This window comes from Ambystoma mexicanum, chromosome 10, assembly GCF_040938575.1.
Source record: "Ambystoma mexicanum isolate Mex_15411 chromosome 10, UKY_AmexF1_1, whole genome shotgun sequence".
Lineage (NCBI taxonomy): Eukaryota > Metazoa > Chordata > Amphibia > Caudata > Ambystomatidae > Ambystoma > Ambystoma mexicanum.
This window is the reverse complement of record NC_090932.1, coordinates 1,450,745,833-1,450,817,921: the sequence shown is the minus strand read 5'-3', so window position 1 is coordinate 1,450,817,921 and position 72,089 is coordinate 1,450,745,833. Positions and strand designations below refer to the sequence as shown.

General features: G+C 49.2%; 1 protein-coding gene across 1 annotated transcript; it reads right to left on the bottom strand.

The window, feature by feature from the left end:
- Positions 1-13,236: 13,236 nt before the first annotated feature.
- Positions 13,237-44,624, bottom strand: LOC138493035 (tropomyosin Tod p 1.0102-like). The gene is made up of 2 exons (XM_069620273.1): positions 44,215-44,624; positions 13,237-13,582 (listed from the first exon to the last, which is right to left on the bottom strand). Exons 1-2 carry the CDS (start codon positions 44,622-44,624, stop codon positions 13,237-13,239), a joined length of 756 nt encoding a protein of 251 aa, XP_069476374.1.
- Between the last annotated feature and the right edge of the window lie 27,465 nt (positions 44,625-72,089).

Here is a 72,089-nt window from a genome sequence, read left to right as displayed (position 1 = left end):
ATCCTGGCAGCGAACGGCTCCATTGACAGGGCAAAAATGAGTGGTGATAGGGGGCACCCCTAGCAGTGTGCCTCGGGCAATTGGTAGTTTTTGTGAGAGCAGACCGTTCACTCTGAAGGTCGTGCTCGGGGAGTGGTAGTTAGTCATGGTCCATTTTGTAAATTTAGGGCCGAAGTGAGCCAGAGTTTTACCCACATAGCCCAAGTTTTATGTGCGTCTAGCGGGCCCTGCTCCAGGAATGTTCATCTGGATGGGCCAGGGTTGTGATCAGGGTGGCCCAATTTCTATTCTGTGTGGGCATTTGAGTACCCTAAACAAAGTGCTGGCATTAATCCAGATTTCCAAGATCCGTGATCCAGAAGAAAATGTCTTCCCAGATCCAGACAAAAATAAATTTGCACCGATCTATAAAACCAGCACAGAGCAAAAGAGAAACTAGGAAAATAGTGTTGCAACATCAATCTACCTATTTTCCCTTGTCATCTGCTCCTCCTGTTTCTATTATATCCACTTCTCCTTCACCTTGCACACCCAATCACCTTCCATCAGGTCAGGTCCTCCTGACCACCATTCCCATTTACCTCCAATCCCACCTACCCCAAAAACCCACACCATGTTCCTCATTACAAGTTTGCCGGTCCGGAAACAATGGTGCCGGTAAGCTTACCGGCACCGCTGTTTCCAGACCGGCAAACTATGAGTCTGCCTTCCAGAGCCGCTGTGTCTGACAGGGCAGACCCTGCCGGACACAGCAGCCATGGTAGGCAGACTGTCACCGAAGCACCAGCACCGTTAACAGCGGTGCTGGTGCTTCCGTGGTCCCCATTCCTATAGAGTCCTATGGAAATCCATGGGAATGGGAATTTATAATTTATCGGTGCCTGACTTTCCGGAACGCCGGGGTTGTAATAACCCAGTGTTTCTGGCAAGTCTGACACCGGTAAATCATTAAGGGTCCGGTGGCAACCTACCGGTACTAACGGCACAGTTATCGCCGGACTCGTAATGAGCCCCCATATCTTTCTTGGCCTGGCTGGGGAGAATCAAGGGTGATGCTTCCTCCTCCTCTGCGAGGACTGAGCAGAGAGGCCCCCAGTCTTTGTTCCATCTCAGATGGTGCACGCCCAACAATGCCTTCCTAAACACTGTGGCTGCTCCCAGCAGGCCAAGAAGGAGGTGCTTTTTGTCCTGCCATCTAGTTGTAAAATACAGTCCCCCCTCTCCAGAATACTGAAGCAAGGAATAGGACATCTTGTTTCTTACAAAATGACATTTCGAAGCAGAACATTTGATTTTTTTGTTACATTTTTGAAGAACACTTTAATTGAGTTGAGTGCACGAGGGAGTGGTAGCATGTAGGAGAGCGAGCTAGGGTTGGGGGAGTGGGATCAGGAGGCAGACAGTGCAGGTTGAGGGGTTTCCAGCTTCCTGGTATCGCTCCCGGTGGGGCTTGGCAGAGAGGAGATGCGCAGCCTCCCCTGCCATGCCCCTGTACATCAATGTCTAGTACATGCTGTTTACATACTGGTTAGAAAATATGCATTGATTTGCTATTCAATTTCACAATTTTGTTCAATATAGGTGGCCTGATATTTTTAAAGAATGATGTGTGTGTGTTCTTGGCAAGTCCTGACGCTGCTCCATCTATTAAACCGCGAGTGAGGCTTTTTTGAAATAGCTTATAGTGTGAACTGAATGATTACATTATTGCCCAGGATCACACATTGTGGTTAAGCGGTAAAGCCAGAATTTGAAACTTGCTTGAAATTTAGATATTTGGCCACGCATACTCCAAGCTCAAGTTGGTACAAATATGTGTTGAAGTTTGGTTTTAAATATCTATAATAATACTCAATTTTATACAATTGCTTTAAAAAGTCACACGATAAACCAAATTGACAAGGTCATAATTGTAGAAACGTGTTGATGAAAAAGAGTAAGGGAGTCATTTTCTTTTCAATCCTAAATTGCACCACTCCTGTTTGCAGTTTTTTGCAAAAGGGCGCCTCCATGCAATTGTAATTGTTTCCATCAAGTACTGATAAAGTAAAGCATAACACACTGGTAAATATCGCCTTTCATCTTCACTTTTCCACTGTGTGTCTGGAAAGGTGTAAATACCTCCCAAAATTAACGATTGTGGGAGCCATCCACAATGGTTTCTATTGGAATCTGCCTGCTTTTACCAGTGTGAAAAAGTCAGGCGGATTCCATAGGAATCCATTGGTTTTGCACCAACATTAAAATACATGCTGGTGGAAAACCATTCGGATTCGGCAGCGGGACCTTTAAGAGCAGGCAAACTTGTTAAGTCTGATCTGCTCTCCAAATTCGCCTGCCACACCATCCAAATTCCTGCAGTGCACAAAAAGTGGTGATAAATGCTTTTAGCGCGACTTTTTCCACTTCGCTTGACTTGGAAAATGATCCATTATGATTCTAGCTTTATTTTCCCCATCCTGAATAATAGCCTACAAACTCCAGCATAAAGGGTAAGGAGAAGTCTGATAAGAGTACCAACAGCAACCCCAGACATGTGTTTAGGTCTGGTTGGACCTCATCAGTAGGGTGGAGCTGTGCCTCTCTAAGAATAGTGAGCAAGGGGTCCACGTCTGGGGTTGCTGTTGGTACTCTTGTTCAGAGGAGAATTGCTTAGCATTTCGGTGCTGGACTGCCCTAGGGCAGGACAAAGACTGATAAGTTTTAGATATATCTCCTCTGTGAAAGATAGTCAGCTAAAGACTCTGGGTAAGTTTGTCGTAACCGGGACTAATGTCCAGCAGAGGGACTCTCAGGACCCCCCTTGTTTTTTGCATATTAAGTAACTTTGGGTCTCACCCCAAGTTATTAGGGGAATCCAGACGTGGACCTCTTGCTCACTATTCTTAGAGAGGCACAGCTTCACCCTACTGATGAGGTCCAACCAGACCGAAACACGTGTCTGTGGTTGCGGTTGGTACACTTATTCAGAGGAGAATTGCTTAGCATTTCTGTGCTGGACTGTCCTAGGGCATGACAAAAACTGATATGTTTTAGATATTTCTCCTCTGTGAAAGATAGTGTGCTAAAGACTCTAGGTAAGTCTCTCGTAACCGTCCGGCAGAGGGACTCCCAGGACCCCCCCTTGTTTTTTTCACTTTTTGATTTTACTCCTCTCTGCTCCAGAATTACATTTTTGTTACTACCAACCTTATTTTTTCACTTATACTTAAATTGGTATTGCAGTAGAATATACCTTTTCAATGTAATTTGTAAGGGACCCCAGTCGATTGATGCACCTTCTGTAGACATCTGTGTGAAAGCAACATCATGTAAATGAAACATTTAATTAAGCATGATGTGACACATTTCTATATTCCCACAACAAAATAAACATGCTTTTAATGACAGAAACCAACTTTGTGATTTTCGGTTTGAGAAAATAGTTGTAGGCCTGCTTAAGTAAGTGTGCTTGAGTATTCTTGAGTAAGTGTGCTACCTCACTTAGAGGAGTAAATGCCCCTTCATCTCCCTGGTCGTTTGTGCTTTCATGTCCGTGAGGCATAGATCATTGTCCAGAGCAAGCAAACAAATCCGTGCCGCGCTTCCTGTAGTGCATCCTCTCAGAACGCTAATCTCTCAGGGGTTCCTGCTGCACATTAAGAGTGAAATGCCCAGCGCTGGCGATTGGGCTGACTCTCGCCGGATCCGAGATTCGGCATCAGATGTGTAGCCGGATCTCGTGATCCGGCCAGAGTCAGCGCTGGGTGAAAAAAAACAAAATAAAAAGAAGCGCCCACTAGCAAACTATAACTTCCTCTGGTGACCCTGTGCAAAGGGTCACAAGAGGGAGTTACAGCCCTCAGACACGACTCGGTTTATTTATTTATTTATGCAATTTTTGTCAGATACATGTACCCAGATTATTCATTTATTTATGTATCTTTGTCGGATACCTGTATCCGACAAACATTGCATGAATAAATAAATATGCAGGTATCCGACAAACATTGCATGAATAAATAAATACCCCTATTAACATTGAAACTATCACACACGATGCAGCCACCCAACTGCTTTCAGAGGGGAGCTGCAGGAGCTGTGCCGGGTGTGGTTCAAGTAAAAGAAAACGTTACTCATGGCAACAGAAATCACCCTGTCTGAATAGTACCCAGGGGGAAGTTTCTTTTAAATAAAGTGGGATGCAAACTGTACATTTTAAAGAATATTTACTTAGCAACACTGGTCAAAACTATTATCCGCATAGTGAAGTAACTCATCACCAGTGCCATGGAAATGGTTTAAAGTGGAATTGATATATAGTTTGGAAAAGAAGAAGCATGAAAGAAATAGCGCTGTTTAAAACGACTATTTTGGACATTTCCTAAACCCTGCCTCCACGGGCACTGCCCCTCCCCCCAAAACCTCACCCCCACCCAGTCCTTGTGGGATCCCCCACCAATTTCTTTCCATTTCCACCACTGGAAATGCCCCCCACACCCCAAATCCCCCACTCCCTTGGGTCCCACATTCAAGGCCTCCTTTCTAGGGGGCCAGGGAGTGGCCTTGGGGGGCCTGGCCCCCCAGTGCCCCCTGCTGGAGCCAGGACTGACGTCTAGTGAGATGATATCAAATTCCATTCCATCTCTGTTGGCGCATTAAATAAGGTTGAGGATGCGCCTGATGTTGTCATGCATGGTGCGGCCTGGGATGAACCGTGATTGGTCTGGGTGAATTCGCTTAGGTAAGACCTTTGAGAAAATCTTTGCGTTGTTATTCATTCATTAACGTGATTGGTCTATATGAGCTGCAGAGCTCCAGGGATTTACCCGGTTTTGGGATCTTTACAGTTAGGGAATCTTCCATTGTCGGTGTTATGAGTCCAGATTCTGGGATGGAGTTGAATAGGGTCACCAGGCATTGGGGTAGAGTGTTGGAGAATGTTTTATAGAATCGTGTGGTGAACCCATCCGGACCTGGGGCTGCGTATTTTAGAGAGCCAGTTGCCTCTGCAATTTCCTCAAGCGTTATAGGGGTTTCTAGGGGGGCTGACAGGTTTATCTCTGGGGAGCTGATGCCAGGTATTGCTGTTGCCCGGTGCCTATGATGGGATCCCCGGTTATTACTCCCCTTTGGTGCTACGTCATTGCTGCTAACTTGTCCCCTTCTGTCACCCAGAGCACCCTATTTGTTCCCCTCAGCAGACGGATGTTATACCGGGAGTGTATTTTTTTTAGTTTATATGCCAAGAGTTGGTTTGCCTATTCGTGTAGTAGAATTGTTTTGTGTATGCTAGGGCTCGGGCCAATTTATCAGCTAGGTGCATTTCTAGTTTAGATTTAGCCTTTCTCATGGATTGGGTGCTTTTATGTACTTTTCCAGATCAGCTACCCTCTTTTCCAGCTGTGATTGTTGCACTCTCCCCAGCTGTTAGAGCCCCTCTTATCATTGCTTTCATGGCATCCCAAACCATCTAGTAGGCTTTCGTTAAAGTAGTTGCATAGAGCGCTGGCAATGTCTTCCCCAATTACTGGCTCCTGCAGCAGGTAATCTTGTAATTTCCACGGTTTCGAGGTATGGGCAGGGAAGCCTGTTATCCAGATGCTAACCAGAACTGGTGCATGATCTGAGATAATTCTAGGCAGAATATCCACTGGCTCCAAGCATGAAAAGAGTGCATTAGACATGAGTATCAGGTCAATTCTGGATAGGCCCTTATGAACATGTAAGTAGAACTTGTAGTTGTGTGCCTTCCCGTTAAATAATCTCCAGGTGTCTACAATCTTCGCTTCCCTGAGGAAGTCAGCGAATCCCACTGCCCTTGCATAGTCCTCATTCGTGGGCTTTAGTGTTTTATTATTGTCTGGGTCCAGGACTAGGTTGAAGTCCCCTCCTATCATTAGACGGACCTCAGTGAACGTCACTATGTCGAGGGTGATTGTGTTTAGGAATCAGATTTGTTTGCTGTTCAGGCAATAAATCGATGTAAACGTGAGGGGCTGTCTGCATAGGTACCCTTTGACCAGGATGTTCCTTCCCATGGGGTCCCTTTCTACCTTAACCCTTGTAAGCGGCACATTGTCACAGAAACATATTGCCACCCCTCTTTTCTTTTCCCTGGCCATGGCGAAAAAGCTTCTAGGGAACCCGTTGGATTTCACTTGCTTTTCGTCTAGGTTGAGAAGATGGGTTTCCTGGAGACAGACAATGTCCGCATCCAGTTCCACTATCTTATGTATGACTGACTTGCGCTTCCCCGGTAAATTGAGGCCTTGGACGTTCCATGTCACCATAATCAGCTCCCTATCGGGGTCACTAGCCATAGGTGGTTAGTAGGAGGCTCAGTGTATTCCCCATGGACATTTTTCTCCCTAGTGGGCACCCACTAAGCTGATTTAAAGCAGTAAATAGGTATTGATCCGTAACTTGTGTTGCTAACAGAATTTCGTCTCTATCAAAATCCCCCTTCCACACTTCTATCCCTCCCCCCAAACCAAACGAGTAATAACAAGCACCTGAGCATTGCTCGTATGCACTGGGGCCACTAGAACCAGCCCCGGCAACCAACCTTAGTCGTGTTGAGAGTGAGTCCTTTAGGCGGCAACCCTCCAACCCGGGCTCCGTTCAACACTCGTTCAGCGCCAGGGGATCATGGCGCCAAGTTTCAGGTGAAGAATGCCCGAGACCTCATTGTGTGCTTCATTAAGTGTCCTGTTCGCTGGTGCCGAAGAGTTGTTAGTGCCGATGAGGCCCCTCCCATTGCGGGGCCACGCCGACTCCAAGCAACAGTGGATGATTCAGGTCTCCAAGGCTTTTTTGTCCCTGTGAGGTGGGCCCTTTAGCCCCCGTCTTCTGTTCACCCTTGTCCAGGACGCTGTGGGCTTCAGATTCCGGATCGTAGTTGGCTCCTCGTCACTCCCCTCATCTGTGGCTGTTGGATTCAACAGCTTCTCCGCTTCCTTCATGGTTCGTATCCCCCAGTGTCTGCCCTCAGCCGTGAAGAGCAGCACTGTGGGGAAGCCCCATCTGTAAGATATGTTCCTCTCCCTCAGCCAGTTGGTTGCTGGTTTTAAGCCTTTTCTTTTCAGCAGTGTGGTGGAGGCTAGGTCTTAGTACAGGGCCACCGACACATCTCTGAACTGGAGCCGAGGGGAGTCTCTAGCCTTCCTAATGATTTCCTCCCTGATTCTCTAAAAGTATACCCTTGCCAGGACGTCTGGTGGGGAAGGTAGCTATTACCTCCTCTGTGTGCGGTGCATCCTGTCTAACTCCATTGGGGCGAGGTCGGGAAGAGACAGCAGAACTCAAAAAAGGTTCTGGACAAACTCGTGAAGGTCTGACTCTGGGATTGAGGATGATATTCCCCTCAGGTGGATGTTGTTACGGTGGGATCAGTTTTCGGCATCATCTTGCTTTATTTCGAGCACCTTGCATCTGGCTTTAAGTGCTGCGATCTTGTCCGCACCTTCACCAATCTCACAGCTCTGTTTGCACAGTGCTGCCTCCACCTCAGCGGTCCTGTTTTCGACCTCCTCCAGTCTTTTATCAAGGCCAGTGATTTTGCTCAGGAGCTCCTCTGTGCCTTTCTGATATTCCCTGGTCATGGATGCCAAGAGGTCCTGCAAGTCAGATTTGGTTACGGGTTGCATCTGTTGCTCCTGAGGTGTTGCTGCTGCTCCTACATGTATCAGAGCCTCCATGCGCTCCCCCTTCTTGGCTTTCTCCACTGCCCCGCTGCTAGTAGAGTGAAAATGTCTGCGTGTTTGGTGGTTTTACCAGATTTAGCCATGTTGCTTCGTAATGGGAGGGCGTTATCCCCTGCCAAGTCGCTAGTCCAAGCAGTTGTCGGTGACCCCCCACTGTTCACCACCCTGCTCTTATGTGGTTGGGTTCCCAGGGAGAGCATTGCCCAGTGAGTAAGTGGGCTGCAGTCTTGGTTGCGTCAGTGTGGCCAGCATGAGGTTAAGGGTGTTTGCCCCACTGCACCTTCGGCCAGCAATGTCCTCTATGTGGATGTAAGTTGCATGGAGGATGGGGTTAACAGCCACAGTAGCTTATGCAGGCCATTGATCAGCAAGTGTGAAGAGGGGCCCCTGAATGACCTCCTCGCTCGATCCGCGTCTAATTCCCCGCTTTGCATAGTGCTTGTTTGTCCTTGGAGCACCTGTGCACCTCTGGCGGATATTTCTTCCCTCACCACCGGTTTCCTGGGGATGCTGTGAGCTGCTGTTGTCTGCCTGCGGGGCATGTTCCAGCGCTCCTGTCCCCCGCATAAGGCAGCGCTGAGGGTGCAGTAGCGCTGCGGTTTCTTTGCAGCAGCTCGCCTGCAATGATGGTGCCCTGGGTGTATAGGAGCGATCAGGGGGAGGGGCCTGGGCCTTCCCCAGCATTCTAAGGGGAAGTGTGGATTTGGTTGTGCCAGGGTGCCGCCCGTGATCATCTAAAGGTCCTCACTGACCTTGCTCCTCGCGTCCCGCTGCAGGGATCATCAACCATCATTTTATTATGACCCACGGAAGGGTGAGGCCGCGGTCGCAGAGCTCCAATCCTGCTGAGGAGAGCTGGAGCGGCTTCGTCCCCTGACTCCTTACATATTCACTGGCGTTTCAGGAAGGTATGCCGTCATTCCGGGCACAGATGCAGCCGCATTTTGAGTAGTTGCTGTGCTGGGTCCAGAAGCTAACGGGGAGCCATGCTTCGCGCTCCTGCTTCTAGCCACGCCCCAGTGTCATTTCTTAAGACACCATAACATCATGAAATCTTACATCTTTGAAAATAGATGAATCTTGTCAATTTGTAAACCCAGGAAACCTCTTGTTTGTGCCAGCGCTGGAGGTCCGTCTTTAGTTCCCTGAATAATCGTGGGAAGTTATCTTTTACTGTTGTTCCCATGTACTGCACTGCCCCCTTTCTCCTCTGTGAAAGATAGTGTGCTAAAGACTCTAGGTAAGTCTCTCGTAACCGTCCGGCAGAGGGACTCCCAGGACCCCCTCTTGTTTTTTTCACTTTTTGATTTTACTCCTCTCTGCTCCAAAATTACCTTTTTGTTACTACCAACCTTATTTTTTCACTTATACTTAAATTGGAATTGCAGTAGAATATACCTTTTCAATGTAATTTGTAAGGGACCCCAGTCGATTGATGCACCTTCTGCAGACATCTGTGTGAAAGCAACATCATGAAAATGAAACATTTAATTAAGCATGATGTGACAAATTTCTATATTCCCAAAACAAAATAAACATGCTTTTAATGACAGAAACCAACTTTGTGATTTTAGGTTTGAGAAAATAGTTGTAGGCCTGCTTAAGTAAGTGTGCTTGAGTATGCTTGAGTAAGTGTGCTACCTCACTTAGAGGAGTAAATGCCCCTTCATCTCCCTGGTCGTTTGTGCTTTCATGTCCGTGAGGCATAGCTCATTGTCCAGAGCAAGCAAACAAATCCGTGCCGGGCTTCCTGCAGTGCATCCTCTCAGAATGCTAATCTCTCAGGGGTTCCTGCTGCACATTAAGAGTGAAATGCCCAGCGCTGGCGATTGGGCCGACTCTCGCCGGATCCGAGATTTGGCATCAGATGTGTAGCCGGATCTCGTGATCCGGCCAGAGTCAGCGCTGGGTGAAAAAAAAAACAAAATAAAAAGAAGCGCCCACTGGCAAAATATAACTTCCTCTGGTGACCCTGTGCAAAGGGTCACAAGAGGGAGTTACAGCCCTCAGACACGACCCGGTTTATTTATTTATTTATGCAATGTTTGTCAGATACATGTACCCAGATTATTCATTTATTTATGTATCTTTGTCGGATACCTGTATTCGACAAACATTGCATAAATAAATAAATATGCAGGTATCCGACAAACATTGCATGAATAAATAAATACCCCTATTAACATTGAAACTATCACACACGATGCAGCCACCCAACTGCTTTCAGAGGGGAGCTGCAGGAGCTGCGCCGGGTGTGGTTCAAGTAAAAGAAAACGTTACTCATGGCAACTGAAATCACCCTGTCTGAATAGTACCCAGTGGGAAGTTTCTTTTAAATAAAGTGGGATGCAAACTGTACATTTTAAAGAATATTTACTCAGCAACACTGGTCAAAACTATTATCCGCATAGTGAAGTAACTCATCACCAGTGCCATGGAAATGGTTTAAAGTGGAATTGATATATAGTTTGGAAAAGAAGAAGCATGAAAGAAATAGCGCTGTTTAAAACTACTATTTTGGACATTTCCTAAACCCTGCCTCCACGGGCACTGCCCCTCCCCCCAAAACCTCACCCCACCCAGCCCTTGTGGGATCCCCCACCAATTTCTTTCCATTTCCACCACTGGAAATGCCCCCCACACTCCAAATCCCCCACTCCCTTGGGTCCCACATTCAAGGCCTCCTTTCTAGGGGGCCAGGGAGTGGCCTTGGGGGGCCTGGCCCCCCAGTTCCCCCTGCTGGAGCCAGGAGTGGCGTCTAGTGAGATGACATCAAATTCCATTCCATCTCTGTTGGCGCATTAAATAAGGTTGAGGATGCGCCTGATGTTGTCATGCATGGTGCGGCCTGGGATGAACCCTGATTGGTCTGGGTGAATTAGCTTAGGTAAGACCTTTGAGAAAATCTTTGCGTTGTTATTCATTCATTAACGTGATTGGTCTATATGAGCTGCAGAGGTCCAGGGATTTACCCGGTTTTGGGATCTTTACAGTTAGGGAATCTTCCATTGTCGGTGTTATGAGTCCAGATTCTGGGATGGAGTTGAATAGGGTCACCAGGCATTGGGGTAGAGTGTTGGAGAATGTTTTATAGAATCGTGTGGTAAACCCATCCGGACCTGGGGCTGCGTATTTTAGAGAGCCAGTTGCCTCTGCAATTTCCTCAAGCGTTATAGGGATTTCTAGGGGGGCTGCCAGGTTTCTCTCTGGGGAGCTGATGCCAGGTATTGCTGATGCCCGGTGCCTATGATGGGATCCCCGGTTATTACTCCCCTTTGGTGCTACGTCATTGCTGCTAACTGGTCCCCTTCTGTCACCCAGAGCACCCTATTTGTTCCCCTCAGGAGACGGATGTTATACCGGGAGTGTATTTTTTTTAGTTTATATGCCAAGAGTTGGTTTGCCTATTCGTGTAGTAGAATTGTTTTGTGTATGCTAGGGCTCGGGCCAATTTATCAGCTAGGTGCATTTCTAGTTTAGATTTAGCCTTTCTCATGGATTGGGTGCTTTTATGTACTTTTCCAGATCAGCTACCCTCTTTTCCAGCTGTGATTGTTGCACTCTCCCCAGCTGTTAGTGCCCCTCTTATCATTGCTTTCATGGCATCCCAAACCACCGGGAGGGGGTGCCTTTCTAGTAGGCTTTCGTTAAAGTAGTTGCATAGAGCGCTGGCAATGTCTTCCCCAATTACTGGCTCCTGCAGCAGGTAATCTTGTCATTTCCACGGTTTCGGGGTATGGGCAGGGAAGCCTGTTACCCAGATGCTAACCAGAACTGGTGCATGATCTAAGATAATTCTAGGCAGAATATCTACTGGCTCCAAGCATGAAAAGAGTGCATTAGACATGAGCATCAGGTCAACTCTGGATAGGCCCTTATGAACATGTAAGTAGAACTTGTAGTTGTGTGCCTTCCCGTTAAATAATCTCCAGGTGTCTACAATCTTCGCTTCCCTGAGGAATTCAGCGAATCCCACTGCCCTTGCATAGTCCTCATTCGTGGGCTTTAGTGTTTTATCATTGTCTGGGTCCGGGACTAGGTTGAAGTCCCCTCCTATCATTAGACGGCCCTCAGTGAACGTCACTATGTCGAGGGTGATTGTGTTTAGGAATCAGATTTGTTTGCTGTTCAGGCAATAAATCGATGTAAACGTGAGGGGCTGTCTGTATAGGTACCCTTTGACCAGGATGTTCCTTCCCATGGGGTCCCTTTCTACCTTAACCCTTGTAAGCGGCACATTGTCACAGAAAAATATTGCCACCCCTCTTTTCTTTTCCCTGGCCATGGTGAAAAAGCTTCTAGGGAACCTGTTGGATTTCACTTGCTTTTCGTCTAGGTTGAGAAGATGGGTTTCCTGGAGACAGACAATGTCCGCATCCAGTTCCACTATCTTACGTATGACTGACTTGTGCTTCCCCGGTAAATTGAGGCCTTGGACGTTCCATGTCACCATAATCAGCTCCCTATCGGGGTCACTAGCCATAGGTGGTTAGTAGGAGGCTCAGTGTATTCCCCATGGACATTTTTCTCCCTAGTGGGCACCCACTAAGCTGATTTAAAGCAGTAAATAGGTATTGATCCGTAACTTGTGTTGCTAACAGAATTTCGTCTCTCTCAAAATCCCCCTTCCACACTTCTATCCCTCCCCCCAAACCAAACGAGTAATAACAAGCACTTGAGCATTGCTCGTATGCACTGGGGCCACTAGAACTAGCCCCGGCAACCAACCTTAGTCATGTTGAGAGTGAGTCCTTTAGGCGGTAACCCTCCAACCCGGGCTCCGTTCCACACTCGTTCAGCGCCAGCGGATCATGGCGCCAAGTTTCAGGTGAAGAATGCCCGAGACCTCATTGTGTGCTTCATTAAGTGTTCTGTTCGCTGGTCCTGAAGAGTTGTTAGTGCCGATGAGGCCCCTCCCATCGCGGGGCCACGCCAACTCCAAGCAACAGTGGATGATTCAGGTCTCCAAGGCTTTTTTGTCCCTGTGAGGTGGGCCCTTTAGCCCCCGTCTTCTGTTCACCCTTGTCCAGGACGCTGTGGGCTTCAGATTCCGGATCGTAGTTGGCTCCTCGTCACTCCCCTCATCTGTGGCTGTTGGATTCAACAGCTTCTCTGCTTCCTTCATGGTTCGTATCCCCCAGTGTCTGCCCTCAGCTGTGAAGAGCAGCACTGTGGGGAAGCCCCATCTGTAAGATATGTTCCTCTCCCTCAGCCAGTCGGTTGCTGGTTTTAAGCCTCTTCTTTTCAGCAGAGTGGTGGAGGCTAGGTCTTAGTACAGGGCCACCGACACATCTCTGAACTGGAGCCGAGGGGAGTCTCTAGCCTTCCTAATGATTTCCTCCCTGATTCTCTAAAAGTATACCCTTGCCAGGACGTCTGATGGGGAAGGTAGCTATTACCTTCTCTGTGTGCGGTGCATCCTGTCTAACTCCATTGGGGCGAGGTCGGGAAGAGACAGCAGAACTCGAAAAAGGTTCTGGACAAACTCGTGAAGGTCTGACTCTGGGATTGAGGATGATATTCCCCTCAGGTGGATGTTGTTACGGTGGGATCAGTTTTCGGCATCATCTTGCTTTATTTCGAGCACCTTGCATCTGGCTTTAAGTGCTGCGATCTTGTCCGCACCTTCACCAATCTCACAGCTCTGTTTGTACAGTGCTGCCTCCACCTCAGCCGTCTTGTTTTCAACCTCCTCCAGTCTTTTATCAAGGCCAGTGATTTTGCTCAGGAGCTCCTCTGTGCCTTTCTGATATTCCCTGGTCATGGCTGCCAAGAGGTCCTGTAAGTCAGATTTGGTTACGGGTTGCATCTGTTGCTCCTGAGGTGTTGCTGCTGCTCCTACATGTATCAGAGCCTCCATGCGCTCCCCCTTCTTGGCTTTCTCCACTGCCCCGCTGCTAGGAGAGTGAAAATGTCTGCGTGTTTGGTGGTTTTACCAGATTTAGCCATGTTCCTTCGTAATGGGAGGGCGTTATCCCCTGCCAAGTCGCTAGTCCAAGCAGTTGTCGGCGACCCCCCACTGTTCACCACCCTGCTCTTATGTGGTTGGGTTCCCAGGGAGAGCATTGCCCAGTGAGTAAGTGGGCTGCAGTCTTGGTTGCTTCAGTGTGGCCAGCATGAGGTTAAGGGTGTTTGGCCCACTGCACCTTCGGCCAGCAATGTCCTCTATGTGGATGCAAGTTGCATGGAGGATGGGGTTAACAGCCGAAGTAGCTTATGCAGGCCATTGATCAGCAAGGGTGAAGAGGGGCCTCTGAATGACCTCCTCACTCGATCCGTGTCTAATTCCCCACTTTGCATAGTGCTTGTTTGTCCTTGGAGCACCTGTGCACCTCTGGCGGATATTTCTTCCCTCACCACCGGTTTCCTGGGGATGCTGTGAGCTGCTGTTGTCTGCCTGCGGGGCACGTTCCAGCGCTCCTGTCCCTCGCATAAGGCAGCGCTGAGGGCTCAGTAGCGCTGCGGTTTCTTTGCAGCAGCTCGCCTGCAATGATGGTGCCTTGGGTTTATAGGAGCGATCAGGGGGAGGGGCCTGGGCCTTCCCCAGCATTCTAAGGGGAAGTGTGGATTTGGTTGTGCCAGGGTGCCGCCCGTGATCATCTAAAGGTCCTCACTGACCTTGCTCCTCGCGTCCCACTGCAGGGATCATCAACCATCATTTTATTATGACCCACGGAAGGGTGAGGCCGCGGTCGCAGAGCTCCAATCCTGCTGAGGAGAGCTGGAGCGGCTTCGTCCCCTGACCCCTTACATATTCACTGGCGTTTCAGGAAGGTATGCCGTCATTCCGGGCACAGATGTAGCTGCATTTTGAGTAGTTGCTGTGCTGGGTCCAGAAGCTAACGAGGAGCCATGCTTCGCGCTCCTGCTCCTAGCCACGCCCCAATGTCATTTCTTAAGACACCATAACATCATGAAATCTTACATCTTTGAAAATAGATGAATCTTGTCAATTTGTAAATCCCCCCATCCCTCCCACCTCCCCCATGCATAATTTACACGAACAACAGGTAACAGTATTGCAGCCGCTCTCCTCACTACAGAACGTTTAATTATTCCACCGGAGGTTAACAACCATATTTTGTAAAGAACGAAAGCCATGCCCTCTCTATAGCCATACAAGAATCATCAAGCAGGTGTGTGAGATACTCCATATCATATATTGCTCGTGCCTTCTGTACCCATTCCTGCTCCACGGGGCACCCGCCCACTTCCAGTGCTGTGCCACGCAACTCCTAGCTGCCACGAGCAGGGTGCGCACCATGTGGCCCTCCTCCCAACTTCACTATCCTCCACATCAGCCCCAAACAACAGCAGGGTTGGGGTCTACTTCCTCTGTATCTCATCCAGGTCCTTGAGCCATGACAGGACCTCAGCCCAGTGCCTTCGTATAAGAGAGCACTCCCACCACATATGATAGTAATCAAATCACGCTGCATGTGTCCACAGTGCCAACATTTCGGTCCTGCCCTGGGTACATTTTAGCCAGCCTTGCCAGTGGGTAGTGCCCGCGATGGAGTATTTTAAATGCCTCCATTCTATACTGCAGGGATAACGTAGACCTCTTTGCCCACCTCGCCCTCAACGGCAGGCACTCGGCTCGGTCACCCCGCCTCAACTCCCCATATAATTTAGATATGTGGCTCCTCGTACCTGCACCCTGCAATAGGATTTGCTCAAAAGGGGTAAGATCCCAACGCAGATTGTCTCCCCACATCAGATCTGTCATCGCCCCCTTAAGTTGTAGTTAACAGAAAATGGGAAGCTTCCTTATATGGAGGCATTCCTCCAGCCTGGCCAAGGTTGAAAACTCACCCCTTCCCATAATTGTCTGACCCTCGCGAGACCTGCTTCATACCAGAACTGGAAGCGCAATGGATCATCTATCCGATCCCACAAGGGCAGCGCCCATATGCAGCTAAGGGGCGAGGGCCACGTTGACAACCACTGGGTAACATCACCCTCTCGCCACACTGACCAAAAAACCTCCAAAACCGGATACGACAATACTCTCCTTCTGTGGGACCTAGAACCACTTGACTAGGGCAACCGGTGCCAGGACCACATTGACCATATGGACCCATTGTTTCTTAGTGTGAGGATCTAAGTGATCCACCATAATCCTTAGTTGCACTGCACTCCTCCCTCGTCTCATGGTAGGACTAACACTTTATAAGCCACTCTCGGTTTCGCCACCGACCACAAGAAATGGAGCAGTGTCATGACCCATAGAACTTGCCCTTTCTGGACCTCCTGGTCCTTATCGCGCCGGGGCTTGTATTCCTTGTTACTCCCAACATGGCCACAACAAGCGACTTGCCTCACACCAGCCTTCACGTCGCACACGGCACGTCCTATAAATTGCCCACGCCCCCGCGGCCCCGCGTGTCTCAACGCTATCATTAGGTAGTGACTTGACGTGTGTGTGCTGTTCGGCGATTCTTCTATCCAAGATCCTGGTTTCCTTCCTCCTTCCTTCTCCCTTTCCCTCTATTCGACTCCTGGAATCCCCATTCTTAGCGACCGCTACCTACTTTCCTGGACTTCCTGGAACAGCGGCCTTCCCGGAACTCTGAACGCGCTCTGCAGCGGGACGAGACTTGAGCGAGTCTATACAAGACCCGATCCGTCCACAAGAGGAATCCTCCCGCGGAACAGAGCAAGAAGCGATCCCAGGTGAGACGGGGGGAGATTTACGACAGTTTGAGACACCAAACGACCGACACTGATACTGCTATGGAGAAAGAAGTCCAGGACCTTATGCGTGGCATGCAAGAGCTCACAACTGAAGTACAGAACTTAAAGGCTGAGAATGCTGCACTAAAGCAGCTAGTTTTGTCTCACAACCCCGCTAACAAGGACAGTGTGTTACTTGGTGGAGTGGTGGACAAATATGATGGATCGGCAAAATCCTTACATGGATTCCTGGATTCCTGCTTGATGCATTTTACCTTTAAGCCCTATTATTTTTCAACTTCTAGGGCGAAGGTGGGCTTCATTATCTCGCACCTCACAGGGAACGCGTTAACCTGGGCTACGCCCTTAGTCAACTCAGGGGATGCCCTCCTGGATGATTATGATGGATTCATTCAGGCACTCAAGACTATATTCGACCGCCCAGAACAGGTTTTTAGTGCTCAAGAACGCTTACTTGATTTCCGACAGGGTACCCAGGATATGCTAACATACGTTACTAGATTCAAACAACTGGTCAAGGAAGCGGATTGGTCCTCTGAAGCAAGTTTCACTCTATTTCGCAGGGATCTAAACAAGGACATTAAGGATGAATTAGCCCGGGTGGCCGCCCAGTTCCTTCCAGGCTCTTATGGATCTAGCCCTGCAGAAAGACTTTCGAATCCAGGAAAGAAAGGCTGAAAGAAGAAAGACCAAGACACCTTTTCAAAAGAATTCCCTTGAGACCTCTGTTAAAACCGATTCTGACCCAACCCCTGACACAGATCCGGAACCCATGCAAATCGGAGCCTTCCGTGGGCCTATTTCCCCTCAAGAAAGAATGAGAAGGATCCACACAGGCCTGTGCAGGTATTGTGCCTCGGATAAACATCTTGTTAGAGAATGCCCTCTAGCCCCTCCACGGCGTTGGGGAAACGCCAGCTCCCGATCCTAGATGGAGCGAGGTGTCGGGAGAGAGATTTTTGCCCCACATCAATTCCATCCTTGAACTCTCCTGGACAAAATAGTTTGATGATACTACAGGCCTTCCTCTCGCCCTCCAAAGACAAGACCTATCCCATTCTGGCCTTGGTGGGCTGCGGAGCTATGGGAATTTTCATTGATCAAGACTGGGTTGTTAGTCATCATATTCCGTACGAGACACGAAACACCATGCAGCCGGTGGAAGCAATTGACGGAAGACCCCTCTCTTCAGGACCCATAAGCCTGCAGACTAAAGAGATCCAACTTTCCATAAATCATCATCAAGAGCAGATTACATTCGACATCATTAAGTCAGCCCATTACCCCATGGGTTTGGGTATGCCCTGGTTACAAAAGCACAATCTCTATATCAATTGGACAGCAGGATCATTATTCCTGGGCTCAGAGTTCTGTATGTCCCACTGTCTATCCCTGGACCCTTCCTCGATAACTCCTAAAGAACCTCCAAGAGACCAATAAACACCATGCATGGTTTCCAATATCATACAAGTTCCAGAGTCCTATCAAGAGTATGCTGATGTATTTTCTATCGCCATAGTCCAAGCCTTACCCCCCACAGGCCTGAAGACTGTGCCATAGATACAGATCCCTCAGCTGCAATTCCCTTCGGCCGAATGTTCATCCTTTCCGAACCTGAGAAAAAGGCCGTTCGGGAATACCTCGATACCAATCTTGAAAACGGCACCATAAGACCCTCGAAATCTCCAGCGGGTGCTTCGTTGTTCTTCGTTACCAAGAAGGACACCAAGGAACTCAGACCTTGCTTCGACTATCGAGGCTTAAACTAATGCACCCTCAAAGATCGATACCCACTGCCCCTGATTTCGGATATCCTGGAAGCTGTGAGAGGAGCCGTAATGTTCACGAAGCTGGATCTCCGGGGTGCCTACCATTTAATTCGAATCCGGGAAGGGGACGAATGGAAGACAGCCTTTAGAACATCCTTTGGTCACTTTGAATACCTCGTCATGCCTTTTGGACTAGCCAATGCTCCCGCAGTCTTTCAGCGTTTTATGGACAGGGTGTTCTCTGATATGTTGTTCCTCTTCGGCATTGTCTATCTGGATGACATATTGATTTTTTCCAAAGATCCTCTAAAACATGAAGAAGACGTAAAGGCAGCACTACAACGACTTTAAGAAAACAAACTGTTAGCCAAGCCCGAAAAATGCTTGTTCCATGTTACTTCTGTTCACTACCTAGGATTCATCCTTAGCTCAGAAGGAATTGGCATGGACCCTTCGAAGGTAAAGGCCATACTGGCTTGGCCCGCTCCCACTTCTGTGAAACAAGTGCAATCCTTTCTGGGGCTCGCCAACTTCTACCGGAAGTTTATTTCTACCTTTTCCGAGATTGTTCAGCCGATCGTAGCTCTATTGAAGAAGTACACCCCCTTTATCTGGTCTACATCGCAAGATAAAGCATTCCAACAATTGAAGAGTTCACGCAAGCCCCCATCCTGACCCAGCCCGACACAAATCGCCCATTTCTAGTGGAAACCGATGCCTCTAACTACGCCATAGGGGCGGTCTTGAAACAGGAACTTGAGGATGGACTGGAACACCCCATTGCTTACCTTTCACGAACCCTGACCCCCAGTGAGACTCACTATTCCGTCCTGGAAAAGGAACTCTTGGCCATCCGCCAAGCCTTCACTGAATGGCGACACCTACTTCTGGGTGCTAGATATCCAGTTCAGGTCTGCACAGATCATCGGAATCTCCAAATCCTACAGTCATTGGAGTGCAGGAACAGTCGTCAGCCCCGTTGGGCCTACTTCTTTGCCCAATACCAGTTTCAAATCACTCACGTTCCTGGATCACAAAACATGATTGCTGACGCCTTATCTCGCCGTCCAAACTACGCAGCCACTGAGGACAAGGCCTATCCTAAGATGTTTCCCCAAACTATCTTTGTAGCTCAAGCAATCAACCTCCTGGAAGAAATCCGAGTGCAAACCCAATCCTCGGACCTCTGGAAGGAAATTTCAAGGAAGAATCCATGGAATCTAAGAGTCAAGGAAGAATATCTATTCAAGGACAATGCACTGGTCATTCCTACGCAGAAATTACAACACAAGGTAATAAACCTCTGCCATGATACCCCTCACTTCGGTCATCGGGGTATAACAAACACCCTCCGTCTTATACAAAGACAGTTTTGGTGGCCTCAAATGAAGACCGACGTACAACAGTACATCAAGGCTTGTACTGTCTGCAGTCAAAAAAACATGATAACAAGAGACCAGATATGTGATTCCATGTATAAACGGGGTCGACTTCAATACCTGGTTGAATAGAAAGGATACCCTCCTAGCGAGAGAACCTGGGAACCAGTTTCTAACTTAAATACCCCTCGACTGCTTAGAAGATTCCATCTCATACACCCAGGCAGACCTGGTGGAACAGGTCTTCGGAGGAGGCATGCTGTCATGACCCATAGAACTTGCCCTTTCTGGAACTCCTGGTCCTTATCGCGCCGGGGCTTGTATTCCTTGTTACTCCTAACATGGCCGCAACAAGCGACTTGCCTCACACCAGCCTTCACGTCGCACACGGCACGTCCTATAAATTGGCCACGCCCCTGCGGCCCCGCGCGTATCAACGCTATCATTAGGTAGTGACTTGACGTGTGTGTGCTGTTCGGCGATTCTTCTATCCAAGATCCTGGTTTCCTTCCTCCTTCCTTCTCCCTTTCCCTCTATTCGACTCCTGGAATCCCCATTCTTAGCGACCGCTACCTACTTTCCTGGACATCCTGGAACAGCGACCTTCCCGGAACTCTGAACGCGCTCTGCAGCCGGACGAGACTCGAGCGAGTCTATACAAGACCCGATCCGTCCACAAGAGGAATCCTCCGGCGGAACAGAGCAAGAAGCGATCCCAGGTGAGACGGGGGGAGATTTACGACAAGCAGGGCACTCTGGATCTTAGAGGAGAACGGGGGCGAGAACACCACTGGGAGCATCTGGAACAGGAATAGCAACTTGGGGAGTACTGTCATCTTAGCACAATTCAAACGCATAGCCCATGAAAGATTAAGCCATCCCCAGCATTGTAAATCAAGCTGCATCCTGTCCCAGAGTGAGCCGTAGTTCTTCCCAAACAAATCCTTCATCTCCCTAGTGATATTGATCCCAAAGTACCGAAAATCCTCCTGCTGTACCCTGAATCCCGTACTCTGCACGTAGTCATCATCCTCCGGGCTCCAAACCCCCGCCAGAAATGCCACCGATTTCCCGAGATTGACCTTAAACCCAAACATTTCACTATACAACCATAGGCCCTGAAGGAGCTCAGGGACTGAGGTCCTCAGCTTGGCGAGATAAAGTAATGTGTTGTCTGCAAACAGGCTTACGTTATACTCCCTCTCTCCAAGGCGTACCCCTGTTACGCCCTTATTACCACCTAACTCAATCACCCAGAGTTCCATCACCAGGGTGTACAACAAAGGCGAGATGGGACAACCCTGCCTGGTGCCATGATATGGGCACGGCGGTCTCGACAACTCTCCGTTTACCACCACCTTGGCCCTCGGGGAGGAGTACAGGGCAGCGATACAAATCAACCGCAGCTGGGGAGCAGGTGTAAGTGGATCTAGGTCACCTGGCCTAAGCCCCACCCACTTTCTTAGCCCTGCCTCTTCATTCCTGCTCTTAACTCTTAGATGAAGGACGTCTCTCGCCCGGGCGTCCAAAGTGAAAGGCAGTCAAAGAAAAGGGCTATTGCTTTTTGGACCTGTTCGGACCAGGAGGATCCAGAGTCCAACCCCCTGCTAAGACAGCAGTTAAGCATGCGCCAACATGTGTTTACACCCTCTGTCCCAAAAGGCCATCCCCCACCCTCTCTGGTCCCCCCGTGTTGTTCCCTTGTGCACCCCCTCCGCCCCCCCTTCCTGCACACAGGAGTCTGTCCTGATACATTCTGGTTTCACCATCACCATCTTGTGGCTAATGCTGGATTTTACTTTTATGGACTTCATTGATTCACGGTGCGTCACCCTTTCTCAACTCTCATGTTGGACTTCCTTTGCATATTGTACTCATGGTGGCCCTGTATCATGCTGTTCCATCTTCATCTTGTATCCTGGCTTGCAACATTATGTGTTACTATTGACTTCTGCAATTGTATTCACTCTCCTCTTGCTTCTCCACTCTTTTTGACTGCTTACTCTCTGTTCTCTCCTCCTCTCCCCTCTCCCTTTTCCTATCTCCTCCCCTCTTCCCCTTACTTTCTTCTATGCACTTACTCTATCAGAATTGTCCCTGGACCTACTATGATAGCAACCTCGTCTGTCGCTCCCCTATCCCTTTACTGTTGCCCCCCTGCCCTCCAGCACTATCTGAAACGTTGTCAGGCCTAGTACAATAGTCACTTGTTTTGTTCCTCCCCTCCCTTTCTGCACCCCTCTCCCTCACCTTTTATTTTCCTCCAGCTCTACCAGAAATGTCGTCAGGCCTAGTACGGTAGACGCCTGTTTCCATTTCCTTCCCACTCTCCCCCTTCCTTCTTTATCCATGTCTTAGCACTTGCACTATCTGAAATGTCGTCAGGCCGAGTACGATAGTTAATTTCACATCCTTACTGTTCATGGCCTGTAAGAATGTTGTTGTATTTTCCCTTGTTCCCTTCCTTGCCTTGAAGCTCTTTGAAACACATTGTGTACAGGCGCTATATAAATAAACTATCATATCATATCATATAACCATTTAGCTCCCACTCTTCTCAGTACTTTAATCAAAAATTACCAGTTGACCCGGTCAAATGCCTTTTCGGAATCGAGGGAGAGGAGCAAAGCCCCGCCCCCTCCGCACCTCTGGGGCAATCAGTACATGGAGGGTTTTAAACAGGTTGTCTGACCGCTGTCTATTCTGGATAAACCCTGTCTGGTCCGGTGCACCAACCTCAGTAGATGCATCTCCAGCCGTGACACTAACACCTTAGTAAATATCTTGGCATTTGTATTCAATAGGGAAATGGGCCTATACGAGCCACAGTATGCGGGTATTTGCCCTGCTTGGGTATGACGGTTATCTGCACCTACAAAAATGTAGGAGGGCTATCGGCGGCATCTCGTATTGAGTTAAAAAGATTATTCAGCGGGGCCACTAATAGCTCCTGAAACTGCTTATAAAAGTTCAAAATATAGCCATCCTCCGCCAGTGCTTTCCCCGCCTTAAGATGGTTTATAGCTCCCAAGCCCTCTTCCCCCGTAATGTCCGCCTCTAGCAGAGCCTTCTCTCCCTCTCTTAATCTCGGGATGGCAAGGCTCCCCAAGTATTTCTTCCTGTCTTCATCCCTACCAGCCAGGGGCTGCGCATATAAGGCCTCATAAAACTGTGCAAAACAATCAGGCACATTTCCCTAGACATCAGGCAGCTCTTTCCCTTCCCCTGTATGTGTAGGACGGTCCTTTTCACTCTGCGCTCCCGTACTCTGTTGGCCAACAGGGTACTCACCTGGTCCCCCTTTTCATAAACCTCTATTTGGCATAACACATTTTTTTCAATACTTCCCTAATCAACAGTGAATGCAGTTCCTGTCGCTTAGCCCGCATGTTGCCCAACAACCTCCTTCGTTCCACCCTTGGTTACGTTAGTTGCGCCCTCATCCCCAGCAGGTCCTCCCTCAGATTCTCCTCTAGCAGCACCCTCTCCCTTTTCTTTCGAGCCCCCTCCTTTATAAGGAGTCCCCTAAACGTAGACTTGGCCGCCTCACACACCATTTTCCATTGAAACTTTCCCGTCACATTGGTTTTGAAATACTAGTAAAATAAGAATGAAACAATCCCGAGCTGGAAGAAACTCAGAATTTTATTTTGAACACTGTTTCTTTTGGTGCTGACATCCCTACACATTGTATATGTTTTAGTTGTGAGGGCAAGTATAAGTTTTGTACACAGACAGACTTTTAAGTTGAACTTACTGATACAGACTATCCTTAGTTTCTTTAGGTAGGGGAATCCCACTTTAGCATAGGGCAAGTTAGGCCTGAATCCATACTGACATATTAAATAAAGGAATTTTTGCTAAGAAAGTTAATCTGTTGTCTGTGTCTTACTTCATGATGCCTTCACAACACATGTAAATTCCCCAAATCCATCTGAACTACTCTGTTAAAAACACTGTGAGATTTGCAACACCCCTGTGGCAATCTCATGTGCTCGAATCTCTGACCACGATACGTAAATGCTGGTACTGAGAATCGGGTGTAAGGAACAGAGAAAAATGTATTTTTTAAATCAGTTACTGTGAAGTGGGTTGACCCAGTAGAGATGTTACAGAGAATGGCAGCAGAATTCGGTAACCGGAAATTCTGCTTCAATAATATTATTGATGGGGGCGCAAATTCTGGCTCATCGTCCAACTGGACACCTTTGCCTTCTTCACAGGATAGATAGCCGTATTGCATGGGGACACAGAAGGTTGTATTATCCCTTGCTTTAACAATGCCATAATGGTCTCGTAAATCCCTTTGTCTGTTTCCTTAGACGTGGGGTACTGTTTAACCCATGGTAATATCGCGCCGAGTTTCACTTTTATCCTCACTACTTCAACACTCTTTAGCAGACCCACAGCATGAGGATTGCTGGTCCACAAATGATCTACCAAGCGCTGGCATGAATCGCGCGGTAGACACTGTTGCCGACTGTCGGCGGTTGGGATCGATGCCTTCTAAAGGAGGCCCCGAGCGGGAGGTGCTTCACACTGATGATTCGGAAGATTCCGCAAGAGAGCAGTGAATATCCTGGTAATCTGTGGCTGAATACAAGTCAAGGGGAAGAGATGAGAACAGGTCAGAGAGCAGAGTTGCGGAAGAGATGTTAAGTAAACACTGCGTTCATACCGGGGAGGGTGACGCCGGCAAGAGCAGGAAATTGAGAACGGGAGAGCCGCGGGTGACAGAGTGATTTCTATTTTATGGAAAGGAGAGGTAAGGTTAGAATAGAACAAGAAAACAGAACTTTAGCATGGAATTCAAAAGGCACAATACTGCGAACTCACGTAGCGATGTCTATGGATCGTAGCAACACGGAGCATCGCCGTTCGTGGCTCCAAATGAACTTTCTCTGAGACAGGGGGCCGATACTGTTCCAGGCATGCACTAGGAATGCCTGAAATGCTGCAGACACTGCCAGACGTCATCTTGGGGGTATTCCAGAATGCAGAGCAAATCCGTTTCCACTTCTGCCATATAGACCATCAGAACGTATTCCTCATGACATATATTGCTATCTGGGAAGGCAAACCAATTTCAAAGACCATCTCTCCTTTGTTTTCAGTGTCTTCAAACAATTGCTCATCGGACACGTCCCTTAGCGATAATGCCGAATCGATGCGCAGAACTGTGTGCCACTCTTTTCTCCTTCGTCAGCTGTCCCTGAGAGAACCACCCTGTTCTTCTTAATCACTATGCCTCTAAGAGAATTGTAACAATGGTGCTCAGCGTTATTTCCCGCGGCACATCATGCTGAAATAAAAGCTCAAATGGTACTCGCAGGCCTGATTTCTGACCCCCGGGGCCCAACTCAACAAAACCATCACCCCTTAGAGAAACAATGCTGCATGCATGGGAAACCCCCTAATCGCCTTGTGTTGCTTCAAGTAGGTCTGAAAACACGCTGCTTCCCTTACCGGATACAACCCTGGGGTCGAGCATACAATGCATTGCTCCGTGTCGGCAATTGAAATTCGCTACTTGCTCAGGATGCCCCTTCCCTTAAAGATTTGCTCAGGTCCGTACAATACAACAAAGGAGCTGATACATTTTGATTACCCACCTTGATATGAAGATCTTCAGTATAAGGAATCAACAGGACAGCCCCAGAGAATCCCTGCGTGTTCATCATTTTGCCTGACGAGGGGAACTCACCTTCCTTGATAGAAGACTTGGTAGCACCTGTGTCAACCATGAATGAAAATGTTTGGTCACCTACTTGCACACCTACCTAGGGTTCCTCTTTTGGATTGACGGTAATGGTAATGGACAGGACTGGACACATCAGCGATCCCTTTGGGCTGTCCTACTCCTGGTACATATTAGCACCTGGGAGAGAAAAAGGATTTCCCATGAAAACACTTGTTCCAGTGTAGTGCCCAAGTGGTCCTTGGGGCAAAGGATTCTTGTCCCATGTCTGCACCAATGCTTCTACTGGCATGGTTGTTGAGATCCCGAAGGTCTGTGCTGCAACAGTCGATTTGTTCTGGTCAACATGTGCCTGCTGCAATTGCACAGAGCCTGGGGCATATGGCAGGCTATGGGCCTGCATCTGTTGAGCTCCCATGTTGAAGTACACGTGTCCCCAACCTTTCACACAACCAACAATGAATCCAATAAATTCCTCCATAATTATTTCCTGTTGGCCCATTAAACCGGGGATCCATTCCTCCAACCCTGATAAAATGATTCACTTTGCTGTGGAAATCCTCCCCTGGCTCTCAAACCCTCTCATTAGCCTTGGAACGGGAACATACCCGTCTACCCAAACCTGCGTCCTACCCGGTTCACTGTGACCCTGGTGTCCCGATTGCCCCTGCTGTCCCTCCATAGAATTTGATATTACTGCCCCTTCTTACCAAATCTTTGCCAATTTCTTTTGAAATAGCTTAGCGTGTGCTTTTTGTGCCTGCTTTACATTCACCCTCTCTTTTTCCTGTCTTCTCTTGCATAAACGCACAACGTGTGCCTGAATTTCCAGCTAACACTTGGCCTCCATTCCTACCACCTTATCTAAATCGTGCTGGACTTCTTTAGGAAGTCTCTTCTTCATCATATGGTAAACACTCACCACATTCTTGCCCCATGCTTCTCCTGTTTCTGCCCTCCACATCTCCTGAATTAACTGGATGTGTGCAGCAGGATCATCATCCAATTTAATCATTTTAGCTAAAATTCAATTGATATCGGGCGTATCGGGATACATAATCCACGAGGCCCCCCATACCTGTGCCCTAAGATTATTAAAAGCTGCTCCATCATGGGCATTTGTGTCTAACTGAACTCCCGGATACCCCGATATCTTCGAAAGCTCGTCTGACCGCTCCCCTATTAGGGCCGTGAATGTGCTTCTCCAATGCATAAATCTACTTCCCCCCATGCAGTGAGCGAAGGGAGTGTCTTCATCAAGTTATTCTGGTCGATGCATGACCACGGGACATAATACGCCCTTCCCAGACTTTTCTGGAACAACGGAAACTGTGTTATACCTGTTTTTACTGGAGCTTCCCCCATCTCTCCCCTACAACTTAATACAGCCATGAGAGTATCCTGGCACGCCCTATGGCTCCATGGTGTGCTTTCTATCGCTGCTATTGGACTGGGAGGTAGGGTAACACCAACCTGTTCTCCTTGTTCGACATCCAATTCCTCTTCTTCTTCATCATCTACTCCTGCTACTACATCCCCTGACCCTTCTACAGGCACGAAAGCATGATCAGCACTCCCATAGGGTGCCGTCCTCCCTGCTCAGCCCCTGTACCACTGTCAACATGCCTGTCTTCCATATCCACCTCAACCATTCTGATAACCGAGCTGTCCAATCTAACAGGAACCTGCCCATGTTTCCACCTTCCTTCTTCTACATCCCTTACCTATCTTCTCACTTCTTCCCGCTATTCTTCCCTTTGCCGCCATAGCAGCACTACCTCTTCCTCTGGTAGCCTTAGCGCTTCGTTCATTTGTTCCATGTTCTTATGCATAGACCATTCTTCGCAGCCTACCATCTATCCTTGCAGGAAGAGGCCTGACCTCTTCTTTCTCTCTCATTTTCAGTCCTTCTTTCGCTCTTCTGACTACCAGCCTCACTCTTTTGCGCTCCCCCACCCTTAATCTATCTGCTAACCTAGCAGTCGGGGGAGTTATCCCCTTCCTGCTCTCCATTTTCAACCTCTCTGTAGCCCTAACCATTAAAGGAGTTCTCTTTTCACTTTCCTCAAATCCCAGTAGCTGCTGGGGAAAATGGTGGTACAAACTCAGGGTCTGTGTACCCCTCTGCGGACGATAAAGGATACCACCCATATGGAGGCCGTGAAGAAGAAATTCACGTACCCTCCTTTTTTGGCCTGCCCCCAGAATTTCAGCATTATGGCTCTTTCTGCTTTTTTCATACATCCTCCAAAATTAAAAGGTGTTTAACAGCCTCTCTAACTTTGACTTTGAGCCCTTTGTAGTTAAAAAGGTATGCAGGTTCTCCAATATCCTTGTATCATAGGATCCCTCAATAGGCCAAGAACGTATCATTTTCTCCTTACTCTACCGCACCTATTCTCTATGATATTTTAAAATGTTCACCTTATAGCCGGGCAAACACATGACACAAATGATTCAATAGAGTCTCCATATTCCAACCCAAGTCATCAAAGAATAGTTTAACAAAAAGCTGATACCGAGCTGAACCTGCGGCATGAAAGAATGTTCACCCAAGAGCTCCTCCTTAGTTGCACTACATACTCATTCACCGTACCCGTCTATATCACAATGAACTCACTTCACTATTTACTCCAATTCTACTTCTCACTCATACACAGAAGACAGCATTTTATCAAAAACACTCACCGGCCAATATTTCCGAGATATCCCCACCACTCGAGCATAGGATATGTGCAATGCTTTCCACTACGGCACTGCTGCTCTCGCTCTCTTCATCACTAGTGCAATTTTCTCTACTACAAAACCGTCTTTTCTTGACTACACAGTTCGACTAACCAAGAAAAATGAGTTGAAGGGCTCTGCCCGCACAACAAATACAAAAGAATGTCAATGCCTACTTCAGAAAGGTATCTACAGTTGGACATACCCTAAGATACCACCCCACCTTGAGGCGAGGGCTTCAGTCAACCTGACAAGCAAACTAAAGGGTATCAGGACAAGCCTCACACTGGGCATGTAGGGTAAGGTACCTCCTCACACCTCTAAAATAACAAACTAGGTAACAAATATATACAGGGGACTTACAACAAAGAACAGTTCAATGACTCTATCAAAACATCAACTTTTCCAATCTCTGCAACCTCAACTAATTTCACACCCACACTCCATGTATGCCCTTACCAAAAAAACACTTCAATCACAGAAACAACCTCTTTTTTACCTCTATTTACCCATTGCTTTACTCCCCTAAACGTGTACTCACGTGAACCCAAGGTGCTCCGATGTGGTGCTTCGTCAAGACGTCCTGCACAGCTAGGCCGCAGCACCACATCTCTGGGGAGCAGATGAACCTTTAGCCAATATGGTGTCCGCAGAACTATTTTTCACAATGCACGGAAGACTGGTCGCTGGTCGCCTGTGTGTGTGAATGGCCCCCCTCTCCCACTGGTCACCTGTGTGTGTGAATGCCCCCCTCTCCCGCTGGTCGCCTGTGTGTATGAATGCTCCTCCCCTCTCCTACAGGTCGCATGTGTGTGTGAATGGCCCCCCTCTCCCGCTGGTCGCCTGTGTGTGTGAATGCCCCCCCTAAAGGCTCCGTAAAAATGCTGAATGCTTTCCCCCCATCATGCATTTGTGTGCTGTTGCCCACTGACCCTTGACCATGCATTTGTGTGTTGTTCCCGTTATGCAACATGTAACGGGCACCATGTATTTGCCCACCAACCCTCGACCATGCCTGTGTGTGCTGTTGTCAGTATGCAACATGTAACTGGCACCATGTACCTGCCCACTCACCCTCAACCATGCATTTGTATGTTATTGCCGTTATGCAACATGTAACTGGCACCATGTATTTGCCCACTGACCCTCGACCATGCGTTTGTGTGTTGTTGCCGTTATGCAACATGTAACTGCCACCATGTATTTGCCTACCGACCCTCGACCATGCATTTGTGTGTTGTTGCCGTTAGGGATGTAACGGTATAACGGTATACCGTTAAAGATACCGTGAACCACTTAATTGAACAATAATAACCGTCACATTGTTTATACCGGTATACCGTTTATACCGTTTAGTGTGCTTTTCAATCTGATTTGTAAAGGCTGCAGTAAGCAAGTGCTGCGCAGTCTTGTCTTTCACTGTTGGATGTGCCATCTGCAAAGCAGTTTTTTGAGCAGTTTTTAATGACATTTCATAAACCACACGTGCCTGACACAAAATCAATATGTTAGCAATAGGAAGAATAAATACAGTGCCAAGAAGGAAAAAGGTTTATTTTGGATTGTCGGCTTTGGGGTTTATGTATTTATAATGGATGATGTTTGCTTAACATATGACAATGGGGGATTTCCCTGGCTCTATCATTGAATTTACATATAAGTCACACTGCAAAATTCACTAATCTCTGTGGGTAGTCCCTGCTGCCATACCAAAAGGTAACATGTCTGTGATTACTGAACACCTTTTGGGCTGCAAGTAAACTAAAGGCTGCAATGTAAAGAGAGAGTGCGTGTGTGTGTGTATGTATGCGCACAAGCGTATACTACCATCAGCCTCTATTGATCTGTGGCATGCAGGTTATCAAGATGGCAACATGTTCATCTTCACCAGTAGCCAGTGGGTGAGCTAAAAGCCTAAATGACCACTTAAGAAAAGTTATTCAGTTTACTTTGCCAGTCGCAGCAGGGCTCCCCACCCCCCTCCTCCTCTCCACACGTGTGTTTGTGTTTGGTGGAAGCAAGGGGTGGCCTTTCAGTGGAAAGTATGTTGAAAAGCCCAATTCTGGCCTTGGGTGCCTGATTTTGTTTGTGTTGATAAATCTGACAATTTATGACCTTTTAGAAAATATTTGTTAAGATTAGTTAACTCCACCTGCTATACCGTGATAACCATGATATACCGTCATTTGGCAAAAAGGTTATTGTACCGTCATAAAACTAATACCGTGACACCCCTAGTTGCCGTTATGCAACATGTAACTGGCACCATGTATTTGCCCACCGACCCTCGACCATGCATTTGTATGTTATTGCCGTTATGCAACATGTAACTGGCACCATTTATTTGCCCACTGACCCTTGACCAGGCATTTGTTTGTTGTTGCCGTTATGCAACATGTAAGTGGCCCCATGTATTTGCTCAGTGACCCTTGACCATGCATTTGTGTGTTTCTGCCGTTATGCAACATGTAACTGGCACCATGTATTTGCCCACTGACCCATGACAATGCATTTGTGTGTTATTGCCGTTATGTAACATGTAACTGGCACCATGTATTTGCCCACTGACCCATGACAATGCATTTGTGTGTTATTGCCGTTATGTAACATGTAACTGGCACCATGTATTTGCCCACTGTCTCTTGAACATGCGCCTGTTCTCACCCCCACACTGGGGTCCAACAAACTGTATGTCTTTGCTAGCACTCATGTAATGTATATTGTCTGCTTCCCGTTAGCACTTATGTAACCAAGTAAGCCTTCTTAACAGTGCCACGATGCCCGAGAGCAGCTGTGCGCTTTACAAATGCAAATAAATAAATTTTTAAAAAGACTGGTCCACGTCGTGAGGTGCTGCAGGTGAGGGGTGTGGACAGAAGAACCCCAATGTCTCGGAATGCCTGGGCTCCTACCTGGCTCACCAAATGTGCAGATGGGCCTTTAATAACCTCAACCCAAACAGACCCACCACTTAAGAAGCAAGAACAGTTGTACATTAAGCAAGTTTATTGTACAAAGCTCTGGGGAGCGGTTAGATGGTGTTGCAGGACCAAACTAACCCAAGTCTCAACAATACCACCTCAGTTCACATCTTTTCTACAGTTTTCCAACAGTTAAAACACTCCCAAATACATTATTGCAGTCCATCCTGTGAGGAACCTGAGGGTTTCCTCACTTCTTTTTCCCCTGGATCCTCCTCTCAGGTGGCCTGGGAAAGGTCATTGCTTTTGGATCCCGACCCTGGGGATGAATATGCAAGGGAAGATCCCCTGTGTGGAGGGAACTTGGGGAGTGTGGAGAGGATGTCCTTAGGTGAGACATGGTATCCCCTTTCCCTTTTCACAACAAACCCTCTATCCCTAAAGCCTTTGTAGGCTATTGTCAATTCTTTCCTTTTTCTTCCTTCCAAACTGTCCCCCAGAAACATCACTTTAGTACTGGGATGAGGAAGAGACCAATTAGAAGGACATATCCTCATTTGACTAATACACTCACATATCAGAGACAAAACAGAGTTCTAAATACTGATTTTATTAAATCAGACAGTTCCACCACCACTCTGGTACTGAGACGAAGAAGAGGGCTATGGAGGCATAACGGTGGAACAACCAGGCATGTCCGCCTAATGGAGTTCTCCATTGCCAGGCAATTGAATTCAATGAGCCACACGTGGGGTCACTTAACACACCTGATGGATATATAAATGCTTGCCACTTTGAGAGAAAGGGAAGGCAGAGCTGGCTGGTGAGAAGGAAGCTGGAAACCCAGGTGCCAGAGGCAATGTTGTGCAGGAGAAACATGCCAGGCCATGGTCGGATATGAGCGGGTCTGGAGGTCCTGTTACCTTCCTGAACGGTCCGAGCAGCAGGAGCTGTGGAACTCTCATTAATCCCAACTGCCGCCGCAAGAAACCAGGAGAGCAAGCAGTGATCTCTGTGGATGCTGCGAGGGAGAGGTGCAGTCTGGGGAAGCAGGGAAGCTGAAGAAGCCTTGAGAAGCCTGTCACGAAGGACGCCAAGCAGAAGGAAGCTGCCATGTGCGACCAGTGAGTGTAAAGTAGTGACACACCCATACCGGGGTGCTTTGGTAACGCATAACAAAGTCCTTTTTGAATGCTGAACAAACTGAATGTAATTAAAAGTACTTTGAAATGTCGAAGCAAGTACTTTTAGAATACTGAGTGAACTGAAAGTTAATGAAAGCACTTTTTTTAAAATTTGTTTTTATTAGGCATTTTTCAAACACATAATATTAGGTCATTGACCGTCATGGCAATATCAACCCCCCTCCCCCATCATTTCTGTCTCTTGTAGCAGATGACCTAAGGAAGTGGAATCCCTGTGCGTATAAATCAGTTACTCATAGGCTTCGAGGAAGGGAGCCCATTCCATTTCTTTGTTCTGTAGGTGGTCGTGTAGGAGGCTTGTTATATTTTCCATTTCGTAAAGGTCTTTGGCTTTTCCTGCCCAGGTAGCCTCAGTCGGGAGAGCGGGCAGTTTCCAGCTGATTGTGATGCACGCCCTCGCCGCCAGTAACAGAAAGTGCGTCATGTGAGGCATCTTTTTCCATCGCTCTTCTTGCTGTTCCAGGCCAAATAGGACCAGGTTGGGGTCCAGGTCTCTGGGGAACCCTTCAATCTTTCTGATCCACGCTCCAATATGCTTGTGACTTTGGGCAGGCCCACCACATGTGCCAGTAGTCCGCCAGGGCACCACATCCCCTCCAACACATAGGACTCGTTTGAACGAACATTTTCGAAAGTCTCTTTGTATCAAATTGCCACCTGTGTAATCATTTTATACCGTGGAGTTTATATTGGGCTGAGATCGACGTTTTGTGTGCTGTCCTGCACACCAAGGACCATAAGTTGCCTGTCATCGGGCCCATATCTTTCTCCCATCTTTTTTAGAGACTCTCTGTTTTGGTTCCCTTCGCCTCGTTGAGCGCCATGTATAATTTTGAAATGAGTCCTCTGGTGTAGGACGATTTACTCAGGATTTTTTCCAGGTGGGGTGAGGTCTCTCATAAGATTACCCTTCCATTTCATTGCCGTCAGGCTGCCCTTTAATTGGAGGAATTTGAACACATCTAGTGGACCCATCTGTAGTCCTGTCTCCAGATCCTGAATTGATATCCACCCCTTGGCTTTTATTAACTGGCCTACCCTTTCAAGCCCCACTTCATACCATTACTGGAACCGTAGCGGTTCTGTGATTCCGTCGCGAATCGGTGGGGCCCAGATACAGCTCATGGGCGATGACCACGTTGTGAGTCCCTTCATTTCTCCATTCCGCCACCATAGCCGCAGGAGAGTGCCCATTGCAAAGTGATCAATGACACTATTCAGGAAGGAGTTCTTCGGGGCCCATAGCCACTCTCCTAGCGAGACCGGTCTCATTCTGTAGTTTTCAATGGCTACCCATTGTTTTCGCTTATCTCCTCGTAGATTGGGGACTATGGCCCTAAAATGGGGTGCTCGGTAGTAGGTGTACATATCGGGGCTCCGTTCCCCCCCTTTCCTTTGGTTGGGTCGGCGTAGCGTATGATATTCTATAATTTTTCCCTTGCCACAGGAATCTACGTAACATTTTCTTTATTTCTGCAAAGTGGGATCCCGGTATGGCAATGGGGAGCATTTGGTATTAGTATAGTAGTTTCCGGACCTCTACCATTTTTATGGCGTTTAGCCGCCCCAGCCAGGATATTGTCAATTTAGCCCATATGGTTAGGTCTTTAGATATCTCATTTAACAGGGGGGGCAGGTTGAGGTCGTACAGTTTTTCGGTAGTCCTTGTGATGTTGATTCCCAGGTATCGTAGACTTTGACGTGAGGTAGGTATTCCTCCCATGATTGCGATGGCTCTGTCTTGGTGTTCTGGGGCCTTGTAGAGAAAAAGTGTTGATTTGTCGGGGTTGACTTTCAGCCCAACCCATCTGCCAAAGTCTTGGATTGTTTTCGTGACATTGGGGACATCCCATTGTGGGTTTGCAAGGTAGAGGAGAATGTTGTCCGCAAACATCGCTAATTTGTATTCATTCTCCTGTCATGATGCCTACCTCCAAGGAGCCAGGTCCGACCCAGCAACCCCAGAGGCAGGCATCATTTCCCCCAGGGAAGTGCCAGCAGGCCCAAGCTGGGGCCCTTTGGACACAGTCTTGGCGCCTTAGGCGCCAGGCTCATGTTGGACCCCTGTCCTGGCGCCTTAGGCGCCAGGCTCATAAAGCTAGACATGTGTTCAAGTGTTTTAAGGTGCACTTACCTGATGCAGACCATGCTGCTACATCCAGGGCCTCTTGAGGCCTGAATGGAACTACTTTACCTGTGGAACTACTTTCCCCTGGGTGTGGTCAGGGAAGGATACATACCTGATCGGTGGAAGGATACATACCCGGAACTTCAACCAAAGCTATTTAAACCACGCCCGATCAGCAACTCACGCTTCGCGTTGTTCTGCTCCTCGCAGCTGGACGCTCACCGTGTCAGCTCCTGCATCTGGACTTCAGCCACGCCTGTCAGCATCCTGGGTCACCTGCTAAGAGAGAATTGGAAAGAAAGAAGACCTTACCTGCTAAAGCTGCATCACGGAGACTTCACACCGACGATCCTGAAAGGGAAGACATCATTTTAAAAGCATTTCGCTTCGATCGCTGCAGCGCTGCATTTCACTCACCTTTCCTGGGCACCTCCATCTTCAGCAGCGATCATCCGGATCCGCAGCCACTTCCCAGAGCCTAGAGAGAAAAAGACAAGAACACAAGGTGAGAGAAGGAAGGGAATAGGAAAAGCTCAGTTTCCTTCTAAGACTTACCTGTTGGGTCATTCCCATTTCATTTCGGGTCCTGCCACTTCCTGGCATTCCGGACCCCGGCCCCTATGGGGAAAAAAGACAAAGACATTGAATGAGCGAATGCAAAGACATTACCCGAACGCTCATCCAGAACTTACCTGTTATTTACTGGAACTGCACGTTTCACTTCGGGTCGGCGCCATATCTCTGGCATTCCGAACCCCGGCCGCTAAGGGGAAAAAGACATAAGCATTAGCGCTTGCTGCAAAAAGACAATGAACATTATTATTAAGCTTGAACTTTTGAACTTGCTACAGAACTCTTACAGCGCTTTACCTGAATAGTCAAGCTTATGTGAACTCCCATCAAACCTCAATCCAGTGAAGTAACTGGGTTTCAACGCGCCCCTGCATCAGAAGCAGGATGGAGAACTCATCCTTCCAGACCCTAAGGTGAGACTTCACGGGGAATCAAGGAAGGGTATTGTGGAGGGTTGGAAGGGAGTGGGAGGCTTGAGCTTTATTCCGTCAGTAGGTAATACTCCCTTTTCACGGACAGGGGAATATTCCTGCGAGCCAGTGAGTCCATCTTCAGAGTCCTGCGCTTCACCATAGAAGAAGCATCAGCACTCGAAGCCAGACCTGCGCCTCCGTGGGAATCAGGTGAGCGTGACAGAACGCGAAGCCTACCCACAATTTCCCACCCGGGCGCTATGGAGACTTCCGAGACAGATTAGCTGGCCCAGCTTTTGGGGGAATTACGGGCAGAAGTGCACTCAGACCGCCAGGAGACTAACGCTCTCAAAAGAGAACTGATCCTATCCAAGGAAAGAACAGATGACCTGGCCAAAAGGTTATTGCAGGCCCAGGCAGGGCACACTCCTTTACCTAATTCCGGAGATACTTCCACATCAATGGGTTTGAATAACCCGGTACAAATCAATTTACCTGGACACATGCCTTTGGCCCCGCCTGAACGTTTTGCGGGGGATCCCAAGAAATATGCCGTCTTTATGAACCAATGTCGTTTACACTTTCTATGCAGACCCGGGGCCTTCCCTAACGACCAGACCAAGGTAGCCTTTATACTATCTTACCTCAGTGGCAGTGCTGCCGATTGGTCTATTCCATTGGTAAATCAGGATGATCCCATTCTCCAGAATTTTCAGGGTTTCCAGGCCAGCATGGAAAGATTGTTTGCTCGACACTCTCAAGGACAGGCCCTTGATAACGAACTGCTATCCTTACGACAAGGTAATCAGGATCTTCTGTCCTACGTTGCCACCTTTAATAGACTGGTTGTGGAAACTGGATGGCCAGAAAACAAAAGGATCACATTGTTTCATCGAGGTCTGCGCGGAGAGCTTAAGGATGTTCTAGCTCAGATAGTAGATCCACCCCAGGTCTGTGCAGACTACATAGACTTGGTGGTTCAACTTGATCACAGACTTCAAAATAGAAAAGCAGATCGGTTCAAGTACAAAACCCGAGTACCGATCAAAACCCACGCTAACTCCAAGAGTACCGATGTAGCCGAACCTATGCAAATCGGCGGTGTTAAAGGACCATTAACACAGAAGGAACGAGAGAGAAGGCGGCAAATGCAACTTTGCCTGTATTGCGGGACTTCCGGTCACTTTCTTCAAAATTGTCCGGTTAAACCACCTAAGAAGGTGGTTGGAGCCACTGATAACGATTTATTGACACCTGATTCGGGAAACGACCTAGCCCGACAAGCGTAGGGGTCCGCTTGCCGAGCTTGAAAACAAACTCTTTGACCTCGCATTTTGTCATGCCAATGGTGCTCGTGGACCCAAAACAGCTTCAGCTGTTGCATGCTATAAAAGCATACATCGACAGTGGAGCTATTGGAAATTACATAGACCGTGAATTGGCTTCCAGGATTAAGCTCCCTCTCCGCCCGAAAGTAACCCAAGATGTCATTACTACAGTTGATGGAACCGAAATAGCCTCAGGGCCTGTAACGCATTCCACTGTTGAAATGACACTGGTGGGTCAGGATGGACATCGGGAAGCAATCGTGTTTGATGTGATCAAGGCCCCACAATTTCAAGTAATTCTTGGAATTCCTTGATTAGAAACACATAATCCCAGAATTGACTGGCGAGCAAAGAAGATAAGTTTTCCTGATTGTGAGCCAACTTGTTACCCAAGAAATCCAGTTAATGGGTCTAGCCTCAGCAACTTCCACCCCTGTACAGCTACCGTCAGAATACCAAGAATTCCAAGACGTTTTTCGGAAGGAACAGGCTAACACGTTACCTCCCCATCGGTCTTATGATTGCCAAATCGATCTGGTACCCAATGCTCAACTACCTTGTAGTAGGATTTATGCTCTTACGGAACCTGAGAACCTACATTTGCGTCAGTATTTAGATCAGTACCTAGCCAATGGTTTTATTCGCCCGTCCAAGGCTCCTGTCTCCTCAGCTCTGTTCTTCGTGCCGAAAAAAGAGGGCGACCTTAGAACATGTATTGACTATCGCGCCCTAAATCAAATAACGATTAAGAATCGTTATCCTCTGCCCCTGATCCCTGAGCTGATCGACCAGGTGAAAGACGCTTGTGTGTACACCAAGTTAGATCTCCGAGGAGCTTATCACCTGGTGCGTATAAAAGAAGGCGACGAATGGAAGACTGCATTCCGCACCAAATTTGGGCTCTTCGAATATCAGGTGATGCCCTTCGGTTTGTGCAATGCACCTGCCGCCTTTCAGTACTTTATGAATGATGTTTTTCGGGAACTTATCGACGTCTGTGTCATTGTTTATATTGACGACATCCTGGTGTACTCCTCTTCAGAATCCGATCACAGAAAACATGTTAGGGCAGTTCTTGAGAAATTGCGCCAGCACAGACTATTTGCAAAGCTCGAAAAATGCGTTTTTCATACCACAGAAGTGGAGTTTCTCGGATTCATCCTGACACCTCAAGGAGTCTGAATGGACTCGCAAAAGGTGGACGCCATCCTCAAATGGCCATCTCCTAACTCGGTGAAGGGAGTTCAGAGCATGCTCGGCTTCGCCAATTTCTATCGAAGATTCATCCCGGAATTCTCCCGAACAGTCCAACCCATCACAGCTCTCCTAAAGAAGAACAAACGCTTTGAATGGACTCTTGAGGCCGAACAAGCCTTTCAGGACCTGAAAACCAAATTCACCTCTCCACCTATATTGAAGCACCCACACCCAGATCTCCCTTACATTGTGGAAACCGACGCATCCAGTTCGGCCATGGGAGCTTCCTGTCGCAAAGAGACCCAGAAACTAACCAACTACACCCTGTGGCCTTTTGGTCCAGGAAATGTTCTCCTCCTGAAATCAACTAAGCAATTACCGACAAAGAGTTACTGGCTATTAAATCTGCTTTCAAGGCTTGGCGTCACTACCTTCTCGGGGCAAGACACACCATCACCGTAATTACGGACCACAGAAATCTACAGTATTTAAAGACGGCCAAGGCTCAATCTTCATGACAACTCCGATGGGCTCTATTCTTTGCGGAATCTGATTTTGTAATTACCTATCGCCCTGGCTGCAAGAATGGTAAAGCGGACGCCTTATCCCGGATTGGCATGGAAGAACCCAATTCGAGTTTAGAACCTGTGCCAATCATACCTGAACAAAGAATCTTAGGCCTAACTTCATTGCAAACTATTGAGGACATCCAAATGCAAGTAAAACAACTTCTAGACTCTTCAGCCTTACTGGAATGGAGTCAAAAGGGTCCTCATTACACCGTTAAGGATGACTTACCCTACTTCCAGGAGCGGTTGTTTCTGCCTAGTAAAGAATTGCAAGAACTTGTTATTGCCCATCATCATGAATCATTAATGGAAGGACACCCTGGTATCGCTAAAACGGAGGAAAAAATCAAACGCCACTTCTGGTGGCCTTCTTGGAGAAAAGACATAAAGTCTTTTGTATTGTCTTGCGGAATTTGCGCCCAAAACAAGGGTCAAAAGAAAAGGCCAGCCGGCCTACTTCAACCCTTGGATATTCCACCGGCACCATGGCACACCTTGTCAATGGACTTTATAACTGACCTGCCTCCTTGTGCTGGTTACAACACTATCCTTGTAATTGTGGATCTATTCTCCAAAATGGCCCACTTTATCCCTTTAAAAGGTTTGCCTTCAGCTTCCACCTTGGCCAAGGAATTTCTGGAGAATATAGTTTGCATACATGGTTTCCCTTCCGTATTAGTCTCGGATCGTGGAAGTCAATTTATCTCCCATTTGTGGAAGAAGTGTTGCCAACTAGCACAAATAGATGTGCGGCTATCCACCAGCCACCACCCCCAGACCGACGGACAAACCGAGAGAACCAATCAGACTCTCGAGCAATATCTTCGGTGCATGTTACACCAATCCGAGTTAAATTGGAAAGACATCCTTTGGATCGCAGAATATGCATACAACAATTCAGTGCATTCTGGAACCGGACAAACTCCTTTTTATACTTTGTATGGTCATCATCCTCGGACCTCTGATCTAGATCCACCTCTGACCCTGGAAATGCCCGCAGTAAATCATCTGCATTCCACAATAACCCGAGCCTTCAAAGAAGCTGCAACTCATTTACAGCAAGCCAAGAAAAAGTATAAAGAAAACGCTGATTTGCACCGAAGTAAAACTCCTCCTTACCAAGTAGGAGATCAGGTATGGCTAGCAACGAAACATTTACCCCTCAAGGGCCCGTGAACCTTCAATCCCAGATTCATAGGACCTTATCCCATCAAGGCTATAATCAATCCCGTGGCCTTTAAACTGGGTTTACCGTCTAACATGCCTATTCATCCAGTTTTTCATGCATCACTTTTGAAGCCAGTACAACCAGGGACCCGACTGTCCAAGCCTCCAGACCCAGTTCAAATTGAAGGGGAATTAGAATTCGAAATTAAAGACATTTTAGACTCCAAGGTGTTAAAGTCCAAACTCTTCTATCTTGTTGACTGGAAGGGATATGGACCTCAGGAGAGATCGTGGCAGCCTAGTAACCATGTTCACGCACCTCGATTAATACAAAGGTTCCACCTGAGATTTCTGAACAAGCCAAAACCCCCAGAGGGAACAACCTTGGGAGGGGCCTTGAGGGGGGTACTGTCATGATGCCTACTTCCAAGGAGCCAGGTCCGACCCAGCAACCCCAGAGGCAGGCATCATTTCCCCCAGGGAAGTGCCAGTGGGCCCAAGCTGGGGCCCTTTGGACACAGTCCTGGCGCCTTAGGCGCCAGGCTCATGTTGGACCCTGTCCTGGTGCCTTAGGTGCCAGGCTCATAAAGCTAGACATGTGTTCAAGTGTTTTAAGGTGCACTCTTGAGGCCTGAATGGAACTACTTTACCTGTGGAACTACTTTCCCCTGGGTGTGGTCGGGGAAGAATACATACCTGATCGGTGGAAGGATACATACCTGGAACTTCTTCCAAAGCTATTTAAACCACGCCCGATCAGCAACTCACGCTTCGCGTTGTTCTGCTCCTCGCAGCTGGACGCTCACCGTGTCAGCTCCTGCATCTGGACTTCAGCCACGCCTGTCAGCATCCTGGGTCACCTGCTAAGAGAGAATTGGAAAGAAAGAAGACCTTACCTGCTAAAGCTGCATCACGGAGACTTCACACCGACGATCCTGAAAGGGAAGACATCATTTTAAAAGCATTTCGCTTCGATCGCTGCAGCGCTGCATTTCACTCACCTTTCCTGGCACCTCCATCTTCAGCAGCGATCATCCGGATCCACAGCCACTTCCCAGAGCCTAGAGAGAAAAAGACAAGAACACAAGGTGAGAGAAGGAAGGGAATAGGAAAAGCTCAGTTTCCTTCTAAGACTTACCTGTTGGGTCATTCCCATTTAATTTCGGGTCCTGCCGCTTCCTGGCATTCCGGACCCCGGCCCCTATGGGGAAAAAAGACAAAGACATTGAATGAGCGAATGCAAAGACATTACCCGAACGCTCATCCAGAACTTACCTGTTATTTACTGGAACTGCACGTTTCACTTCGGGTCGGCGCCATATCTCCGGCATTCCGAACCCCGGCCCCTAAGGGGAAAAAGACATAAGCGTTAGCGCTTGCTGCAAAAAGACAATGAACATTATTATTAAGCTTGAACTTTTGAACTTGTTACAGAACTCTTACAGCGCCTTACCTGAATAGTCAAGCTTATGTGAACTCCCATCAAACCTCAATCCAGTGAAGTAACTGGGTTTCAACGCGCCCCTGCATCAGAAGCAGGATGGAGAACTCATCCTTCCAGACCCTAAGGTGAGACTTCACGGGGAATCAAGGAAGGGTATCGTGGAGGGTTGGAAGGGAGTGGGAGGCTTGAGCTTTATTCCGTCAGTAGGTAATACTCCCTTTTCCCGCACAGGGGAATATTCCTGCGAGCCAGTGAGTCCATCTTCAGAGTCCTGCGCTTCACCATAGAAGAAGCATCAGCACTCGAAGCCAGACCTGCGCCTCCGTGGGAATCAGGTGAGCGTGACATCTCCCCTATGGTCACTGCATTTTCTCTTCTGATGTTGTTACTCAATGGCTCCATAGATATGGCGTATAAGAGCGGTGAGAGGGGGCAACCCTGTCTGGTCCCTCGCGAGAAGGCAATTTCTCTCGATACAGTGTTGTTGATGACCACTTTCCCTCTTGGGTTCCTGTATAGAGCTTGGATCCCTCTCATCAGCGCTTCCCAAAAACCCATGTTGCTCAGCACAACCCACAGGAACTCCCCTTCTACCCTGTCAAAGGCTTTCTCGGAGTCCATGCTTAGGAGGGCTTGGTTTCCTTCGATTGCCCCTGTGTGTTCTATTATGTCCAGAGTTTTCCGCATTGCGTCCACTCCCTGCCTGTCCTTTATGAAGTCCAGGATGGATCAGGCGGGGCATGATGTCTTCCATGCGGGTCGCTAGCACACTGGTGTATACTTTCGCATCCGCATTCAGGAGCGATATTGGTCGGTACGACTTGCAACATTTGGTGTCCCTCCCCGTCTTGGGAATTACTACTATACGCGCGGTTGAGAACGAATGAGGAGCATGGCCTGCCTCTCTTATGTGATTAAACAGTGTGGACATGTGAGGGGAAAGCGTGTCTGCGAACTGTTTGTAAAACCCCATAGTGAATCCATCTTCTCCTGGGGCCCCTCCCGGTGGGAGACTTTTAATAGCTGCCTCGACTTCCTCTGGTGTGATGTCTGACTCAAGCAAGGCTTGCTCGGATTCTTTGAGACGAGTGAGACCTGCCGCCTCTATGCATACTTTCATCTCCCTCCCTGACTTGCCCCCCTCTGTAGTGTAAAGCTTTTCATAAAAGTTGGCGAATTGGCCCGCTATTTCCTTTGGCGCTCGCACCGGGGCCCCCTCTTCTGTTTGGATTACTTCAATCTACATATCTGCTCTTTGGGTCTGCAGTCTGGTGGCTAACATTCTGTCAGCCTTGTCTCCCTTTTCATAGGAGGTCTGTTTCAGGAACCTTAACTTACTTATTACATAACCCTTTCCCAGGGCTTTCAGTTCCTTCCATTTTCCTTTAAGGGATGTCAGGTGTTCCTCACGGTACGTGCCCTGTGCATGCAGTCTCCCTTCTAGCTCCACAATTTCACCCCTCAGTTTGTCTTCCAGCAGTTTACGTTCTCTCCTCTGCCTAGCCCCTTCTCTAATGCGGTGCCCCCTCCACACCGCGTTGCCCGCCTCCCATACCCTGTTTGTGTTCACCTCCCTGTTACTATTGATCTGGAAGTATTCGTCTATCGCTTTACTAAGCTCTTGTGCATACATTTTGTCCCGCCACAAGGAATCATTATATCTCCATCTTGTGTCTCTGCGGCCCACCCCCTCCAATTCTAGGAATGTTACAACCATGTCATGATACGACCAAGCAACCGGTCGTATAGTGCTGTCATGAACTCAAGATTGGTTTTATTTGTCGATCAATAAATAATCGATCCTGGTGAAAGTGTTGTGCACTTCTGACATGAATGTGTTACCCCTTTTCCCAGGGTTGCAGTACCTCCAGAAATCAACTAGCCCCTCCACCTCAAGTGTGGATGCAAACCTACCATGCTCCTCCCTCATGACACTCTTGCTCCTTATCCTTGTCTGTTGTCTATCCATTTGGGGATCCGCCCATGTATTAAAGTCCAGGTGGTTCCCGCTCTCCTTAAGGGATGCTAATGCACCTTCATTGAATGGACCCTGCCCTTGATAGGGCGCGTACACCCCTACTAGCGTGATTTGGGAGATTTCCCATGTGCCCCGGATTATAAGGCGTCTGCCTTCATGTGAAGGCTCCACTGTTGGGTTCTGTAGCCTAAGTCTGTTGCTGAGGAGGATTCCCACTCTGCCCTTTTTGGGATCCCCTGAAGCCCAGAATGCTTGTCCCACCATTCTGCCCCTGAGCGCTCGTTCCTCTCCCACCTTGAGTCTAGTCTCTTGAATGAATAGGATGTCGAGCTCTGCTCTTTTGAACTCTCTAACCAGTAGGGATATCTTAGTTGGTGAGTTGAGCCCCTTTACGTTCATAGTACCCCAAGTAGCTCTCCGCAGACGGGCTATAGTGCTGTCCCTTCCCACTAGGTCAGATCCCATACTGCTGGATAGTAAAGCTCCTTTCTGTCTATGTGCTGCTGGCCCCTCCCTGGTTTCCATGCTTCCCTGTCGATTTTGCTAATCCTTCTGTTTCCCCCTTACCCCCTCCCGCTACCATAACCGTAACTGTCCCCCGGCTGGTGCAAACCACCCCAACACCGGGTTCCGGACCAGTCATTTGATTCCCAAGGCCTATGTCGCTCCCCACCTCCCCCCTTAACCGTGAAACTTGTTAAACTTGTCAACTGAACCATAGCCATTGAGGATGTCTCAAGTCCTTTCACCCTCACCCCGACCTCAGTGAGGGTGAAATCAGACCCTTCTATTTTACTTTTACCTTGTTCTCATATGTCGAGCTGTTTAGGGTGGCGCAAGTCTGTGTGTTGTGGCGCACTTGAGCTCCTCTTCTCGTAGCTTTTCACTGAGGCTTTGCTGGTGAGACTGGACTCGGTTTGAAGTATTTTCTCCCTCCCTTGCCCCTCCTCTGTCTCTGTGGCATTTTTGTCCGGCTGATCCTCTGTGATGACTGGGAACCTGAGGGGCCTGCGGGCCCTCTGACTCCTTTCTTATTTTCCAGATTGTTCAAGATCTGCTTTGCCTCCTCCGGCTTTGTGATCCTATAGTCTTCCCCTTTACATTCAAAGGTCAGGTCAAATGGGGATCCCCTTCTATAACTAATTGATTGGTCCACGAGCCACATGGTCAGGGGCCTGCATGCTCTCCCTCTCGCAAGTGTGAAGCTGGATAGGTCTTGAAAGATTTTTTATTTGAGAACCTTGGAAAGCAATGTCATGCTTTTGCTTCGTCCTTGCGAGGATCTCTGTTTTTTCTTTGTACCTCAGAAATGTAACTACAATTGAGCAGGGGCCTTTACCAAATATCCTGCCCCCTCTGTGGGCTCTTTCGATGGACACTTTTACCCCCCTCTTCTTCGAACAATTGGTTTGTTATGTCCTGGACTGTTTTTTTCACTGGCTGGGGGGTTTCACCATCCTTCTCCTCTAATCCGAGTACCTTCAAGTTTAGTCTCCTTTCCCTGTTTTCCATGTCATCGATTTTGAGGGCAAGTCCCTCCTCCTTTAGTTCAATGTCTGTCATCCTGGCATTTAGGTTCATCTCTATTAAGTCCACATTGGTTTGAATGTGCTTGAGATTCTCGACTTTGCCTTCTATAATGTCCACTTTCCCTCGTACTTCGGAAATGGAGGTTTGGATGTCCGATCGAAGTGCTTTGATTTCCGCCAGGATTCCTGCAATGTCGTCTTTGGTGGCTACTGTGGCCATTGTGTCTGTCCTTTTTAGTGGGTTCTGCACGTTATTTTTAGCTGATCTTCTGTATTGCTTCAGCCTTTCGATGCACCCCTCTGTGTGCGTGTGTGACTCGCTGTTTACCTCCAATGAGGATGTCCCCTTGGGGGCTTGTGCTGATCGTCCCACCAAATTCACGCTGTGTTCCAGTGCCACTTCTGGCTTCAGTTTGAGCTTGTCGCCTGGGTGCTGCCTCTTGCTGGCCCCGCTTTCCGACTCTCTATCCTGTACGGTCCCTAGCATTCATTCAGATTGGTGCCACCTTCAGACAGACTCCCATGGCCCCCCCTTTCTCGACCTTCTCTTTCGAGGCGTTACTTTACTTTGTTTTTCTTTTGCCACCTCCCCGCTGGCCCCTTTTCCTCTGGGTTGCCACCTGATGATGGGGCACTCCTGCTTTCTTTCCTTCGCAGGCCTTTTATGAACCCAAGGAGTTCTACCTGGGGCTCAGCAGCTCACTTTCAGACCCCCTGCTGTTCCCAGTCACTTTGTTGCCGGTGGCTCCTGGGGCCTGGGCTCTGCTGCCACGCTGCTAAGTGCTACTTTGGGTCTCCTGCAGTGGTTTGTGTCCCCTCTCCCTGTTCTTGACTAGGGGGGCTGTGTGTCAGCTGGATCATTTAGCCCCAGTATAGTTTATTGGCTGCTTTTCTCCCTGTGGCCCTTTTATGCATCTGCCCTGCGTGGGCCGCTGCTTCTGCCCAATGCGTGATGTCCCTTCTGCAGGTTGCCTGGGCTGGTGATCGTATCCGTTGTTGGGGGCCCTGCAGTGTCACAAACTTCAGGGAACCGCTACCGCCTTGCCCCCGTGACCCATCTATAGGTTGGTTGGGAAGCGGATGTCAGGGCGCTGCGGCACGCACTCACTGCCCTTTCGGAGGCTCCACTCCTGCCGGCACTCCTGTGTCGCTCTGCTGAGCTACTGCTTCGGCGTTCTCCCGTCGCCCAAATGTGACGGGACACCCCTCCTGGGCGCCATGTTCTTCACTTGCTGGCCGCGCCGGGGGTCGCCGTTCTCCGACCAAGCCTCACTGGTTCCTCTTCCAGGCTCCAGCTCCGCTGCCCGTTCTGGATAGTGTTGCAGACCCGGCCCTCCGACGGCTGATGTGTAGCCCTTTGCAGGGAGCCCTGCTTCTCTTGTGACACAATTCCGGGGACCTAGCAGGGCTGTCTCTGGGCGCCTGCTCTCTCTGTTGCTTCCTGTGCATCGCTCCGAACCCAAATCTGTTTCTCGGGTGTCGCAGCAGGAACGGGATGCCTCCAGTGGTTTGATTAATCAATCCTCTGGATCACAGTGGTTTGAGCGATCCATATCACGCGCCTGCCATTTTTCTGGTCCTGATCGGTGGGGGATGGGCGGCCTTCCGTAGAACCGCCTTGCAGCTCCTTTCTGCTTGTTTTTAAGCCAATATTTTTCTTGCTCTAATGTCCCCTTCTCAATACAGATATTTCTCGCAGATTTTCATTCTTGGGTGCGCTATAAATCATCTCAACTGTCACCTCAAGGCGGAGAGCCGAGCTTCTGGCAGCCATTGTCTTCTGCGCCCCTGGTGGACTCCCATTGAAAGCACTTTTTTTTTTTTATTTATTTATTTACAAGTATATACAAAAAATTAATACCAAAGTACAGAGGAACAACAGGGAATATAAAAACGGATCAAATAAAATCATTGAACATGTTCCAAATCTTTTCATATGTGGACAACTTACATTTCAATCTGTAGATCATCTTTTCTGTACTAGACAGGCTATGCATTTCTTGAATCCACTCCTCAAATGACGGGCGGATCTGACCTTTCCATCCTCGAAGGATCAACCTTTTAGCAACAATGGTTGCTCTGAAAAGCCATTTCTTAAGGGAAGAGCTGACTTCAACCAGCTCAGAATCTTCCCCTAGGATCATTGTCTTAAAGTCCAGAACACACCCTTCACCCAAAATTCTGACACACACATCACAAATGTCTATCCAGAAAGCCCTGACCCTCTCGCAGGCCCACAGCATGTGTTCTAATGTACCCACTTCCTGAGCACAACCCCAACAATCAGCATTGTCAGTCATGCCCCTCTTATGTAAAGTTTCCGGACACCAATACACACGGTTCAGGATCTTATTTGTCTAGACCTTTCGCCCAGATTCAGTGAACATAATGAGACATTTCCGCAAATATTCTGCCAGGCCTCAAGATCAATAACAGACCCAATTCTCTCACTCCAGACCTCCCGTAAATTGTCATTGTTCCGAAAATACGACATGAAAAGTTTGTATAACCTACTGGCCAAACCACCTCCCCGTCCATCAGGATCCGTCAGAAAAATAGTCAAGTCAAAGGAGTCAGACCAGTCCACCTCACCGATAGACCTCTTGAGTCGTCTATAAGCCGAGTCCGACAAGTCCTCAAAACTCCATCTCTCTCTCAGCTCGGCTGCAGTCAGCCACCGTTCATCGTTCCCCAAGTCGGAGACCTTTTTAACATTCATTAGGAACCAATCGGGCCAAAAAATTGTCCTGGAGTTATCTCTAATCCTAGGATTCAGCCATATAGAGGCATTCTTACACTTAAAAGCGTCCCTCCCCATCAAAGTCAAGACCTCAATCCAAGACTTGCGCAAAAAGGACGTGGTTAACAGACTCCCTCCCGTGATCTTTGTGTTAGTGGTCAACAGTGCTTCCGGGCCCAATGGCCCATATGCATTCGACTCAGCCACCGCCCATCTATCCAGTTTACCATCTAAAAACGGAACAAAAGAATGAGCAGAAAACGCTAAATGGTAGGCCTTAAAGTTTGGAACTCCTAGACCACCCAAATAAATTGGACGCTGCAATTTCCATAGACTAAGTCTGGGCGGCTTCTTGTCCCATAAAAATTCCTGCATAAGGCGGTCTAGATCTTTCCAATAACTACACTTTATTCTCAGTGGAAGCATGCTGGTTATAAAGTTAATCCTGGGAGCCAAATTCATTTTCAGGGCATTGACTTTACCCCATAGTGAAAGTTTAAGTAAAGACCACCTTTCCAAAATCAATTTGCAATCTCGTACTACCACACTCATGTTTTCATCAACCATACGGGAGACTGGAGCTGTCAACCACACCCCTAGGTAGCGCAAGCGCCTATCACACCAAGTAAAGCCCAGTCCCTCAACCAGGGATTTATCACATCTATTGGACAGAGGCAACACTTCTGACTTCTGGTGGTTAACCTTGTATCCAGAACAATCATGAAAATTCGACAAAATCCTCATCAGACATGGCAGGGATATGTCCAAACTCTGCAACACCAACAAGAGGTCATCAGCATAAAGCCAAGCCTTTTGCACCATACCCCAACATTCAATGCCCTGTAAATTCGGTTCATTCCTTATGTAAATAGCAAGGGGTTCAATCGCCAAAATAAATAACAGAGGAGAAAACGGGCAACCCTGTCTCGTGCCCCGCTTCAAACAAAACGATTCCGACACCACTCCATTAGTCTTGACGTCAGCCGTCGGACTGGCATATAAAAGAGATACCCAGGAAATAAAATCCTCCCCCAGATTCATTGCCCTCAATACCGAGTAAAAATAATTCCAATTAACTCTGTCAAATGCTTTTTCAGCATCTAAGGACAGGATGGCTGCATCACCTACTAATCTGTCCGCCATTTCCATGGTTAATAACAATTTCCTGATATTGCTGGACGTACTTCGACTCTTCATGAAACCAGATTGTTCTTCCCCTATCAAGATCGGCATGAACTGTCCCAAGCGTAAAGCAAGAACCTTGGCCAAGATCTTGTTATCTGTATTGATAAGGCTGATTGGACGATAACTAGCTGGCTGATTGCAATCCTTATCCTTTTTCAAAAAGACCGAAATCGACGCATGATTGGTACTCTTAGGTAACAACCCAACAATTCTACTTGACACAAACATATCTCTCAGGAGTTCCAATGCCGAGTCCGGAAGGACCCTGTAAAATTCACATGGAAGGCCATCCGGCCCCGGGGATTTACCTACATTCAGCCCGGAAATTGCGCCTTTAATCTCCTCAATAGTTATCATTTCACCAAGACCATCACGTTCAGCATTCTGGATCCTGGGCACATTCAAATTACCAAAAAAGCACTCTCCTCTACCTGTAATACCAGCTTCATCACCATACAGATTCTCATAAAAATCGCGGAAGATTGAGTTAATTCTAATTGGATCAAAAGTGATCCTACCCTCCTTGTCAATCATAGAAGCAATAGCCGATTCTGAGATCCTTTTCCGCAGCCGGTATGCCAACCATCTATCACAACGCTCTCCTTTCTCAAAATATGTACACCGAGAGTAGAACAAACTACGCTCGGACCTCATTGTCAAAAAATCTTCCATTTCTTTTTTGAGCTTTTTCAATTCAGAAAGTTTCAATGAATCTGTTGGATCGAACATCAGATCCCGAGAAATTTCACCAATACGTAAGTCAAGCTCACGCCTCTTACCTTCTTCTCTCTTCCGTTTACCACTAGACAGCCCTAAACACACACCACGCATACAGCATTTAAAGGCCTCCCATGTATTTGCCACACTGACCTCTTCAGATCGATTCTCCTTAACAAAATAATCAGCTTCAGTAACTATCTTATTCAAAATATCATCATCTAATAGAATAGAGGTGTTCATTTTCCATGAGAAGCTTCTTTTACACTGAAATTTAAGTCTCAATTGCAACATAACAGGGGCATGATCACTCAGTACAATGTTACCAATATCGGAAGAAACCCAACTGTCTGAAACTGTCCCACCAGTGAAAAACATGTCCAGTCTAGAAAACACTGTATGTGCACTGGAATAAAAACTGTATTGCCTCTTGTCCAGATGCTCAAGACGCCATATGTCCTTCAAACCATGTTCCTCTAAAAGCAGTCTAAGTGCCCGGTGATGATAATCACAACGAAGAACACGGCCGTTCTGACTTCTATCCAATTTTGGATCAATCACAGTATTAAAATCACCACCAAGCAGAACATTAGTATTATTCAACTCTAAAATAGTCTGTGCCACCATTCTGAAAAAGGACCCATCATCCACAGTAGGAGCATACACATTGCAGAGAGTTAATAATTCCCCTTGAATCTCGATCAACAACGCAACCATTCGACCTTCTTGATCAGCAATTTTGCGTATAACTTTTATAGGCAATTTTTTCCGAAACAAAATGACCACCCCCCTTGATCTGGAAGTAAAAGAAGAGCCAACAGCTACACCAACCCATTCCCTCTCCAAACCAGATATTTCATCCTCCAATATATGAGTCTCCTGTAAAAAACAGATGTCTGCATGCATGTCCTGCATCATTTGAAACACTTTCTTTTTCTTGAGCAGGTTATTGATCCCATTCACATTCCAGGATATAATACGTAGGTCATCCGAAGTCCCACCTGAGCGGGAAGTCATTATTACACTACAAATATCAAAAAAGTCAAAATGAAAAGGAACACAAAAAAAAAAATGACAAACAATAAGCAGAAAATAAAAAGAACGGACCAGGCAATGAAGTCTATTCAGCCCAAAAAGAAAATTGAAAAACATTGAGAACCATCCCCAGGACCCCTCCCTATGATGCGATAAAAGACAACTATGTGGTCAGAAAACCCTGCCAATAAAGAGAACAACATTTGGTAATGAATGAACAACCCAAACCCCCGTCATCCCCCCAAGAAGAAACCCCACCATCAAGAGTCACATTAAAAAACACAAAAAGTTATAGTAAACAAACACTACTTAAAAACCGACCCCACCCCACACCAAATTGCACCTATCCACTAACATCGAAAGAACAGTGCAAAAACCAGTAAAGTTAGAAAAGGTAACTTCAAATGTATAAATATATATACTATGTAAGAGCACTGAGATCATACCATTCATGAATATCTAAACAATGACATGGAACATCAATAGCAGAACATCAGGCTACGCCATCACTATGGTGCAAAACATCGTTCAAATTGCAACATCCCAATAGAATTTAAAAGGAGAAGGGTAAGGGAACATATGTATATCACATTCACTACATGAAGGATAGCACAGAAAGAGAGTGCCTTCAGGTGGTTAATCTAGCCAAAGAAATTGAGCACCTATACTGAAATCAGCTAATCTTGACCATAAGTCTGTTCCATAGTTCCCTTGGGAGACCAGATCCTTTGTGGTCACAAGGCCAGCGATGGAATGAAGATTGCTAAAATTAAAATAAGACTAACGTTTTAACTCCCCAACTTCGTAATCTGTGAAGGCGTGCCAATGTGACCGCAGCGGAGTAAAAGGAGAACAGCATCCTGGGCGCTGCCGCAGTCTCCGCCATGAAACAAAATATCTCAACACAAACCACGGGAGGAGCAGATGTCTGTATGCTTGTAGGATGGCTGCACTGAAGGGAGGCCGGTCGGCAATGTAGCAAAGGGCCAGTTTGCCATTGAAGGCTTGTGTATACCATGACCCCCCGTGGTATTGAGCTGCAAGGGGAACCTGCACAGCCCAGAGTGCTCCCAGGACATCCGCAGCTTCCAACACAAGGGAGACGGTCCCGACGGCTCTGAACCCCACCTGGACAGCACATACCTTGAGCCGAAGGCGAAGATGCCGCTCTCTGTGTTCCCAGCCACGCCCGGGTGCGAGCGCCACTGGATAGTCCGGGCACGGCCATCCAAGGGGAATCGGGAGAATCTATCCGGCCCCTTCTACGAGAAACCAAGGCAAGAAGGGCACTGTCGGAGCCCGACCGCGCACGCATCTACTCATGACGACCGTGGCTGGTTCCGCATTTCCGCATTCAATGGCCGTGATGACGTATACACACACACGTCTCACGTCAAGTTGAATGGTCCTTTCCTCACATCCAAAAACACTGTGAGCCGGGATTGAAGACGTACAATTCCATCGAATGGTACAGTGGGGGGTTCCACACTAATTTCAAATAATACGAACTGCCAAAATCCGGCTGCGCCATTTTAAAAGGCGAATATTAATAATAACATTGTTAAAAAAAAAAATAATAATAATAATAATATACAAAACATGGTGGGGCGGGGGGACACCAACAATGTCACTCACTGTTCATGGGAGGTGCTAGAAGACCCCTCTTGTATGTTTCCAACCAATCTAAAGCCAATGCAGGATCAGATGTGTTTCGGTCCCCATCAGGAAACACAACAGTAAGAACATTACTTCTGCTAAGAAAGGCTTTTAAAGTTAGTTGACTAGCCAATTCTTTAGCACTCCGGAAAGATCTTCTTCTAAGCAGGATCTCTTTAGGATAATCAGGATAGACATAAACAGATCTACCTTTGTATAAGGCTTTCCCAGCCTGTCTGGCAGCTTTCATTAAACATTCCCTAGATCTCATATGTAAAAAGGTGACCATAATATGTCGAGCTCTGTTCCCCTGATGTTTACCAATCCGAAAGGTATTATCTATGTCTTCAATCCTGATTGCAGAGCACTGGAAACTGTCTTTAAAAATCTGTAAGACTAGGGATGACAGGCCCACTTCATCTCCTTCAGATTCCTCTACACCAACCAGTATGATGTTTCTTGCTCTGATTCTCATCTCCAAATCCAAGCGTTGTTCCCTTTCGGACTTCAAGTCAGATTGTAGGGTCTTGTATGCCTGGAAGCTGCCAGCAATCTCAGTGCTCATAGTTGAAGAGGATTTTTCTAGTTCAGTGACTCTGCCATCCAGCTGACCGGTTTTCAGATTGAGTTCAGCCATTGTCAGTTTAATATCACTGACATCCTGGGCCACCTTCAGAATGGTTTTGTAGACATCTCCAAGGCTAGGGGTTTCTTCCATCTCAGGGATTTGTTTAGATTTCTTGGAGGCTGGGTTTTCTGCTTCCCCAATCTTTTTCTTGGAGCTCATTATAATTTCAATATAAATAGCTTCAGGGAGAGGTCCAGAGCAGTTGAGTTAAGCTGCTACTCCACTGCCAGCCATTCTAGAATCCTGAAAGCACTTTTGAATGACACACAGAGTAAAAAGCACGTTGAATACTCATGAATGGAGTGAAAGCAAAGTATTACATGTGGCAGATATCACGCAATGTATTGTATGAAACAACTATTGGCAAAGTGAAGAGAATACCAAGAAGGGTAAGTATTGCCCCAAAATTAAGAGGGGCCCAGGGATTGCAGACTAAGAGGACAGATGGAAGCAGTGGCTAACTGTTGATGAAAGCAGTAAGAAGGGGTATCGGTTGCCTGGCCTTTAATGGGTGGACCGTGCGGTGCGACAACTGTGCCTACACCGAGTGCCCTGCATGGAAAAGCCAATTAAAGTATGCATAAAGAAGCTTGTGTTTTGCAACAGCCTTATGTGTGAAGCTGAAGTTAAGAAACAGAACTGCCTACATGAACTGGTACAGAGTATTGATATCGGAGGAGCTGGGAAGTGTCCCAAGGAACTGTGTTACTTGTGAAAGCTGGAAGATTTGAACGCTTGGGGAAGGGAGCCCTGATATTTTGTGAACTGTTTTAAACTTGGAGAAGGGGAAGCTGATCATAAGCCGAGAGCTGGAAGATGCTCTGAACTTTCCTTTGAGCACTATCATTTTGATGCTAACATCCCTACACATTGGGCCTCATTACGACCCTGGCGGAAAGTGACTGACCGGACCGCAACAGCGTAAATAGCGTTTCCGCCATTGCACGAAGGAGCAAAGTGCGGCTAATCACGACCCATCGGGCACGAGCATTACGCCATGGCGGAATCCGAAAGGCTGCGATGGCGGAAATGACCCCAAAACGGCCCTTACCGCCGCCGTACGCTGCACCAGGTGCAATACCGCCACCCATCTTAGCGGTCACCGTAATGAGCGGTCACCGTAACGAGCGGGCACCGCAAATTACGGCCACCGTAAATATACGGAAACGGAAGTAAAAGCATGTGGCCGGAACGGGAAACAGCACGCCGCACAACTATAAAAACCGAATCCCAACACAACCATTAAAAATCCGACCCTGACACACATCCCAACCCGTTAGCAACCCCAGTTAAAAAAATAAATATGGGAAAGGTAGCCAAGAAAGCGTGTGACCGCAAGCGGCAGGTACACTTCTCCCGAGAGGAACTGACCGTGCTCACCGAGACCCTCCAGGAAAATGCCGCCGTCGTCTTCTCCAGTCAAATGACCAGGACGGCCCTTGCCAACAAGAAGGCCATATGGGCCCTGGTGGCACAGCGCGTAAGTGCGGTGGGGACAACACCCCGCACGCCACAGCAATGTCGCAAGCGGTGGGACGACCTGCGGATCCGCGTACGCAGCATACTTTCTGCGAACAGGAACATCGCCACAGCTACCGGGGGGGTTCAGAGTCGCCCATCAAGTTGACCCCCTGGGAGGATATCTGCGCCTCCACCATAGGAATGGAGAGCATAGAGGGAGTCGGAGGGATGGAGAAAGGAGTGCCGACATCCGGAGAATCAGGTAGGTTGGCCAAGAGAAACAATGCGAAATCCACAAACCACGAACATGTGCAGTACCATGTGACCCCATAGTGCAATACATACTTTGCCCTGACAGCGCCCTCTAAAAGTCAGAATGAATAAACAAATCAATCAAGATGCCATAAACAACCCCTACATGTGCAGCATGCACCCCCTAACTGCAGGCAGCCAAATGAATGCATCCTCAATCCACACGAAAATGAGACCACCTCCAAGGCCCAGTCCCAAATCAGCCTCATGTACCACCCCAATGCATTTGATACGTTGCCATTCCAAATCCGACAGACCCATAACTAACGCTCGCCCCTCTTTACTCCACCACAGGGTCCGATACCAACGACGAGCTGCAGGACACCCCTACCAGCACGCCTGCAAAGAGGGCCAGGACCAACGTCCCAAGAGCCTCCACCTCAGGTGCAAGGATCAAGACACGGCAGCAGCAGGAATCAAGTGGCAGCACACTGGAGGGGACTGCAACAGGCACCCCAGCAGCCAGCAAGTCCACAACCCCAGCACCACAGGTCCCCCCAAAGAACGTATCTGATGGCACTGCCTCTGGTGGTAGCAGCACCATAGGTGACACAGCTGTCATGCCAGCATGCTCCGACACGGAAAACAGTGCTGGCGACGTAGGTACCATCCATGACCTTTCCCAATCCCCCTGCATGTTCCATCCCCTACACCATGACGAAACCACGCAGGGGCACCCTGAAGACGACGACTGGCCAACCCCCACAAGTCCTGTGCCAAGGCAACATGTGTTGAGCAGCCCCCCTGTCACACCACCGCAAATGTCCATGGCCCAGCAGAGGCAACAGTCCCTCGACCTGCTGATCGAGCAACAGCAGGAAGTGTCCACGCTACTCAAGGACCATGCAAATGAATGCGGGGGTTCCAGGGCAGCCATGGAAACATCCACCGAGACACTCAGGGCACAAATAGAGAAAAGTAGTGAGAGCCTCAGGGGAGAAATGGAGAGAAGCACCGAGAGCCTGAGAGCACAAATGGAGAAAAGCACCGAGAGCCTGAGAGCACAAATGGAGAAAAGCACCGAGAGCCTGAGAGCACAAATGGAGAAAAGCACCGAGAGCCTGAGGGGGGAACTGCATGCGACGTCCAAAGACGTTTGTGCTGAACTTGCTGCTGTGCGCCGTGTGCTCTCGGAGCTCTCACAAACCCTCAGAGACATGCATGGACGCGAGCAGGCAGAGACATCATCCGTGGCAAGTTCCGTCCAGGGCAGCCCCCAACGCAGATCTGGCAGGAACCTGCGCTCCACGGGCAGGGGTGCCCCTGATACCCGTAGAGGGGGCTTGCAATAGCGTCCAACCACGGACAGCATGCATATTTGGACACTGGTGTTGGGGGGGGAGGTAGTAGGGTGGAGGGGGTGTGTTGGGCTTCACTGGGTGGCGGGTCCATAGGGTGTATAAATCAAATCACATTAACAATACAGCATCTCATAATCATCCAATGACATGTGTGGACATTGATATTTGCGTACGAGGCCTTCATAGGCGTACAGTCCACAATGTGCCTGTACTACACACACACAGTGCCACAGGTCCCCTTTCCGTGTAATAGGCACCATGCGTGGTTGCTAGAAGCATGCATCTATGATGCTCTGTCGGATTGCACGTGCATCCTGTGCCTCATGGACTCCTTGAGGTGCCTCCACATCCCCACCCTCATCATCATCATCATCTTCAGGTGCATGCAGTACAGCGTCAGGGGGCATGGGCACATTCCTACGTATGCACATGTTGTGCAGCATGACACATGCCATGACCATCTTAGAAACCTTCTCATGGCTGTACATGAGTGCCCCGCCAGACCTGCTGAGGCTGCGGAAACGAGCCTTCAGTAGGCCGAATGCCTGTTCAATGACCACACGGGTACGTGAGTGGGCATGGTTGTAGTCCTCCTCATGCTTGTTCTGTGGGTTCCGGATTGGTGTAAGGAGCCATCTCTTCAGTGGATACCCGGCATCACCTGTATGAGACGAATAAAGGGTGTCAGTGGAATGATAGTGCTAAGTAGCCCCCCCCCCCTCCTGCAAGGTCATTGACGCATCAAATGGGCCACGATGTCATGCATGGAATGAGACTCACCGAGTAGCCAGGATCTGTGCCCTGCGTGTCGCTCCATGTAGCGTGGTATTCTTGTGTTCCTCAGGACCATAGAATCATGGGTAGATCCTGGAAATCTGGCACAACAATGCGTAAATATCTTGTTGGAGTCACACACCATTTGCACATTGATTGAATGAAATTGTTTCCGGTTGCGGTACTGGACCTCCATGGCATGTGGGACAACCAATTCAACATGGGTGCAGTCGATGGCACCAATGCAACCCGGGATGCCGCCAAGTGCATGGAATCCCACTTTTGCGTTGGTAATCTCCTGGTACGTGCGTGGTAGTGTGATGTGGTCGTCGGCGTGCTTCAGGAGGGCATCGTGCACTTGGAAGAGTGTCCGTGAGAACAGTGGCTGTGAAATGCCATGCAACTGTCCCACTGTGTGCTGGTAGGTGCCTGTGGCCAGGAAGTGGAGTGCAGACACCACCTTCAGTAGGGGTGGGATGGCGGTTGGGCTATCTATCATGCTCACGAGGTCAGCATGTGTCATGTCCACAATGGCGATTATGGTGTCCCGGTCCAAACGGTAGAGGGTGTGGATCTGCTCAGCAGTGAGGTTGAACGGATCGGCTCGGAGGCGTGGGATTGCGGGCCGCCTGCGTGGTGGTAGTGGCAGTGCTTGTGGGCCTTGCTGACCCTGCCTTGCCCTCCTCCTCCTCCTTCTCCTCCGTCTCCCCTGTGCGCCCGGTTGTTGTACCTGTTGTTGTTCGTCCTCTTCTTGTAGTTGTAGCACTTGCAGTGCTATCTGGTCCCCCAGGCCCAACATCGCTAGTCCTGCCGGTAGCATTTTGGAGTGGGAGTGGTTGTGGGAGGGGTTTGGGTCTGCTATATATGTGCTGTCGGCCTGTATGGCCTCCACCTGTGCTGATTGAATGATTCTGTGGCAGATGCTATCCCTTCTGGCCGAGCACGTCCCGCACGTAAGGCTGCATTTGGCCGCATGGCATCTTGGGATTGGAATCATGTATCAAATCCCGATGGCAGTGTGATGTACTTTGACTGATTTTCATGGTATGCTCCCATTGTTACACATGCTATGATTGCAGCCGCTTACATACCTGTGAAGAGTCAGTGGTATGTAGGGCTCGATCGATGGCCGACCCTCATGCAGCACAGTAACGTACTTCACCGACGGGCGTGGCGTCCCATTTGTGATTGCAGCCAGTTAGCATCATGACACACAGCCGCACTACATTGATGTAATTGTGAATGCAAGCGTTCACAGAAGCCTTTTCGACGTAATGTTGCAAGTGAGGAATTCGAAGGCCAGCATTTTTGGTTTTGAAGTAGCGGCGAGGATACGCCCACAGGTCTGGCTGGAAATGTAACGTTCTATTGTAGAATGTCCTTGGGACATGGCCCATAACGAGCAGGCAATGAATGATATGAATTGAATGGGATGCGCAATAGCGTAGTGGACGATAAGGCAGGACGTTCCCAAATCCATCTTGCTTCACAACACTACAGATCCGGCCAGGGGCACAGTGGTTTTTGCAGACTGCATTACGCACAGACGCGATGGAAGTTTCACATATAATGTGAGTGAATATTCATGCGTTTTCATTGCGGGATGAGGGAATGATGAATGGATGCATGGACTGATGATTCCGTTTAGGGTCTGCCATGTACATGGGTTTTTTGAATCACTCCCCTTCCCCTGCGCTATGTGATGCAAGGCTGCCATAGTGGGACATACGTCTATCTGCCCTTGTCGGATCCTCCCTGTCTCGACGCGCCTTCATACACTTGTGTCTAGGCACGTTACTAATCCCATGTCATGGGTTCTATCTTGACGGACGCATGCACAGTAACCGACGTTGCCAATGGTGTATTTAGCTCGATTGATTTCGTTATGATTCGATACTGATTTAGGGGTGTGTATATTCCTTTGGAGTGGGCTAGCATGCATATGGGTGTGGATTTGGTGTGTTGAATGAAGATTGTAATGCATCATGAGTCCCGTAATGCAATCGGTTAATTTGTGTTTCTTTTGGGTGACAGGTATCTCCTGCCCTATTGCAGATGCCATCTCTACGCCACTCCTCCAGATGGTTTTTACTCTCGACTCCTGCAGCTTCGGGTGAATCAGTGGAGCACCATTTCGATCTTATGGGACGATCGCCAATGGGCCACATGCCCTTACGCTGTACTGGTGGCTAGGTGCAACATTTCGGCCTTTCAGCTCGACTAGTGCCTGCCTCATGGGACGGACCTGCGGTTCTTGCCGCTTCCATGTTGTCTTTTGGAACGTTGATGTAGGCCCTGTGTGCCATGATGGTACAGGGCGTCACACAAGTGGAAGCTGGTCAATTATTGCAGATGCAGCCCTCGGTGATGATGGTTGTTTTGGTGTTATTTTGCAAATTGCTGTGGGGCCTTTGTCATTTGGATGTGCATTTAAATTGTATTCCGATATTTGTCGTGTTGCGTTGTTCTTTGCAGGTGATGTGGCGATTTTCGCTTTGTGGCGGTATGTATTGCGAGATGATCTGCATTGTGTTCCGCCTTCTGAGTTGAGTTGTGTGGTACAGTACTGGCCGCGTTTGCCTACGTAGCACAGTATGGTCACGGATAGGGGCTGCCATTGTGACTGTTTACATGATGTGCTGTTCAGGGGCGGGGGATTGGCTTTTGGCCGACTGGTGCCTGTCAGCCAGGTCGATTGGTGGAATGATGGGATGTTCAGAATGTGGCTGGTCACAGGTGACTGTGTTTGCGTGCGTTTGTTGGAGGGGGACTGGGGTCATGTCCATTGGAATAGCTTCTGTATTGATGCCATCTGTGCCCTGCAGCTCCCATCGGCCCCTCTTGGGATGAGCCTGGCTGCTCAGTCACTCTGCCAACTTGTGTGGTACATGCTTCTGCTGATGGTTGGTTTGTTTACTGGCAAGAGTACAGGGCTGGTGCAATCCCCCTCAGGATGCTGTTTTGGATGTTGCCTTGCGCTGGTGGCAAGCGATGGGGGACTACTGTTGTTTTGTGTCATGTGTTCTTGATTTTCATTTTGATGTATTGTACCTTCACATGCCTGTGCTGCGTCAGTACGGCTATGGTGACATGCCGTACATGGATGCCCACTCACGGGGCGCTTTGAGCCCCTGCATGCTTTTCTACGTTGGCATGCATGGGTGAATTGTAGATTTCACTGGTGGAATAGTGTGAGTACATTGCGCCTGCCAGGAGTTGTGCAATGTGGCCAGGGAGTGGAGTACAGGCACTCAGTGGGCCATTTACGGTTGGTTCACGATGCCGTATTTCTCGCCATGGCGGAATGGTACTTTACGACGTGCTTGATGGCGTTCAGTACATGTCCGCTAGGGTCAGAATTCGCGTACCGTTGCGCCATGGCGGTGATTCCGGTTTTGCAAGGCGCGCGTGCGCGTACTTGGTGCAGTTAGCGTTGCCGTTCACTGCGGTGTCGCTAATGGCATCGTACTTTACGGTGACGGGTCATGATCGCAACGAGCGGTGTTCGATGGCGGTATTGCATTTCCGCCATCATTTTTCCATTTCCGCAAGGGTCGTAATGAGGCCCATTGTATACAAATAGTTGTGAGGGCAAGTATACGTTTTGGACACAAACAGACATTTGATTTGGACTTTCTGAACAGACTATCCTTAGTTTTCTTTAGGTAGGGAAATCCCAATTTAGCATAGGGCAAGTTAGGCCTTATTCTATCCTGCATTTTGAGTTAAATAAAACATTTGAAACCAAAGTTGAATCTATTGTCTGTGTCTACTCCATGATGTCTTCACAAACCCGCAAACATGATTGGACAGAAATCTCTTCAAAGAAATCCCATCTTTTCCCAATTCTTCCACTTTCATTGGCCAGTCTTATCTTGCTAGACCTCTTCAGATCATATTCTGAACACACCTCTTCTTAGGATTTGTCCGTAGTTGCCCATGATGTCAGTACCAACTTTGGTATTGAAACATTATTCATTGCTAGCAATATCTGACCTAGCGCCTTTAACTTTAAGTGTGATTGCATATGGTACACTCACATATTTTAGCAAATACAAGGAAGGCCTGAATAAACAGGATCTTCTTTGAACTACTGATTGCAATCTCAACTAACCCAGACTCCTGGCGCTTCTGAAGACATACTAATTCATGCAACCAGTACTACAGAACATACAGCCTCTGGTTTGACCTGTAAAACAATTAGCTGCTGGACACTCTGGCCTCGGGCCCCTTTTTTATTACCAGCCTAAACAATGATCAACCCCCTCTACGCTACTTCAATACAATGAGCGAGATAACATCTCTTCCCTTGTGGAACTGTTAAATCATAAACCTTCATCCTGTTTGCAAGCTGATCCTCTTACTAAATGACTAATTCTTCTTTCTGCCAACAAATGTCCCTGCAACTTAGGATTCATGTGCAGCAGCTAACCGCAAAGGTTAAAGTTACTGATTTACCTATTTTCTGCTGTCTGAAAACCTGCGAAAGTCAGTTTAAAAGTCCAAATGCATTTTGCAAGAGAGCCCCAACTGCCATGTTTTCTGCAAAGCACCCCATGCGTAGATTGTGTTCATGTTGCATTTACAGTTTTAATATTGTATCTTTCTAAGTACGTGAAGATCTAATATGTATACATTCTAAACAATAGTAACACTAAAAGTAACATATCCCTTCCATAATTAACTGCACTCGATACATATGAATTTTCCACATTGCGTCCAGTTCACTGCCATCCCCCCGTCATCAATACGGTGCACGCAGCATGAATCCCTTGCAATCATGGGAACCCTTCCTGACCACCCCAACACTGGCTTCCTTAATTCTAGTGTTGCAAATTCTGGACTTAGTGGTTATGATAGCTGCTTTGTAGGTTTTGGCCGCAGATAAGAAAGCTTCCTTGTGAGCGATGGAGGGATTCTTCCTCCAGAGGGGTTATTGGGCCTGTTTGTGTTTGTGCAGGGTAATAAGTTCTTCAGAGAACCCGTTGTGAATGAGGGGTTTCTTTTGGATTGTAGTTTTGAGCAGAACGTGAAGGTAACGAGTTTGTAGCAGTAATGTGTTGTAAGTGGCAAGGATGGTGTCAGGGTCGTTACTGTCAGTAAGTGTAACAAGGTGGGAGGATATAGTGGGTTTCAGCAACTGCAGTGTGAGTGTGCAAGTGTGTCTTGAGGTGATGGGGAGTCGCATGGTATCTTTGCACGTGGTTGAGGTCTCCAGTAGGAATGAGAATTGGATCAGGGAAAGAAAGAAGCGGCGCTCGGGGTCCCCGGATAGCAGCAGTTCGGGACCCGGGCCTTTCCGAGTGACTTGCTGGGCGCCGCGGAGCCGGAGGAGAGGCGCTCCTCGCTCATGCCATTCTGACCCCTTAACTCGTCCTGCCCCCTCCCCGCGGCCGACCTCCTCGACCGGAGCGGAGGACCGGCCTGAACGGGGACCGGCCCCTCGGGGGCCAGGAAACATCGCGGCAGCCCGGGGAACGGGACCCGCCCGCCCTCCGCCCCTCCCCGCGATCCGGACGGCGCCAAACGAGGATCCCCCAGCGAGGTGGAAGACGGGCACTCTCTTGGCACCAGAGAGCCCGACACAACGGGTCCGGGGTCCGGAGTCTCCCCTGGACCCACGTGGCAAGCACAGCACGGATCTGCCCCCCTCAGGGGACCTCGATCGCGGGCCGGCGCGGCCCTGAGGAGTGACGTGGCGGTTGGGCCGCGGGCTGCCAGGGACCCCCGGAGGGCGCCGGTGGGGGCCGCAGAACACCAGCGGAACGCGCTGCCCCCCGGACACAGAGACTGGGCCACGGGCCCCTGGAGCTACCCAGGAGCGAGGCCCCCGCCTGCAAGGGTGGGGCGTGTGCCCGCCCGGAGGTGGTCCCCCCTTCCCCCTACCTTCTGGAGAACGGGTTTGGGTGCAGGAGTTGAGGCACCTTCCCCCCCTGTCTGTTTGGACGCCCCGGCCCCCCCCTTTTTGTTTCCCGGAGACACAAAGCCAGCGTTCCTTGACGTGGGGGGATACCCAGGTGCGAGGCCCCCGCCGGTCGCAGGTGGGGCGTGTGCCCGCCCGGGGGTGGTCCCCCCCTCCCCCCATCTCCATATCTAGTGCCCACTGGCTGGGGCTGGGGGCATCGGACCCTCTCCCCCCCACCCAACGAGAACAACCCGCCTGTCCAGGCCACAGGGGCCCTCCAGGCGCCACCACCCCCTCTCAGGGAGACCGGAGGAGGCCCAAATCGGGCACGAGGAACTTGCCCAGGGTGTGAGGCCCCCACCGGCAGACAGGCGGGGCGTGTGCCCACCCCCCAGACTACGATACTACCCAGGGGGCATCGGGGAAAACCCCAAGCGGGGCGAGGGGTGACCGGACTGTGCCTCCTCTGCCCCAGCGCGCTCCCCCCCGAAACAGAGTCCAGGGAAGCGTCAGATGAGCTGGAGGGAAGCCCTGCAGGGATACCGCTTCCAGAACACCGCAAGGGGCAGCGGGGGCAGGAGCCTCGAGAGGACCATGGCCCATTCGGAGGGTGCAGCCCCGTCCTCAGCTGCAATGGAAAGGGGCTTTGCCTCAATTTTACAGGAAATCAGGGACATGCGGTCCGACATAGCCCAGAAATTTGAGAAAATGGACCAAAGGGTGGACAAGGTTGAGGACAGATTGTTGCAGGTCGAGACCAACCAATCGTCTTCAGCAGCCCAGGACGTACAAACATACATGAGGCTGGCGGCCCTGGAGAAGAGGGACGAGGAAAGAGCGCGGCAGATGGACAATTTCAGAACAGGGAGAGGAGAAACAACCTCAGAATTTTTGGGGTGCCCAAGACAGAAGGGGAAACGGAGAGGGACATCACCCGAGTGGTGCGTGAAATCATCACCCTTTTATTCGCAGAAGAGGTGACAACCGAACCCACCTTCGACAGGGTACACAGAGCGGGGGGCAGGGCGGGGCCCCCAGATCGATTTTGGTCCGGTTCCACTACTACACAGAGAAAATGAAAGTACTGGAGGAGGCCAGAAAGGCCAGAGAAATCACTTAAAATAACGCCCAGGTCTCCATATACCAGGACCTCTCGGCCTACACGCTGGCTAAGCGTAGAATGTGTCGCCCCCTCACGCAACTACACAAGGAGAAGGGCATACGCTACAGATGGGGCTACCCGTTCTCCCTAACTTTTGAATATATGGTCCAACGCTCGACCCTGACCACGGAAGAAGATATAAGGGGGGCTATCCAGGAATACACAGTGGACTCGAACCCCAGGAGGGGCCCAACGGGGCCGGAGCATGGCAGACCCAACGGCCCTGGACCGTCCGGTGAAAGAAGAAAGCGCACCGGCGCGAGGAAATACAGGAAAATTAACACCCCTTCCCCAGCGAAAGACGGAGAACGGAATGACTCAGAGGACTGAAATGGGGACGTCCGATCGGGTCCTTGATAGATGGGCGCAGATCCTGTGATTTCATTATTTACATCGTCCTACTGAACAGCAAGTATGAAGGGTTCACACGCGGGACACAGCTGGAGGGTGCTGGGGGGCTCAAGGGAATGAGCATCGTACGTGGACTTCCTGGCCAAGGTGGGCAGGCTGGTGGTTCGGCCAAAAGCCAGTGATGGCGGGTCTAATTGGCTGGACAGCGGGGTGTGGGGTGGGGGGGTACACAAAAGTTGGGGTTGTTCATTTGGGGATTGGGGAAGGGGGCCAGTTGGGGTTTCGTTCCAGGCCCACACGAGGGGCAGGGGTAGGGGGCGCAGGGGAACAAAATACTATCCAATGGGAGCATGCAGGGAAGATCTATGGGGACAAGTTGACCGAGAGAGAGGAAATCCTAGATCATGGGTGATAGTCTGCCCGCCCTGGGGGTGGGCTCCCTTAATGTACGAGGCCTGAACACCCCTACGAAAAGATCCCTGGTTTGCAGGGAATTTCGACGGGCAAACCTCGATTTTCTCTTTGTGCAAGAGACTCACTGGCCACGGGGGAAGGTGCCCAAGATGCGGGGAGGAGGGATCGGGGAGGTCTTCAGCGCCTCCCACAAAGACAAAAAGAGGGGGGGTCGCCATTTTAGTAGCGAGGAACGTGGGTTTCGAGAATGAGGCCACGCTGAAGGACGCAGGGGGCCGCTATCTGCTAGTACGAGGATCCCTGCAGGGGGCCCCACTCACCCTTGCCGTTATCTACGGCCCCAATGAGGGCCAAGCGCAATTCTGGGAGGAGGTGAGCGATAAACTCAAGCATTTCGTCCAGGGAACGGTAGTGGTGGGGGGAGACTTCAACATGGTCCTGGACCCAGTCTGGGATAGGAAACGTGCGGGACCCCAGCCCTCCAGAGCGGCAGACGAGATCATGGCTCGTAACTTCCAAAGGGTCAACTTAGAACTGGGCCTGGCGGACACGATTCCGACCCCCAGAACAGACGCCCCCTCTTTCACATATTATTCAGCGGTCCACCTGTCCTTTTCCAGGATAGATTACATCCTAGTAGACGAGATCCTGCACCCATTCATTTCAGGCTACCATGATCTGGTCCGCATCACTATAGCGAGGGGAGGGCTAAGCGATCGCAGGGGAAGGTGGAAGTGCAATGACTCCTTGTTGAAAGACGAGGTCCTAGCCCAGGAGGTTCTTGAGGCCATCACGGATTTTTTCGAAATCAACGACAATGGGGAGGTAGGTTCGCATACCTTATGGGACGCCTTCAAGGCTACCCTTCGGGGTGTCCTGATCAGAATGGGAGACCCAGGAAAGGGCTTTGAGGGCGAAGATTGCCCAACTCCAACCGGGGGGCCCCCCCACAGCCCCCTTGGACCGTGCTCAGGTGGCCACTCTGGCCGACCACAGGCTCCAGCTGAGGGATCTCCTCCTCCAGAAGACGGAGAGAAGTCTCCAACTGGTCAAACAAAAGTATTACGAAAAGGGAGACAGGGCGGATAAGATCTTGGCTTGGAAACTGAGGGAAGTTCAGAGAAGTAGATTGGTGAAGGCAGTGAAGAATGAGGCGGGTGTGGTGGGCCACAATACGCCCCACATTGGAGAGGCCTTCCGCCGATACTACGAGAAGTTATACTCCTCGGAATACAATGGGGGTGAGGCGGAGATTGAGGGGTTCCTAAACTCTTTACAGATCCCGGCCCTGTACAGAGAGATGGCGGAGGGGCTGGAGGGTCAGGTGACAGAGGACGAGGTGGAACGGGCGATCCGAGGCATGAAAGTGGGCACTTCCCCGGGGAGGACGGGTATTCGGTCTACTTCTATAAAAGGTTCCGCTCGACCCTTTCCCCCCACTTGGTGAAGGTGTTCAACGCGGTGCTGGAGGGGGGTTCCCTCCCGGACTCCATGATGGAGGCAATCATAGTGGTTCTCCCCAAAGAGGGCAGGGACCCCGCGGAGTGTTCCTCTTATCGCCCAATTTCTTTGTTGAATATTGACGTAAAAATCCTGGCCAAGGTGATAGGGGGGCGGGTGGAGGGGATCCTGCCGAAACTGATCCATGGTGACCAGGTGGGGTTCATCAGGGGAAGACAGGGCTCAGACAACATCTGCAAAACTATTGATCTACTTCACTACGCCCAAGTGGCTGATCTAGACGCAAGCGTCCTGTCCCTCGATTCAGAAAAGGCGTTCGACAGGGTGGAGTGGAGATTCATGGAACTCACCCTTCGCAAAATGGGCTTTGGGTCACACATTAGAGAATGGGTGGCGGCGCTATACAGGGCCCCAAGGGCTAGGGTCCAAGTGAACGGCAAGTTGTCAGAACCATTCCCCCTCTCGCGGGGAACAATGCAGGGTTGCCCACTGTCCCCTTTGATCTACGTCCTCTCCATGGAACCCCTGGCCATTGCGGTTAGAGCTCACCTGGGCATAAGGGGGATAAGGCGAGGCGAAGTGGAATTCAAACTCTCCCTGTTTGCGGAAGATATCCTGGCCTACCTGGTGGACCCGGTGTCCTCGCTTCCCCCCCTCCTGTCCCTGATGACAGCTTTTGGTTGCCTCTCGGGCCTTAAGATTAATGCCTCCAAATCAGTTCTGCTCCCCATGAGATACCTGGACTTGGTCTTAGATCCGCTGGTCAGCCTGGAGAGGATATCAATAGGGAATGTCTCCATTAGATACCTGGGAGTCCTTCTCACCCGGGACCTGTCCAACCTCGCCCAGGCCTATTATGACCCCGTAGTATCAAGAGTCACTGCCGATCTCAGGAGGTGGGGGGCAATGATTCTGTCATGGTATGGCCGGATGACGGCGGTGAAGATGAACATACTCCCACGCTTGCTATACCTCTTTACCGCCCTCCCGACTAAAGTCCCCGACCAAACCTTCAGGGTCCTCCAGAACGCGGTGCGGGAATTTATATGGCAGGGTAGGACCCCGAGAACTGCAAGGCTATCCTGACCTTGCCGAGGGAGGAGGGAGGATTCGGGCTGCCAGACTTCCAACTCTACTTCCGCGCTGCCCAGCTGCGCATACTTTTGGAACATATGAAAGAGGGGATGGGCACATACTGGTCGTATCTAGAGGACATGGACTCTCACCCGCTTAAGGTTCGGGACCTCCTTTGGGCCCCAAGCAAATTCATCCCGAACAGACTCAAATCACACCCAACGCTGGGAGTCCTCTGGGCGATCTGGAAGGAAGGGCCCCAGACGGCCCACTTAACAACATGGCCGTCACCGATGTCCTCGCTCTTGGGACACCCCCTCAAACTGGGTAGCAGGGGGTTCCGCAACGCACAGTCCTGGTCCGACTCAGGGTTGGAGTGGGCGGGGCAAGTGTTTAGGGAAGGAGAGTTTCTGCCCTATGAGGAATTGAGAGGGGCCCTGGGGCAGGGGTCCCTCACCATATTTGAATACCTCCGCTTGAAGGGAATCCTTGGCGACCAATCCTGGGGACAGAATTTGAAAAGAGCGCTGACCCCCTTTGAGAAATTCCTGGACACAGCGACCACCAGGAAGGGGGCGATCTCGGGGATGTACAGAATTCTGAACACTATTAACCTGGGGGAAAGGAGGAGATTCCGTGCCTTCTGGAGTGACTTGGCGGGGGAGGAGATCTCTGAGGACGCCTGGGCAAGGATATTTAAAATAGCCTTCCATGGGAACTTATTCACAGCGGACATGGAACACAACCTCAAGATCCTCCAGGGGTGGCATAGAGATCCCGCAAAATTGTCGAGGATGTTTACGGGAGTGTCCCCCGCATGCCTGAGGGGTTGCGACCAGGTCGGTACAAGAGGGCACATGTGGTGGCACTGCCCGAAAGTATAGGCGTATTGGGTGGAGGTTAGAGTCTGGATCGCGGAAGTCTCGGAGGAACTGCTCCCCCTAAACCCTCTAACAATGCTACTGGGCCTCCCCCCTGAGGACACGGACATAGCCAGATACCCAAGAATGTGGGAAACAATGCTGAGGGCGGGAGGGGTGGCCCTGGCCCAGAAATGGAAAAGCCCGGAGACCCCCTCAAAGGAGGACTGGTTAAAAAAAGTTAAAAACATGTTCCTGATGGATAAACTCACGGCAGTGGTGAACAATGGTCTGAGCACATTCCAAGCCAACTGGTACGGGATACAGCAGGCATGGGGATGGGACGTTCATTGATCCACAGGGTAGAGTTACGGAAGGAACGGGCGCCCACGCCCCGGGAGATGGCGGACGTTACACAGCCACACATGCAGTCAACGCTCAGACTCTTTCCCAAGCTCCGGATACATTGAGCTCTCTATGCGTCTCCTCACAAGAAGCAGGCGCAAAGGGGACTAAGTTTGTTTGGGGGGGTGGGTTCGTGGGGGGGAGGGGGTGGGGGGGAGTCTCACCGGGCCTGTTATAAGTATAATTTGTCATCTTTGCTGAAAAGGTTTCATGCCCGTTTGTTCTGTTATGAAAATGCTAATAAAACAAAGTTTAAAAAAAAAAAAGGAGTAGCCCAATCTATTTTCGCAGAGATCTTGGGGATCTCGCCACCGGAGAAGATCGAGCTTGATCGAATATACAGAGTGGGCAGAGGGAGTGCGGGGTCACAATCACGACCCAGAGATGTTCTAGCAGCATTCACCAGGTACGCCCAAAAGGAAGCAGTCCTCCGGGAGGCGAGGAAACAAGAACAAATTATGTACATAGAGCACCGTATCGCACTGTTCCAGGATTTAGCAAACAGTACGCTGACGAAGAGACAGCCGATGGGACCGGTTCTTAAGGCACTTAATGAGAGAGGGATCAAATACAGATGGACATTTCCATTTGGTCTGTTGTTCGAGTGGGAAGGAGCTCAGAGGCGAATAACTACACTACAGGAAAGCGCGAGCACACTGCAACTGGACCTTGACCACGTTCACACGAGTTCTGGGAGGCAAATTGCAGCAACTGGACCAGAATTAAGGCCATGGGCCTGGTCAACAGTGGGACAGAAGAGAAGGAGGGTGAAGCTGAGTGGTAAACCCTCTACGGAAAGCAATAAGAAATGCTCCGCGGAAGCGGGAGGGGTTGCACAAGAGGTGTCCTAAATTACAAAATGCTTTAAGGGTGGTGGGCCACTAACAGGAGTAATTGGCGGGGGGGAGCACCCATCTATGAATCAGAAAGGGTGGGTATACCTGAGGAGGGGGGGGGCACGCCCTTTGGGGGGAGGGGGGCAGGGCAGCAGAGGGCGCACGCATGGCTCAAGGCCCAGAGGATAGAGAGCTCACCCAACGTCATGGGATGCAAGGGGGGATCAGGGGGGACAGCTGGAAAGCTACGCCACTTGGGGACTCATACAGGTGGAGGCCCCGGGGGGACTCAGGGTATTCAGAGTGTCAAGGTATATTAATTTACTCTTAAGTGGCTAACACATAATGTGAGGGGTCTGAATACCCCCCTTAAGAGGAAAACGTTAGAACAATTTACGAGAAAAGAGATCCCTGATATTTTAGGATTATAAGAAACGCATTTTAGACCCAAAGACCAGGGGCGCCTTAAACTACGGGGATTTGACCAGATCCTGCACGCATCAGGGGGGACCAGGTCGGGGGGGGTAGCATTAGCTATCAAAACGTCGGTGGACCTTAGGATCTCCGAGACTATACGAGACAAGGAGGGCAGGTATATAATAGCTATAGGGACATATCAGGGCAGCCCGTATACTGTAGCAGTAGTGTATGCATGAAATGCTGGTCAAGAGCAATATCTGAAGCGGGTCCTGGGAATATTAGAGGACAAGGCCCGGGGCCAAATCATCTTACTAAGCGACCTCAACATAGCCTGGAAAAGAGATCGGGACCGGTCAGGACACCCAGTTGGGGGAGGTGGGGCAGTGATGTCAGCGGATCTAAAAGATAGAATACGTGGAGCAGGACTGAGAGATGTGTGGCAGGAGGTTAAGGGGGAGGAAGAAGGATACACCTTCCTATCAGGGGTCCACGGATCTCAATCCAGAATTGACTACATCTGGGTAACCTCGAGCTTGGTGGGCCGGGTACAAGAGGTGGTGATGGGTCCCATCGGCATAGTGGACCACAAAGTGGTGTTTATGGTAATGAACTTAGGCCCCAGGGATAGAGGGGTATGGACGTGGAGGTACCCAGGACACCTTCTTAGGGACCCGATAATTAGGCAGGAAATAGAGAAGAAGATCAGGAACTTCTTCAACATCAACCAAAGGGGGGATACGAGGGAGGAGATAAGATGGGACGCCTTTAAGGCTATGTTGAGGAGGGAATTAATAACGGCAGCAACCCATAGGGAGAGGCAAGTGAAAGCGCTGGAAGCGCGGTTGGAAGAGGAAGTTGAAACGGCGAGGCGGAAGGCGGGGGTGACTCCGACTAGGTCCTCTATATCGTAGAGCATTAGGACAGTTGGAGATTCTTAGAACCAAAAAGGCTGAGGGGGCTCTTCTGAGGGTATGCCAGCATTTCTACGCTAAAGCAAATAAGGCAGATAATCTACTCTGCGATTACTAAGGGGAACGAAATCTAAAAATGCGATCACGGCCTTAAAGATAGGATTGGGGGAAAGAGTAACAGAAACAGGGGAGATACGAGAGGCATTGTTGACTTTCTATCAATCTCTTAACACATCACAGACCCCCCGGGACAGTTTGCAGCTAGTGTTCCTAGATAAGGTAGAGCAGGAAAGGATTGGGAGGGAAGCGGCGGGGGTGTTGAATGAGGAGATCAGAGAAGAGGAGGTACTGAAGGTGATCAGTGGTTTACCGTTGAATAAGGCGCCAGAACCTGATGGCTATACTGCGGCCTTCTATAAAACTTTTGCAACTGTACTGGTCCCACATCTAACCTGCCTCTTCAATACATTTGGGGCAACAGGGAAAATAACTCCATCCATGGAGGAAGCCAGACTGACCCTTATTTTGAAGCCCATTAAGAACCCTGAGGAGCGAACATCTTATAGGCCTATTGCATTGATTAATATCGACGCCAAGATCATTACGGAGGTGCTGGCGAACAGGCTGGAGGGCTTCCTTCCGGACCTGATTCATCCGGATCAGGTTGGGTTTATAAGGGGCTGGCAGACAGCGGACAACATAAGAAGGGTGACCCACCTGGTGGAAAAGTCCCACAGAACGGACACTCCCGCGGTCCTCCTATCTTTGGACGCGGAAAAAGCTTTTGGCCGCGTGGAGTGGTCCTTTCTGTTTAAGGTGGTGCGGAAGATGGGTATCTGTGGAAACTTCTTGCGCATGGTGCAGGCCAACTATCAAACGCTCATTATGAGAATAGCGGTAAATGGGGCTATGTCCAGGTCCTTTAGAGTGAGCAGGGGCACTAAACAGGGTTGCCCCCTATCCACTTTGCTTTATGCAATCTATCTTGAGCCCCTTTTACAGGTGATTAGGGAGGCGTAGGGGATAAAGGGTATTCCATTTGGGGGAGTTGAACAAAAAGTAGCGGCATTCGCTGTCGACCTGTTGTTAACTTTAACGGCCCCAATAGAGTCCATTCAATTAGGCAGGAAATTGCTAGAAGTTTTCGGGGAGGCCTCTGGCCTCAAGATTAACTTTGGCAAATCGGAGCTCTTGAACTTGACCCTAAAAGGGGAGGACCGAGAATCCCTGAGGGGGGCTACCCCATTTATTTGGAGTCCGGGGGAATCAGATAATTGGGGGTGAGAATCACATCGACTTTGGCAGGTTGGTACCGAGCTAATTACCCACCACTGTTAAAGGACATCGAACAGGATTTCCGTAGGTGGAGGAGCCTTCCGATTTCGTGGTTAGGAAAGGTGGTAATAGTTAAAATGGTAACCCTTCCGCGTCTGTTGTACCTCTTCCAGGCAATACCTCAGGCAGTCCCATCGGACTTCTTTAAGAAACTGGGATCATTAACTAGAGATTTTCTGTGGGAAGGGAAAAACCCACGGGTCGTTAGGCAATTGTTGATGGCTCCTAAGCAGGAGGGGGGTCTGGCATTGCTGAACTTTCAACAGTATTATGAGGCAACGCAGTTAAGGGGCGTCAGGGACTGGTTGCGGGAGGGTGAGGCAACACAAAACAAGCAATGGGTGGCAATGGACAGAGCGGTGGCGCACCGCAGCTTGGCAGAGGTCCTGTGGCTCCCGAAACAGCATAGGCCTAAGTATGTATATGAAAGCACCATCACAAAATTGATGGTGGAGAACTGGGACAAATTGGTGAGGAACAAGGGAATCACAACCTTTCCCTCTCCCTTTACGCCCCTGTTTCGCAATGGAGATTTTACCCCAGGGATGGAAGGAGGAGCTTTTAAGCAGTGGCAAGAGGGCGGATGTAGGTGGCTGAGCAATAGGTTTCGGGGGGAGGATTCTCTCCTTTGAGGACTGTAAGAGGGAGTATGGAGTGAAGGAGGCGGAGAGGCTCCGATATGCACAGTTACGCCACTGGGTCATGAATCCTGTGAATAAACAAGCAGCAACAAGGGCAAAGA

What these genes read in the sequence shown, in the direction of transcription:
- LOC138493035 (XM_069620273.1), bottom strand. Translation starts at nt 44,624, where the DNA reads ATGGCCACAGTAGCCACCAAAGACGACATTGCAGGAATCCTGGCGGAA. An exon ending in CAGAGGGGGCAGGATATTTG is followed by an intron (nt 13,583 to 44,214) that starts GTAAAGGCCCCT and finishes TCACTCTCCTAG; the next exon opens with CAGCGGGGCAGTGGAGAAAG.